The sequence below is a fragment of the Dermacentor silvarum genome, chromosome 3, assembly GCF_013339745.2.
Source record: "Dermacentor silvarum isolate Dsil-2018 chromosome 3, BIME_Dsil_1.4, whole genome shotgun sequence".
In the NCBI taxonomy this organism is placed as follows: Eukaryota; Metazoa; Arthropoda; class Arachnida; order Ixodida; family Ixodidae; genus Dermacentor; species Dermacentor silvarum.
Genome location: NC_051156.1, coordinates 111659440 through 111731528, shown reverse-complemented (window position 1 = coordinate 111731528; position 72089 = coordinate 111659440). Strand labels below are relative to the sequence as shown.

At 47.0% G+C, this 72089-nt stretch overlaps 2 protein-coding genes across 2 annotated transcripts; one reads left to right on the top strand and one right to left on the bottom strand.

The window, feature by feature from the left end:
• Nucleotides 1-19351: 19351 nt before the first annotated feature.
• On the top strand, nt 19352-27956 carry LOC125944325 (uncharacterized). The gene is made up of 3 exons (XM_049664697.1): nt 19352-19402; nt 22688-23236; nt 27795-27956. Exons 1-3 carry the CDS (start codon nt 19352-19354, stop codon nt 27954-27956), a joined length of 762 nt encoding a protein of 253 aa, XP_049520654.1.
• A 298-nt stretch (nt 27957-28254) lies between these two features.
• Nucleotides 28255-59279, bottom strand: LOC119444675 (sodium-coupled monocarboxylate transporter 2). The gene is made up of 6 exons (XM_049664695.1): nt 59214-59279; nt 49291-49342; nt 40733-40800; nt 31142-31299; nt 29166-29295; nt 28255-28320 (listed from the first exon to the last, which is right to left on the bottom strand). The coding sequence occupies exons 1-6, from the start codon at nt 59268-59270 to the stop codon at nt 28255-28257; spliced, it is 531 nt and encodes a 176-aa protein (XP_049520652.1). The 5' UTR covers nt 59271-59279.
• Between the last annotated feature and the right edge of the window lie 12810 nt (nt 59280-72089).

Sequence of the window (72089 nt, the reverse complement as noted above, 5' to 3'; positions counted from 1 at the left end):
CGAGGCCCTTCCGACCGACCCGGCATTTACAAAAGGCCTCCTGTGGGTGCCACCTACCAAGGACCGTCGATTTGTTGACGTTAAACCGCGGCGGAGTTTCCCAGATCCATCACTATCAAAATTACTCGACTGTCGAAGTGGCCGTCATACGTCGCTCTGCGTCGCTAACAATATGCGAAGGAACGTAGTCGAAGCGCGAAAGGCCGCAGGGTAATGCAGTACCGTAACAGTAGCACCCAGTCACAAGCACAGCGAAAAAAGCATCGTTTCCAAAAACAAAGCACCCAAGTTTGTACTCGGTCGTGCAACGCTTACGCACAGTGAGTGTCAATCCTCAAGTCTTACTGGATGCTACTGCTAGGTATTAAGTTGGTTGCTGCTAGGTGTTAATTTGGATTTACTTAACTACGCATGTAGGGAAGGTATTCTCGAGCGATCAGTTTCAGGTAACTTCCCTTTCGCGCCATTTCACGTGATTAGCGCTGGACGCGTCGGCGGCTACGTGCGACAGCGTTCCTAGTATGCCACAAACGCAGGCAAGCAGGCAGGAGCCGTGTCTGTGTCGGGCGAAGCGAGCGCGCACCTTCGCCGGAGGTTACTAGGCAACGCGAGGTGACGTCATCGCTACTGCTTCAGCGCATGAGCGGCTAGGCAACGCGGGCGGCTTCGGCAGCAGGTCTGCGCGTTGCCTCGTTGGTGCTGCCACAATTTGTTTCTCTTTTTCTCGCTCTCAATTTCTGTTTCCCTCACCTGAGCAATGCGAGCGCCGCGTGCATTCTCTCCTTCCCTCTCCTTAACGTCCCGTGTCAAGCCAGCATGTGCACGGCACAGAGAGGTGGTTGCTCGGCAACGCAGTGACATCATAGCTCGGCGAGGTTTTGCGACAGAAGGCGCCACTTTTTACAGTTAGCTAGAACAGCTTCGCTGTTAAAAAGGAAGTTTTGACTTTGGTCGACTTGTCTATGAATTGAACCGAGACGTAAAAGTACAGGTTGCCAACGTAACGTTAAAAACGTGTACTTTAGAATATTTGTTTTAATACCATAAATTTAGCCATTATTGGAATGTGACGTGAGGGTAGAGTTCAATATAGTTCAATACTTTGGCAGCAGTGGCGGCGGAGTCGACATATTAGCTTACTTTGATCGACCAACACACATGTTTTGCTTACCTAGAAGCACAACGACGTCGACTGCCACTTGGGAGCTTCACGGATGCGTCGGCGCGGGATTGTTCCCGTTTTGCCGCATCATATATTGTCTTCGGTTGGGTGGCATACGCACTTACGGCTGACATAGCTTTCGAAGCGACACCATCGCCCCGTGACCTTCGACTGGCACTGCCCCTGGCTATAAAGGACCTGCATCTTCTACCTGACCGGCACTTTGGCAGCAGTGGTGGCGCAGCCGAAATATTGGCTTATTTTGACCGTCCTATGCACAGGTTTGTGCGGAATCTTGTATATTTCATTTTCTTACTTACTCCGTCCCTGCAGCCGAACGTGAAGCGTAAATGTCTGGTATACTAAAGTGTTGCCTGAACCAACCAAGTTCCTAAACGACATTCGGCAAGAAATGCGGGACATGCGAAGCGCTATTCAAAAAGAACTCCGAAAGGAATTCAAAGATATGAAGCATTCTATTGATTTCTTCAGCACCCAGTTTGATGCAATGAAATGGTGTGCTGCAATTGAAAAACAACACGCTTCTTTAAAAAAGGAAAACACTGCTTTCCCAGCCGAATCTCAGGAACTTGGACAGCAAGTGTGTGGTCTTGAACAGAGTGTGACAACCCAGGAACGGTACTCAAGAAACAGAAAAGTTGAAATTACAGGTGTGCCATTCACTGAAAGTGAAAATCTTTTTGCAGTTGTAGCGAAGCTCGGAAGCCGGGTCAATAAGCTTATCCGTGACGCAGACGTCAATATTTGCCACCGTGTGCCATGGACAGACGTTGGCAGTCCAAATATTGTTCTTCAGTTTCGTTCGCGTTCAAAGCGTGATGGGCTCATTTAAAAGGCGCTAACAAAGCGCATATCCGCCAATGATCTGGGTCAATCCGGTCATGCTTCCATTTTCGTAAATGAGCACCTGAGCCCAACACCGAAGAAGCTTCTTGGGCAACTTGTTGCGCGAAAGACAAACAGAGGAAGTATGCGTGGACTCAGGATGGTAAAATTTTCGCGCGGGAAATTGACACGTCACGGGCACTACGCATATCTGCAGTTCAAGACCTTGGTAAAATGGAGTAAGCGCTTTCAAGTGTGCATCGGACGTCTTCCTTACTGCAGCAGTTAAACATGGCTGAAATACTTGTTCACACCAACCGACGTTGCTAAATTATTTTCTAAGAGAAAGAAGTGCACGTCCTTTTTACATTTAAACGCGCAATCTGCACGCCCTAATGACGATGATCTCAACGCATTGCTGTCTTTCTTTGGTTTTTCATTTGGCATTGTCATGCTCTGCGAAACATGGTTTCGGAACGAAGAAATATTGCATATATCAGACTATGTCTCATTATCTGAATCAGTCCAATAAAAAAGGGCGGTGGTGTTCTGTTGCTTACTAGGACCAACTTGCTTTGCGAATTGTTGAAAGGCTTTACTCAAATCACTTCTGACTGAAATTTTGACTATTCTTCATGGTCGCAGCATTTTTTCTGTGCTATATCGCCCACCGGGAGGGATTGTGGTCAATGTTCTTAAATAAATCGACAATCTGCTATCCTGGGTGAATGACAACAACCACAGTTTAGTTTTGGTTGGGATATAATATTAACATGTTGCACGATAGCCCACTTCGCAGAGACGTATTGGGGATACTTGAATCAAATGCTTGCATTAATACAATTACTGCTCCTACTCGTATTCAAGGTAACATATTTTGACACACAAAACATTGAATCAGGAGTCGTCATTGCTGTCGTCAGTGACCACTTGCTTATCTTTCTACTTGTTAATTCACCTGTGTTGCCCTCCCGTCTTTCTAAAGATCAACACTTCATATTTCAGGACAATAACCCCTTCGCAATTTCGAAATTTCGCAACGAAATATTGGGTATAAATTGGCAAGACGTGTATAACGAGAAAGACTGTGACAAAGAGTACGAGTGGTTTTTATCCCTTTTTCAAAGCGCTTACAGAACGTTATTTAAACGCAAAACAAAAAAGCCGAAAAAGCAAGGAAACCTTGGATTACTGACAGTATGTTGTAGTTGATCAAACAAAAAGATGCTCCTTTCAAGCAATTCCTAGGCACAAGGGACACAATAGATTAAGCAGAGTTTAAAAAATTCCGGAATAAAGTTAATGGTACTCTAAGGGTAGCAAAAGTGCAATATTTCCAGGAATGATTTAATGAAGAAACGTAAATGTGAACCGATATCAGCTCGAAAAAACTAAACAGTTTATTTCGTGTAAGCAATCAGCCAGAGAATGCAGCAGATTTAAAAATAAATAATGAGCCGACATCTGGCACGGCATTGGCTCACGCTTTTAACAATCACTTTCTATCGCTGGTGAATAGTTCCTACGATCCTCGTTGCACAGAATACGTAAATCCAAAAGTCGTCGAAAGTGCATTCCTAAGCCCCACTAACACTCATGAAATCTACAGCACGTTTCTCGGCCTTCGAGATAGCAAAATTGCGATATCGATGATTTGAAGATTCGCCCAGCAAAGCATGTTATAGACCTAATCTGTCCTTTCTTAGAGCACGTGTACGATCTTTCGTTGGCGAATGGTATATTTCCTCGGCGCATGCAAATAGCGAAGGTAACAGCACTTTTCCAATCTGGCTACAGAAACGAGCTCTATATTTAAAGGCCACTATCGATCCTGCCTATTTTTTCTAGATGTCTCCAGAAATTGATTAATACAATAGCAACCTCTTTTTTGCAGAAAAGCACAATGTAATAACAGAATACCAGTATGGGTTTAGAAAAGGCCGTTCAACATGAATAGCTTTACCGAAAGAAAAAGAGATAATTTTTCGAGGGGCTTTGAAGGCCATTTAGTTACTCTCGGCGTCTTTATTGATTTTTCAAAGGCTTTTGACACTAATAATCACAATACTCTACTAACAAGGGAAAACAGCGCAAAAAAACATGACAAGAAGACAAGAAGGGGGACACACGCCAGCGCTACTACACTACTAGAACCACTATTGTTTAACCTGTAAATAGATGACCTAACTAATGTGAATACCGCCGCACAGTTTGTTATCTGTGCCGACGACACTAGTTTATATATAACTTCTAAAGGCGTGAAAGAATTGCTAAGTGTTGCTAATGATACCCTAGCCCAAATAAACAAGTGGAGCTTAATGAACTCATTAACTACTTAGGACTTACACTGCCAAAACAAAAGGCGTGCTTTTTCAGCCAAAAAACAAAAAGCAGATCATCGACGGACATCTAAGAATAGGTACTTTTTTCATAGACAAAGTGCGATCGGTTGAAAGCTTAGGTGCCATTTTTCAAGAAAATATGCTGTGGAACGACCATGTTAACATTATTGCTAACAAATTGCACGAGTTTGGAATACGAACAAGTTTACGCTTCCTTTTACCATTAGGAGTGAAGCTCCTACTTTATAATTCTCTTTTTTTATCTCATGTTAAATATTGTCACCTCGTATGGGGCAATAGGGCTAGCAATAACATCAACAGTCTATATTTATTGCAAAAAATCCATCCTTGCAATTTCAAACTCTTCATTCGATGCGCATACTGATCCTCCATTTTGTCAATTAGATATACCGCCGATAAAATCGGTCTACAATACAATTTTGCTAAAAGGCTTTTTAACAGAAAGAAAAGGTAGCATTAATTTTCTCTAGCACTTGTCAAGGCTAACATTAAACACAAGAAGTTTCAGTACACGTTACAGAGAAACTTGGCATATTCCGCACTCAAGAACTAACTACGGGTATCAAATGCAGCGCCATGCACTGCCATCTCTACTTAACTCCCTTCACTAATTCGCATACATATTATCATTTCGAATATGTGCCCAAACTTGCCACTCATACTGTTATTCACGTGTATGCTTAGTGCTTTCCTTTGTGTTATTTTTTCTGATGAACACGCATTCTAAGGTGTAATTGCAGAATGACTTATTTAGTTTTGTATTTCTGTGAATGTTAACCGTAAGTTAAAAGTAATTTATGTTGTCTGCATTTTGTTGTTTTACTGCACCTGTTTTTGCATTCATGTCAATTTTTCGGCGCTGTGCAGAAGTAACTTTGTATAAATAGTCCCACTTATCCACACATTGTTTATATTCATATTGTTTTTCCAATACATGTGTTCGTGTCTTGTATTTATACACGCATTGCTACGTGTTGCCAAAGAAACCATTAAGGTACTAGTCCAGCCGATTTGATGGCTTTTTGTCTGTGCCCCTGTCATCTGTACGTTGTATATATATAAATACGAAATAAAGTTGAAGTTCAAATGAAAATCATGAAAAAAGAAAACAAAAACTCGGGTTGCAGTTGCGTAAACATGGTACATTTATAACGATGAGGGCTCACTGCTGTATGTTTACGTATTGATTCATGAAAATTTGCATTTGAATTGAAACTACATGAATGCAGCAAATACCGGTTTTATCAGCTTGGTCTGTGCTGCTTCATATATTGAGCCAATGAATGCAGTAAACTGATGCCCTAAATGTATTACAGTGGTGAAATAATTTGCAAAAAGATAAAAGCTTGACGAAAAGACAATGCGATAATCAGACGTAAGATTATTTTGAGTTTGATGTCACTTGGCTTCAAGGTATACAGCTGCGAGCATCCCTCTCCGAGAATAGACTGTAACTGCAGCCGTTATTTGATTACTGAAAGGTTAGAGACAGACGGACAGACAAGGAACTTTATCAAAGGAACTCTAAAGCAAAACAGTAAATCAACTTAGACTGATAAAGTATTCTACGAAAACTATACTGTTCGTAAAAACACTGCAATAGGTCAATTTTTAGAAGACAGAATGAAGCTCGAAGGTAATTTTTGGAATTTCGTGCGGAAACCCCAACGTCAGCACTTCAGTGTGACGTCTAGCCTCCTAACGTAACTTTTCGTCTTTTGGCCACGTTGGCTCAGTAAAGTTCGCAAGGCATGCCATATTCAGTCTTGCGCTCCTTGAGAACACAATGAAATCAATCTTTACCGCTAAAGAATTAACTGCGACCTAGAAGACGCTGTTAAAATCTTTGACGTCACGGTGAGCTTGTGCCAGAACTTCAAGGCGGCGTCGCCACTCGCCTTCTGTGTTTTTCGTTTCTTTCTGGCTTACCAAGCAGCTTTTCTCGGTAAGAGTGGTGCTTTCGGTATTGCGGAAGGGTAATCTACTGACACAGAAGCAATCATTTTTCCCTTTAGTGTCTATTTACGGTCCTGAGGAGCCAGCTATTGGAGCCCCAGAGAGGACCCTGGCTATTTGGCTAATTCGATGTTGGAGCCTAGAGGCCTTGCCTCTCTGCTCTCTCATGGGCCTTGGACTAATCCTCCTGTTTAGTGCTCGTGATGGCCTTCTCCCAATCCTCGATGTTGTTGAAGTCATGTACAACAGGGCACTGCCAGGGCACGTGGGCTAAAGTACACAATTCTTCCCCGCAATCCGGACAATGAGGATATATCTTTGTGTGGAGTCTACTCAGGAGGAGGCCTCTCGATGGGTACGAACCTGTCCGAAGCCTACTGAGCGTACGGGACTGTGCTCTTACTCAATTTTAAATGGGGAGGTGGAAGACGTCACCGCTCCCCTCTGTAATGTGCCGTAACTTCATGTAACGTAAGTAGAGGGTCACTATGCCCAATGGCCTCCGAACCCGCAGAGGTCCCACCCCAGTCGCGGCGCGTGAGTTCTCGCGCATGGCGGTGAGCAATTTCAATGGGCTTCAGGCGACCCGTCAACACATCGTCTCCCATGTTGGTAGGGAACCAAGTAATGCGGTGGACAGAATCTCTGTCTGATATCGTTTTTAAAAGTGATGTGGCTTCGTTTGCTACGAGGTTCGAGGTGAAGGAACTGACCGCCACGTGGGAGTCCGTGTAAATAATCGATCGTTTGTGACCAATCATAGCGACAGCGATGGCAACCTGCTCAGCCACATCGACCCTGTTAGTGCTTACCAAAGCCGCGACGAGAGGTTCTATCCTGTCGTTAACCGCAGTGACTGTGAACTTATCCGCGCGTCTATACTGGCCGGCATCTACACAGGATTCAATGCCTGAAGTTTTCTTTAAAAACGCCTTAGCTCGCGCTACTCGCCTTCCCTTAGTGTGCTGCGGATGTACGTGTCTAGGAAATGGATCAACGACGTAGGTACCTCTAACCTTAACGTCAAGTTGTATCATCTCCTCCCGGCTGAAGCTAGGTCGAAGAACCGTTCCTTCGAGAAGACATTGGCCTGCCCCAGAGGCCGAAAGCCACACAACCTGTGCAGACCTTCGTGCCTCAATCAGCTCGAGGGTAGTTTAGTGCACCCCTAGCTGCATGAGCTTCTCCGTGCTTACTTTAAACGGTATGCAGAACACTTTCGTGATGCTTTTCCGCATCAGGGTGTCAAGTTTATCCCTCTCCTTTTTTGTCCAATGTAAGGCTGAAACAACATAATTGACGTGGCTCATGAGGAATGCGTGATTTGCCCTAAGCAGGTTGTCCTCACCAATCACTCGTTTCTTGTTAGAGACCCTTATGACCAGTCTAATAATGCGTTCAGTTTTGGACGTGAGGTGCGCAATGGTCTTGTCATTACATCCCCTGGAGTCAAGCAGCAGCCTGTAGATTCTGATCGAGTCGACCCTGGGGACCTTATGACCATTCCTCCTAAAACATTTCTAGGAATCTGATCTAGAGTTGGTAATCCTCGAACCCCTGTCTCGGTGGCGTGTATAGTAAAAGTTCGGACGTATTCGAGGAGAGCTTAAGTCCCGTTCCGTCAAGGAAGGACTAAATAACGTCTAGGGCATCCTGGAGTGCCTGCTCGATGGCCGCCTCCAAACCTCCCGGGAACCAAATTGTGATATCGGGAGCGCAGAGCGCGTGTTCCCCATTGGGTACAGCTGATAATCACTTGGAAAGCCTGCGCATCGCAATGAAGAATAGGAGGGGGGAAATTGCCGCACCTTTCGGGGTACATCTACGTCTGAAAAATGTTCTCCGAAAGAAGCTCAAATGGTTCTGATTTCGATTGTCCTACTCTGACAGCCACCTTTCCGCCACTGAGGAAGGATTCCACAATAGTAAAGAATGTACCTCCCAGCTTTAGCGCAGAGATTTCCGCGAGAATGAAGTCGTGAGCCACTGTATCGAACGCCTTAGACAAATCAAAGGCCAATAATCCTCTCACGTCCCTGATTCTATTGTTAATGACATGAGCCTTGAGCAGAAGCAATACATCCTAAGCGGAGAGTGAAGACCTAAATCCAACCATGTTGTACGGGAATAATTTCTCATGCTGTATGTGCCTGTATATTCTGTTATGTATAGCATGGTCTGCCACTTTGCTTAAACATGAGTTGAGTGAAATTGGGCGGAGGTTGTCCAAGATAGGTGATTTTCCGTGTTTGGGGATGAGAATTACCGTCGGCTGCTTCCACTATTCCGGGACAATGACCCCTGCCCAAGCTCGACTTATTTCCCTGAAGATAAGGCTGATAGCCTTATCATCCAGATTACTCAAGAGCCTCTTCGTTATGCCGTCCGGACCGGGTGGTGATCTGCCATTCAAGCTGTATAGAACTTTCCTTAACCTAGCCTCCGAGAAAGGGGCATCGAGATCAGGAGCAAATCGCGCCTTCGTACGGTGGGGAGCTACTGTGTTCGCTTGGACCCACCGGAAGGTATTTAAAGGCCAGTTCTTGGAGAAAGGACACGTCGGTAAAACCCTCCTCCTTCTGCTTGTGAACTAGTCTATCAATAGCTAATCGCTGGTTGCCTTTGGTTTGACCGTCATCTAGAAAGTGTATTAGGAGAGTCGACTTTCACCCGGTGCTCATGATCCAGTCCACTGCCGAACAAGCTTCATTCCATTACTGTCTGTTAAGCTCTGCACAGTGCTCTTCTATGCTGCAGTCAAGTTAGGCGAATTCGTCCTGAGCCTGCTGTTTAGCCTCTGCACTTCCCATCTTTCCAACAAGGGCCGTTTGGTCTCTAGGCGGTGCGGTAGGCGTGCTTCCATACCATTAACCTCTAACTCCATGGGGATTTCTTTGGTAGCATTCTCTACATTCTTTGAATTTGCCCAAACAGTTCACTCAAAGTACCGTCAAGTATCGTCAGCGTCTCGTATCTTCCTGAATAGATACCAGTCCACGTATTTGTAAATCCTATACGGGGCGGTCCTCATTTTGACCGAGAGAGCTACTATGTAGGGGTGGCTTCCTAAATTTTTCTGCAGATTAGCCCAAAATGTTTGCGCATTTCTGACGTAGCTGAGGTCTGGCATCTTGTATCTCGAGACCGAATTACCTATCCTCGTGGAAAATAGCCAGCACTAGTGTGAGTGCAAAATCGCTAGTCGCCTTGACAAGGTTAGCCCCATTTACCTTTTGCCTACTATACCCCCAGTCCATGTGTTGGGCATTTTAATCTCCAACCACTAGCAGGGGTCTGTTACCAGCGATAGCCGCTGGCCTGCTTATGAGGACGTGAAATCACTGTTTCCGAGATGAAGAGGGACTATAATTATTGAGGATGAATAAGTGCTGTCTGATTTTCACACTGCCGATAATCTCGACCAACTGCACCTCTATACTTGTTCTACTGTCTGCATTACTAATTCTAATATGTTCCGCAAGCGAGATGCCATTTCTAATCATTGCGGCGATCCCCCTGCCATGCTCACCTTTCACTGCAACCACGCAGTATCCAGAGTAACCTTCCACTTCGCAGATGGCTTCCTGCGGGAGCAGGAGTAGCGGCCTTATCATTTGTGCTTTGACAGACTGCTGCAGCGCAGCCTTACGCCTATGAAAGCTGGCGCAATTCCAGCGACTTTACTTAGTTAGCACCCCTTTATCGCGGCGAGATGGCTCGCTGATGACTCCTGGTCCTGCTGTGCTTTCTGGACCTTACTGATTGTGAGTTTCGGCTTGTTGAGGTCTATAACTTTGGATTGCAGCACCCCCATCCGACGAGTTAGAGAGGTAATAGTCCCGGCCAAGTGTTCCGTAGCCTCGGACTGAAATATTAAGGCCTCCCTGATTTTGCTGAGGGGGTCTTTTATCGCCGCACGATCATCAGACGTGAGCTTAGGTGCGGGCCCTGGTGACTCCATCTGTTCCGCCTCATTTTCAATCACGGGAGTGGGGGAGAGCCATGCGTTTAGCCTGCCCACCCACCTGCCTAGGGACGATCGACGTGCCACCGGGACTGCTCTGCAAGTGCCGAAAGAGCTCAAACTCTTGCAGATCTCTCTTGCACCAATGCTCTTGCAGATGGCCCTGTGTAACCTTTTTTGCAGTCATGGTGCGATTTGGCCTTGTAGGCAAGTGTAGGCGCCTCCTGGGGCCGTATTCTGTAACTCTTCGGTTTTCGAAGGATTCGGTTTGCGTGCAGCGATTGGTCGCCGCCTAGGTGACGCCATCGCCTCAGGGCGCGAACACATTTTTAGGGGCAAAGCTCCTTAGGTCGTGGGTCGTTCCCTCCTCTGTAGTAGTAGTAGTAGTAGTAGTAGTAGTAGTAGTAGTAGTAGTAGTAGTAGTAGTAGTAGCAGTAGTAGTAGTATGTAGCCACCTCTAGTTTATGAATTGCTCAATAGATGGCGTTGTGTGTCCGTAGCCACCTGTAGTTTTATGAAGTGTTTACTAGATGGCGTTCCGGTTCCGGTTCCACTTCCGGTTCCGGTTCCACTTTGCGCGCGTTCAGTGCGAACGCGGGCAAAACGCCGACGGCGTCGACAACAGTTCTGCGCGTTGCTGGTGCTGCTGCATGTCCAAGTTTATACAGCTGATAAAACTACCTTGAGTCGACCCCATGGCTGCTTCGCATACTACTCGGGCTTCCCCTACGGGAAGATGGTGTAATTTTTTCTCTCGTTCCCGACGCGCGCTCTCTTTATCTCTCGTCCGTAGCTGTGGTTTATCCGAATGATCCCCCGGTGCTTCGCCCACTCATCATCATTCACTTCGTGGATATTCTGTGATTTTTTTGATGACGTCATGCACATGTCAATCACGTGGAAACCGAATTTGTCGTCTGCTACGAAGCGAAGCCACGCGCGCTGCTTCCGTGTGATCTGAATCGCGGTGTGCCGTGTGCAGATCCTGTGCGTGCCGTGTGCACGGGCGAGCTAGATCGCGGCACTCGGAGCGAAATGACGGCGTGTGCGGTGCCTCTGGCGCCTGTTATCGTGCTTTTAGCGAGCGTCCGTGATAGCAGCGACGACCTCGACGTCGACAAGACAGCTTCTAGATGACAGCCGAGCAATTCAGGCGAAAATTCGGACTATCAAAAGAGACAGCGCTCCGACTGTGCGAGGAACTTGAGTGTGTGTTGGGGCCGCAACGCGAAGTTCGCGTACGACGTCCCACCTAGCGGCATAAATGGACCAACCGAAGTAAACAAAATTCGTTAAGTCACTCACCGCCAGTACAACTCATACACGTTTCATAATGAAAAATATAACATCAATACCATGAACAAATTATTTTTATTTACCAAGAAGCGCTCGTAAATTGCGATATTTTTACTCGGTTTGTGACGTTCACTGCCACAAAAAAAACCTTCGCGCCCGATTGGCCTTGTCCTTCCACTTGTTTTCATTACGTCAACGGACCGCCCCAATGTGACGCCACCGCCAAACCGAATTCTTCGAAAACCGAAGCGTTACAGAATACGGCCCCTGGACTCGAACTCTTCAGCGCGAGCGCCCCCGGGAGAGGGAGCGTACTCTTAAAGCCCCTATATTTATAAAAGTAGCGCCATTCTTAGATCTTGCCGCCACCGCGCTCACCCCGGCGCTTCCTCCTCGCCCTCTCTTAGCCGCCTCCTGTCGCCCCAGCCTCCTCCGCTCCCCCATTGGCTAATCCGTGTCACGTGGAAGTTCGCGTCGCGCTTTTGTATATTTTTTTCTTTCCAGCGCGCTCCGACTGCCATTCTCGGGCCTGTGCGACGAAAGTGCTGTACGCACAAACGGATCAAACGTGTTATGGACAAAAACTTCGTTGTGATGGCATGCTGCTGCGCCTTAAGTTGCCGCAACCGACAAGGCGAGGGCAAAAGGCTTTTTTTGTTTACCATCCGGCGTGCGCAAACGCTTGCTGCACACTTGATATTTGCGCCGTCTCGCATCGTCGCGTTGCTACTTCCAAAACGGCATTATTAAGACCAGTTACTGACTGACGAAGCAAAATCGCGCCTCAAAAACGTCTCCACAGGGCGCGATCGAAGTTTTCCTCGGATTTCCTCTGGTAGCGAGTTAGCTGTCGTCTGCCACGGCAGGCCCGACGCAGGCGGCGCCACTGTCGATATCGCGCCTCGATCGCGCTGGTCGCGCCGAGCGCGATAGTGGAACGGAGGAGGAGGGAAGTGGATGGCGCTACTTTTATAAATATAGGGGCTTTACGTACTCTGCTGCCAGAGCGCCCCCTGGAGCGGGAGCGCACTCTGCTGCCGGAGCGGCCTCTAGCGTGGGAACTCCCTCTTGATGCGGACCGTTGGCGCGAGGGATACATGCCCTCCCGCCGCCGCATCTCGGCACCTGGAAGCGCTGCCTACAACTGAGGTTGCCGTCTGTTGCACGCCTCACACAAACGGAGCCTTTGGGGTCACATTGGTGATCCTCCGGTGGTGAAGAATTGCCCCATTCCCGACATTTCTTCTGACCTTCGCCGTTTGGGCAAACATCGGATCTATGTGCGAGCTCGCCGCATTCATAACAACCATCCACCTGCCTGCAATAAATGGCGCAGGGGAATCTGACACCCTCACAATAAAGATGTTTGGTACATTTTGCCCTTCGAAGAGCACTGCGATCGTGGGTGTTCTCTTGATTTTTCTGATTCCCAGCGCCGCGGGGTTTCTACGATTGACAACCATTTCAGTCAAATTTGCATCACTGAGGTTTCAGTTAATCCCTCGTACCACTCCTTTGCACGTGTCTTCTGACGCAGTCACGTAGGCTACCACGACGATGGAGTTGCCTCCCAAGAGAATCTTTTGGACCCTGACGTAGGCACGCGCATTCGCCTCGAATGGCATGACAGGTATACTGCAGTTGTTGGCGCACAATGTGTCGTCATACAGTTGCTCCGGAGACAAATAGGCCGCCGTGGCCAGCGCCCGCTTCAACAGGATTAAATCAGCCTTCCCATCCAGCTCTTCTCGGGGTCTGACAATAGTCTTGATATGTTGTTCCCTCAGTAATCCAGGGATTATTGACGCGTCCACGATCCGCTTTAGCACGTTTTGTGGGGCAGCCGTGCGGCGGACGCCGTTCCCGTCAATTTCCTCCACAGTGGGCGCCGTCATGTTTCGTCCCTTCCCACGGAAACGCACAGTTACACATAAACTAATAGTCACATTATGAAATCGTACATGACGCCGACTCGGTGTAGTAATTCACTTACTGAATCACCCCGGCATCGTATATGCAAATGCTCTCGTAGCAATTCTGATGGTGTGCGGGTCAGCTTCGTCATCTTCTTCTATGAGTAAAGAAACAACGCTCGTGCAACAATTATGATGGTGCGCGGGTCAAGCAAGCGACGCTCACGTAATAATTTTGATGGCGCGTGGGTCACCGTCGTCATCGTTTTAATAAAGTTAGAGTAAATTGAGGCACTTGAACCCACGACCTTCGGTGGGAGTCGAACCATCGAGCTTATGTGGGAGTACAATTAATGCACCACGTTTGGCGTTAAGGCGCATTTAATAGGGTACAGTTAATTATTATAGAGTTATTAAAGCACTCGTACCTATATGACCGTTGGTGCGAGTCGCATCCTCGACTTTTGGTGGACTCGAACACGTGACATTTGGCGTTAATTATGTGAGGTTAGTTTAGGCACAGGTAATTAGGGTATATATAGCGTCAACTAAAGCACTGAAACCCGCGTCCTTTGGTCGGAAAAGACAAGCAATAAGAAATAACGGATTCGAATTAGAATGTCAATTTAATAAATGTCTCTCGATCGCGCAGGCTTTCGCATTCACCCACTTCGGCGTATGCGATAGTGACTGTCAATTTTTGTAGGAAAGGCGGGGAGGTCGACATGAGATGGCGCAATCTTGTCTGCTACTCTGCACGGGGGGGAAAAAGGAGACGAAGTATCTGCTCTAGTCTAGAACATAAGACAAAGAATGCAGCATACAAAACTCACAGTACCATAATAACGAGGGCTCACTGATAAACCCTCTGCGGCGCATGCGCCTTACTCACGTGCCACCCGCACGCTGAACTGAAGGAGTCTAATTCTTCATCATATATGGGACTGGTTTATTAGGACTTCGTCACATTCGATCTGCCACAAGTGGCCAATTTGAAATTCCCATAGATATTGCCCTGTCCCGTGAAAGTGGCTGGTGGTCATTCGTTCAGTTAAAAATCGGCATGGTTTCCGTGATCCCGATAATTTAGGCGAATAATTTGTAACATAGCAGCCATGAATAAGAGGCGAAAAAAATTCCCCGGTGATTACGATACTCCATAATGCAAAGTTTGAACGCAGCTCTGTACGTGTTTTAATTACACAATACTGACGCTAGAGTGTACTACATTGGGGTAGTGGCTCCAACGAGGGCTCCGCGCTGAGGCATTTTTTATAGAAAATCCAGGTGGCGCTACCATCGCCTTCTCCCGAACGCCACGGCAGCCACGGCCGCGTGCGCACAGAACACCCATACAACACTCATACAAACGGTGCGTCGAGCACACGACAGCTCGGCGCCGCCGTCACCACCGCCGGTCCGTCGGTCCGCAAAGGCACCGGATTGGCCGAAGCTTCGGAAGAAGGCGATGGCAGCGCCACCGCAAATTTCCGCGTTTTTTGCTTCACCCTCTCCGCTTGACGTGGCCTCCGTTGGACCCACTCCCCCAGTCTAGTACACTCTACTTGCGCGGAAAATCTGTCTCGTGCAAGCGGAGCGTAGGGTGGCGCGACTGCCACGCTAATCGGGAGATCACGAGAGGCAGCGCGTGGGTGACGCTTTGCGCGATTCACACCAGCCACCGCACAAAGACCTTCATTCATGGAGCGCTTTATTACCATATATGGAGTCGGTAGCGGCGTCTGAGAACAGACGACGCGCGCTTGTCTGGCGCAGTGTCATAGCCATCGTTGCGCAGAGCCCGTCTTGTGCGGCACTACGCTTTTCTTCTCACCTTTTCCAACGTTCCTCCTCCGTTGATAGGCTCATGCTTCCGCTACACCCTCCTACTCCGCTTTCCTCTTCGCTCTCTCTTTCCCGCTGTGCTCCGCGTTCGCTCTTTCATTCTTCGCTATGCCTGTTCGCTCGGTTAGGCTGAGGACGCCGACACCAACGCTCACCGCAGAAACAGGCACAAAGGGCGGCGCTCTAAAACAAATAAACTCTCTGTTTTGAGCGATGGCAAAACTAAGGCTAGTAGTTTTACGGCTTGTATCATCATCTTCTTCAACGTATATTTACGTGCAATGCAGGAAGAAGGCCTCTCCCTGTGTTCTTCAATTACCCCTGTTTTGTGCTATAGCTGATTCCAACTTGCGCCTGCAAATTCCCTAACGTCATCACCCCACTGCATCCCCCCATCACGGCCTGTATAGGCTGCAGTAAAGATTAACTTGCTGACTAGAATAGCGTGGTGTCATGCGATCAAGGGCACACATGAAGAGAATTCACTAGATGACCGCGAGCACTTGCGTTCACAACACTGACGTGAGGGGGTGCGCCAGCAGAGGGGAGCGCGAGTGCGTGTGGTGAAGCTGGCGTTGCGTGTTGCCACAACATCTACCATTTAAGTGTCCTCATCTCCAAGATGACGGGGCCTGCAGCCCTGGGCTCACGAGCCACGTTTGTGGCTTCACCTCAGGCACTGTACGGTGGCGCTGACATCGACGGTGGCAACGCGACACGAATATCTGCGTAATTGTCGCCATAATACTTTACGACCGCTTGAGGTGGTGTTGCTACGAGTATGTGCTGTGTGCACGAGGAAGCAGAACGAGCGAAAGATGCAAATGCACTTCGGCGAACAGGAACGGCGACAGGTCACTTCACTTGATACTGGCAGAAACTTGCCTTTGCCTTGATCCACGGAGACGAAATAGCAAGGAGTACGAGCCCGGCGAATGGTCCCGAAGCGGATGAGTAAAAGGCGATGAACAGCTGCGTCCAGATAAATACCAGTGAAGAAACCGCGAGAAAGACGCGCGCGAAAGAGCTACGGGTAGGGCCCAACTCTACGTACCCGTATAGCCGATCCCAGCACTGGCACGGCTATCGCAAAAAGCGTCATTATCACACCACTGGCAAACGCTGGAAAAAAGAAAGAACATATTTTTTAAAAAACTTATATTTCAGTAGGCTAGATACTTAAAAGCGTGGAGACTTTATATTCCACCGAGATCAAGGCACCTTTAGTCACAACTCTAGAGTAGCATATTCTCGGGATTAGAAATTTTCTGGGCTCTTCCAGTGCAGCTATAATTGCAGCAAGAAACGGCAATAATCTTTGTTGAACTTCTCTATCAAACCACATTGTTACTCTGCTGTAAATTTTCTCGAAATTTAGACTCTCACTTTTTAGATATTAGACTTTTTAGGCGTTAGAATGTTTGTCTGTTCATGCCGCTTTCGGCTCTCATAAAATGTGTTTGCGTTTTCGCAGAATAATTCCCATTCCTTGAACGTGTACTGCAGCACTAGAACGTGGGTGGTTGGGGTTTAAGGAGAACTGCGTCTTCGGGCTGTGTCTAGCGTGCAAGATCGAAATACGAAGCTTTCTTCAACCGCCAGAGATCTGTGCTGTCCAAGTATGCCTAACCATTGTGCCAGTTACTTCACGCAGCGCGGTGTCTTTATCAATGTTATGAAACTTGATCTGATCAGAACAAACAACAGCGTTGGGGCGACGCGGACTGCTGGTTATGGTGAATTGATGACGCATGCAAAATACTGGATCTGGCAGTGCCAGCTGCACTGAAGACGTTTCGTTCATTGCTAGCTGTTATGACTCTTTAACCCCTTATCGATACGCATCAAGCCATTATGAACCGAACTCCCGCGGCGGATGTCTCTGGCGCGGCCGCGAGTGCCGTATCTTGAAAGCGATCTGGGATGGCGACAGAGAGCGCCGACTGCTGACAGCTTCGTGTGCTCTGTGTCCTCGCGAAGGAGTTCGCTAGGAAGAAAGGCGCGTGGGCCCCAATCTGGAAAGCGATCTGCGATGTATGCTTAGTGCGGCGAGTGCAGACAGCTTTGCGTGTTCCCTGTTCTCGCCGCGTATCTCGCGTTGAAGTTTGAGGCAGCACGAAGGCGAATTCGCTCGCTGCTGCGGGCGCTATCTTAAAAACGATCGTCTTACGTGACGACCGACGCACGCTTTTATCGTTGGGTAAGCATAGAAATGCTTACGCATTTAAACCTTTTGCGCATAAATGAACCTATACTCGGCGACTTAATTCCCTTGCGTTGCTCATCGACAAGCCGTTAACACGACAGACGCGCCAGATGCATGCGTCGTGTGCCAGACACGCCATCGAAGCGAGCGAGGCCGGCCGGCTGCGCGTTTGAGCGTTCGCCTGTTCGGCGACCCATCTGCCTTTATCTTTTTTCGGGGTTGTCGCCTGATTTCTTGGAGTACCAGCGCATACTCGCGTTCCTGCTCCGCTTCGACACGGCCCCACTGCGCTATTAGACTGCGGCAAGGTAACCAATTTTGCTTGGCAATCAGCGCTGCATTTCAAGCAATGTAGGCTTACCGCTGGCCACCAAGCGTTGTGATGCAGTTAGCGAAAAACAACTCGGTGGTTGGGGCCAGTTTGGCGTGTATTGAATCGCACTGTGAGATGTTTTGCGAGCCTTTCCATGAGCGCCAACATTATTGTAACTTATTTGTTTACTTTACGGCAACACTCGCAGCACCCGGCGTTGTGAGGCAGTTAGCGAAACGAAGCTCGGCCGTGGTGACGCAGTTAGTATCGCATGTACTGAACCTTACTGCGACAAGTTTGTGGCACTTTCTCTGATCCCTAACGTTATTGTAACTAATTTCGTTAATATTTGGGGTACTTTTGAGGCACGGTGGCAGCACCCGGCGTTGTTACGCAGTTAGCTAAAGGGGTCTTGGCCGTGGTGATGCGGTTAGTTTCGCAAGTACTGATTCTTACGCGGCCAGGTTTGTGACGCTCTTTATGCACCCCTCCCCCCAAACTACATATGCCTTCATTCGGTACTCACGCTTGTCGAAACAGGTCGAGCGATTGCCAAGAGTGGTAACGGAAGTGACTTACTTGCAACGGCAGAACGCGTGAATGATAACGCCGAGCAGCTAAATAGTTAGGAGAGAGCTTAAGCTTCGCCTTTACTTGTGGAACGCCGCAGCATTCGAAGATCACTTACTGCTTTTCACGCTTCCCAGCAACTGCAGCTTATGTAACCGTAATGTTTACCTGGAAACGCTGGCGGCGAACGCCATGCACGAAGAGGAGATTTCTGATATAAACGCGGCCTCTTGTGAATGCCGATGTTCTATTATTGCTTCGCACTTTTAATATTTCAGTCTGAGAAGATTAAACGTTTCATGACATTTGTTTGTGGGCTGTCATTCTCAAATTTCTGAAGAATAACCTTGTAAAGAATGTAAGGTAAAGTGTGAGCAGCTTTACTGGTAAAAGTATTTTAGGGGCTCACAGGAAAATATTTTTTCGCTCACAGGACACTGGACGCCGACAACGGACTTTCCACCACACCGGGTCCTTAAACCTTTCGCGTTAGAAACCCGAAAGTGTAACTCAAAAATTCCGTCTTATGAGCCACTGAAAATCAGCTTTGCGCCCAAGAATTTGTCGTGAGCGCAATTACAAAGCAATTTGCGAGTGTCTAGCATGGTCTGGCTGGAAGCCTCTGTTGTGGCCCCCTGCATCTACGTGGCATACCATTGCATCGGCTGAGGCCAAGTTTTGTCGAAAACGTACAGTAACCCCTTTATTTGTGCAGTAATCAGGCCCGGGTATGAGGGAATGCTTGGAAATCTGCTGTTTTCTTCATATTTTATGTATAGTATTGTCTGGTATGAGTCGGGTATTTGCTACGCCATGTGTGTAAAAGCGAATTGATTTTAGTAACACCGCACCGTTTTGTACCGGGATCCACCATAAACTTCTCGTAACGAATGTGACGTTGGTGCGAACGGAGAAATATGACGGATTTTGACAAGGATGGCACCGCCATCTACAAGCGGCAAAGCAGAGTACTGTCTCATGACAGTAACTTGCGCCGACAGTGACCGCTTCGGTAGTCTCACCGCAGCGGAGGCTCCAACGCAGTGTAGCCGGGTGTGGGCGGTGTAGGCTTTCTTCTGAGGTGACGACGCAGTTTCCGCACATGGTTTGTATTTCGCGTTCAATTACCCTGGGACACCGCATCGCCTACGGGATGCAACCTCAACATGCATCAGATGTGCTTACACGCCGCCTGCTGCTTCTCTTGCCATGGCGGCAACCAAGAAAACTGTTGCTCTAAGCGGCGCCGAAAGGCAACGATGTGGACGGACGAATGTCGCTTTGCACCGGCGAGAGACACGCCAGCGTGAAGCAGAAGACCGTCACGCGTTTTAGGCGAAGGCTGCTAACTCTGCCACTCGCATTCCTGAAGTTGAGTGCATCGCAACTCTACTGGCTGCCCAAGACACTGCCCAAGATCAAAATGCAGACGCTGCCCAAGACCAAAATGCTCGCACCTTCGCCGAAGCGACTCGACAGCAGGACCCCGCTCGCCAACAGGACGGCGCGCGCCAAGCAAACCTAGAACACTGTCGCCGTCTCGCAAATCGTGCACCTTTCGCGGCAGGGGGCCGTGAGTTCACGAAGCAAACATGCGACAGCTTCTGTGAAGACACGTTTCACTTTCATGTTCTATCGATTGCTATGAAAGTGAGAGCAACCGTATATTTTTCTCAAGCCACCCATTCACTACTTTCACACGTTTTGTCTCCATGCAGTTTTCCCGTAAGGTCCAAATACCAAAATAATTCATGCTTTTAATTTACTCTTTCTAGCTGATGCCGTCCGGTGGAGCTTCGTACGAGAACTACTGCTGCTTACCTGGTGCCACGACATGGTGTGAGCGCACCGAAAGCCAGGAACAAGCCATCATATTGACATAAATAAACATTTTCTCATTGCCCAAGGCGTCTTGCGTCTACTTTATGAAATTGTACTTTCAAAAGAGGACAGATTCGAAGGAGGCTTGGAGGAATCGCTCGTGATCGTATTTTTTTTTACTAAAGAAAAACGATTCCTAATCATTACCGCGCGCCGTTGAGCTGTACAAGCAAAATATTTGGAGGACGCTTAAGCTTCGCATTTAAGAGTGGAACTCGATAGCATTCAAAGATCCCCGACAGCTTCTCACGCTTCGGGCAACATCTGCTTATGTAACCGTTATGTGTAGCGGGAAACGCTGGCCGCTAACATGCACGAAGGCGAGCTTTCCGGTACAAACGCGGCCTCCTGCGCGGGACGATCCCGGAGGTGGTGCACAGCCGCGCAAGAAAAAAAAAACATTATTTCCTGGTTTAAGTTACTACATTGCACTTAATATTTCAGTCTGAGAATATTTAACGTAAACCGCATCCGCTGTTGGTGTTTTGTTTCATGACATTTACTTGTGGGCTGTCATTCTTAAAATTCCGAAGAAGTAGTTAGTCAAGAAATACAAGGGGATTATGAACAAATTTAGTAATAAAATGGTGTGGCAATATAACCCGCATATCCTGCATTAGAGCACTGCACGGTCCGATTTTTTCAGCCCGGGCCCGGTCCGGGCCCGTTTTTACGTTGGGGCCCGAGCCCGATCAAAACTTTTATGGCGAGATCCGGGCCCGGCGCGGGCCCGGAAATAATCTACGTTACCCGCCCGGCCCGGCCGCCACCCCTTTACCTTAGGCCCGAGCCCGGTCAGAGCCCTACTCGAAACCGGCCCGAACCCGGCCCGAACCCGGCCCGAGACCGAAAAATAATGTTTTTCAGAGTTGAGACGCCCGAGAATAACTCGCTGCACGTTACATGCACACCACCAGAAAGCCCGAGCCCGGCCCGGGCCCGCCTCAAAAAACCCGAGCCCGGCCCAGGCCCGGGTAAAAAAGCACACGCCGTGCCCGAGCCCGGCCCGAGCTCGTGAAAAAATTGTTCTACCCGGCCTGGCCCGGCCCACGGGCCGGGCCGGGCCCGGGCTTTCGGGTAAGCCCGAGCCCGTGCAGTGCTTTATAGTGCATGTCATACAGCAAGGCATGGCATATAGATATGCCTAAATGTATACGGAAATTATCGCTTACAGAAAACTTCGCCGGCGTCCACGCCGAAACCAACACCAAATTTTATGCTACACGGGGCCCTTGACTCTGTCGCGTTAAACACAAATACCGTGCCGATCAGCGCAGATGGTAAAACGCGTACCAGCTAACTTTCAAATCGCGCGCTCCTGAAACCGAAACCGGAAGTCTGGTATAGGTTTTAAAGCTAGCGGTTTAGTTCGATAGAATCAGTTGGGCCACTGGGTTCAATGGGAACGTCCGCTCTTGTTAAATGCCATTCTCTAAGCTGTGAGTCACAAATATACCTATTTAGCGGGCAAACTTATGCCAAGCAAAGCAAGTAATGTTCAAGCACAAGGATAGTGGTGAGCGATGCCGGCGATTGTCGAAAATTTGATCGCCGGGTTGGAGGCGTCGACTCGTCGAAGGATCTAGTGCCCTCGCTGGTGTCCGCGTAGCTTCCAGGAATTACTACGCAATTCGTGTACATTTGAAAAGCTTCGGTGAAAACAGCAACGTATAGAATGAACGAGGAAATTCGAGAAGCTTCTGATACATGCAGGCGCGTTCCGCACCGAGCGGTAACGTTTAACATTTGTTAGGCGGTTTAAAGAGGTCACCCGAGAAAGATCAAGATATTTACGTGTCAATATGCACTGTTTTGAAATTCGATCTGGGAGCCACCGACTAAACAATAATCGCAAATATCACAGTGCACGCATCCGAAATCCGCTTTGACCGGGCTATTCGTAAATTTTCCTAAAATATTGCTTCAATACAACTTGATCAAATACAGCAATTTCTTAAGAATCTTGAAAGTGGTATTGCTTACCTAAAATACGCATCAGAACGACGGCTCTTCGCTTACTCAAGTCGAAGTAGGGTGCGACAATGTCCATGTAGATTGTAGCTGCGTGTGAATTCACGACCGATGACACAGTGCTGGAAGCATAAAGACGTCGAATATTGAAGAATGCAATGATAATCTTGTATATAATATTTTATCAGTAGATCAGGTAGCACTGTCGGTGACATAGGACCCATGCCTCAAGATTGCAGAGTTAATGTGTCGTGGTCTCTAATGACCAAATTTATATTATTTTGCTATATATACCTGTAATCACTGAGTAAGCAAGCGCAAAGACGTAAAGCAGTCAGGAATGCACGCCCACTTTGAAGAATAATTTTCCTACTCAGAACATATCTGTTCCTGGCTTTTAGAGTCAAACAGTCACTCTCAAAGCCGGGAGCCCACAGAACATATCTGTTCCCGGCTTTGAGAGTCAAACAGTCACTCTCAAAGCCGGGAGCCCCCAGAACATATCTGTTCCCGGCTTTGAGAGTCAAACAGTCACTCTCAAATCCGGGAGCCCCCAGAACATATCTGTTCCCGGCTTTGAGAGTAAAACAGTCACTCTCAAAGCCGGGAGCCCCCAGAACATATCTGTTCCCGGCTTTGAGAGTCAAACAGTCACTCTCAAAGCCGGGAGCCCACAGAACAAATCTGTTCCTGGCTTTGAGAGTCAAACAGTCACTCTCAAAGCCGGGAGCCCCCAGAACATATCTGTTCCCGGCTTTGAGAGTCAAACAGTCACTCTCAAAGCCGGGAGCCCCCAGAACATATCTGTTCCCGGCTTTGAGAGTCAAACAGCGACTCTCAAAGTCGGGAGCCCACAGAACAAATCTGTTCCTGGCTTTGAGAGTCAAACAGTCACTCTCAAAGCCGGGAGCCCCCAGAACATATCTGTTCCCGGCTTTGAGAGTCAAACAGTGACTCTCAAAGCCGGGAGCCCATTGCATAGGTTCCCGGCTTTGAGAGTCACTGTTTGGTGTTCTATAGTCACGAAATTTCTTAGTTTGCTACGTATACCTCTGATTACTGAGTAATTAATTCCTTCTAATACCTGCTGCAGTTCTTTCCCTTCCGATAGACAAAGTGGGCGAAATATTAGTCAGTTGGGGCTTCTTAGCACTACCTAATGTAGCAAAAGCAAATGTGTTTAAAATCGCACCTCGTTGACGCGCTAAGTATTCCCGCCAGAAACAGACCCCGTAGCGTTTTCACGTCGGATAGGCTCTCTGTTAAGTAATACGGAAGGATCTGAAACATAGTAAGTCATACAACAGATAACGCATTAAAAGCAAGAAAATAAATTTGCCTTCTGTGTGTCTAGTGGCATTTGCTAAAGTTCGCAACAATTTTTATTGAAAGAAGTTTGCAGATGCTCTTTGGCTGTAAAAATGCTATTTTCCTTTCAATAATAATTGATAAAAACAACGGTGAAAACCACAAGGTAACATTAGTTGGAAGCATGGAAGATAACATTATGAACAAAATACGTAGGACCGCAATAGCTCCTATTTCACAGCGCCGTAGGCTAAAATGTCTAACTATGTTTTGCCTGGCACGTTCTGGGCACCCGATATTGTCGTTTCGTCTTCCTGGATGTTGAGATCCACTGCAAACCACTCGCATCAACCACTTGTGCGGTATAGATTCTCCATACCTGTAGTTATAGGTACCTTACCTGTTCATTTTCACTGCGTCGCGTCGGCGATATGTAAGGGCGTTTTTCTTAGACAATACAATTTTTTTTATAAAAAGCTTATGACAGTGAGACACCTGTCGACTTCAATCACGAGCTCTATGACGGCGCGGAAATACTTTACCGCTACTTAGGATACTCTGAAAAGAGTAACAAAATATTATAAGAGCTCTGTTAATTACAACTTCAGGGTAGCTGTTTATATGAAAAACTTGTAGGTCGTCGTAATTTATGGCATACTCATTTTTTTAGAAATCCCAAAAAGCGCACGAAGTTTGAGATATTCATAATCGAAATCGAAGGACAGATCCAGGCAATATCGAGACTTAGCACGTCCCGCTGCGCGTCAGACGGCATCGCCCCGTAATGAAGTGTGGGGCTAAGTTTGAATGATAGCATTCCGCGGCAAATTCTGACCCGACACCAGCGGTACACGCTTGCCGGGCTAAGTGTGCCGTATAGTAGCTGCCGGGACTGACCGAGACGTTCATTCGCGCATGTTCTCACGGGGTAATTCGGCCTGACATGATAGCGGCACCACCTTTTCTGCGCTCCCGCATCGCTCGGTTTTGATAACGCGGTATTGATGCATGTCAAAAAATAACCTTCCACATAGTTCGCTTTATTGCGATAGCAATTATATGGACTCTCCAAGCGCATTCCTTCCGTCGCCGTCGTCATCGCCTTGAGGTTCCGTATTGACCCTTTTCGCGGAGCAGTTTGTTGTAGAGAAACGAGATGGCGCTTACGGCGGCGCGCCATACGTCTCCTGAGCGACCGCGCACGAATACTAAAGCATTACCGCTTCTACCTAACTTTTGTGCGATCAGTTGTCGGAAATGCAACTGAGTTTTCGCTAACGCACTGTGCTCCATTCATGCTGGTTTGAATCCTGAGGATTAAATACGTGTGCCGTAGTTGGCTGCAAAAATAGTGACTGGCATATTAAGGAATGTAATGAATATGTGGGGCCAAGTTCGCGGACCGCTGCTACAATTGTCCGTACATGTTCCCGGCACTTCGAGGTGTACGGCTTTCCTCGAGGATACACAGATTTGTTCATCCGCCAACGTGGTATTGCTAACCTTCAAAGGAAGAGCTTCAGCCCTGGTACGTCGGCAAGAGTGAGTACCGCTCGCCAAACAATTATAACGGGAGTAGCGCCGCTTTCTGTCATTGCAGGTTTCGCGCACAGTATCTACACACATCTACCCCAACCAGCAAGAACGCTTATACCTACACTTTCGCCAACGTGCCAAGAATAATTGAATGGGCGACCACTTGAATATATGCGCACTGTATACGCACAATAAGTGACGGTACTACACCGATAGCGCACGAATGGTCGAAGCTGATGGTCCACAAGAGAAAATACATTTTCCCACAAGGTATTACAATGTACAGAACAGCTACGTTTCAAGCCTTGTGTGCAGCAAGAACAAATCTAACGAAACTGAACACACCCACGAGCGATTTGGCAGAAAATTATCAGATAGTGACCCCACCGAGGAACCTTACTGAGTCAGAAACTTGACAAGCCGCTGCTTCAAAATATTTGCCAAATAAAGAACGAAGAGCAAAACACGCTAATCCTGATTCAATTCATGAGCGGAAAGTTTGGATAGCTTGAAATACATATTTATCCCCGCTTTTAGAGCAAGCACCATACGCTGCTCGCGCCGTTTGGACGTAGCTTAATCAGCTCCGAAAGCGCTTTCACATGTTCTCTGAAGCTGTGTCCAAAGCTTCGTGTCGTCCACTCAGTCACTGTCTACGATATCTCCCGAAACAGTTGTTTTCTAACCCGCGCCGGCGTCATACACTTCCATTGTAAACAAGGAGGCAACGGAGCAGTTGAGGCAAGCAATGGACGCGTCACCACGTGATCAAACATGGCAGCGCCCACGGGATAGCCGCGAAAAGGGTCAATATGGTCCAACGACGATAAACTGGTCGGCACGCGCCGTATGCTGTATGAGCGAGTGAAAGCGCGCGAGGGACGTGCGCTTTCACCGAGAGCGAACGCACGAGGGAGAGCCGGTGGGGCGAAAGGCCGTGGGGGGATGGGAAGAAGGGAGAGAGGGAGGCAGGAAGAGAGGGGAGGCAACGTTTAGCTACGGAACTAAATGCATATCTTGCGACCGGGTTCAAGGGGAACTGGTGACTCGATCTCCCTCGCGAAACGAGGAAAGGGGGAAGGTAGCATGGGAGCGAGGTTGCGCGGCTTCTATTCTGCCAGGAACTGCATACTTGTACTTTGCCCAGCTGACGGCTATTGCGCGCATCGTATCTTGAAAGCGATCTCCACACGGCTCTGACCTTTGTATGCACTGTGCTTTCGCCGCTCAGTTTCAGTTGAAGCGATAGACCACACGAACTTTTTTTGAACCTTCGGTCACTGCTCCGGCCGTGCTTGTTCACGACAGCGTTTTGACAGTGCTTGTCTGCGTTAATCGAGTGTGATCTATTCATGTTTACTTGAGCGCGCTGACACTTTGCTTGTTAATTGTAAGGGCCCTGTATGTTGCAAAGGTAGCGCAAACCATTATTAAAATAGGAAAGGAGAATTTCCTCCATGCCCTCTACCCGTCTCCTGACTTCTTCGCGGTTTATCGCTCTCCCATTGGACGAGGCTTGACATGTGACGAATAAACCGCGCGGCTTTCGTTGCGGTGCCATTAGTGAGCGTTAGAAACACCGGGACAAATGTGCGCTGTGCGTGAGCGTAAGTTTTTTACATTTTTGAAGACGCGCTCGGCTGCAGCACGAGGCCGACTTGCTGTGCTGTGGGATGTTCGAATAGCATTGCCAGGGGGGGAGGAGGGGGGGGGGGGGAGGGCAAGCTGTTTACGGTCCCTTGTGGTAAACGACACCTCAAACGGCGATCGATATGAATCCACCACATTGGAAGAAAGAAGTTTGACTGCCACCGAGGGAGGTCATTACTGACGGAGGTTCTGATCGCTGTTCTCAACCAGTTAGTGATGAACGCGGGAAAGTGGGTGCGTTCGCAAGTTCACCATCAGCAACGACTGAGTAAAAGAAGAGAAAAAGTCCCGGTTTATGCTCTGCGGCGAACAAAAGGGCGCATTTCGGCAATATGAATACCAGCATGACTTCTCATAAAATGAGCATATTGGAAGAGTCTCCCATTAAAAAGCAAAACACAGAAAGTGCGCGCGCACAGGCAACCAAGGCATATAACTGAGAGGGAATGAAAAGCACGCGGATGCATTTTTGAAATAAAAAAACACGTTGCGGGTATTTAACACATAAATGTATCCGCTATGTTGTGTGTGCATAGTTTGATTTAGCTCTTTGTTTGCGTAAATGTGTCAGGTAAAGAGAACACCATTCGATTCCGAGAAACAATTAGCAGTAGTAAAGACTGCTTAGGATTGCGTTTAACTACTTCTACCTTTCGTTTTCCTCGTCTGAGCGACGCAGATTCTACTAATAATTGAAGGTACTACATATGTTACGTAGATATTTTACGTACGAACAGCCTTGTGAAAATGCGCCCAGAACAGTGGCGTTTTCAAGCAAGCGATTCAACCCGCCGCCTGCGATACAAATGAAGCGGGCGGTAGCGGCCGCGCGATTCGCTCACTAAAGGCTCGTTCACACCGGAGGCGGAGCGGCAAAGCGACCAAGCGGCCAAGCGGCAAAGCGGGGAAAACCTCCTCTCCAGGCGGCGAAAGCGGGCGGAAAACGAGGCGGCTAGTCCGATCGCCCCCGGACTGATTTTTTGCCGCCCGCCCAAGCTCGCCGCTTTGCCGCAGCCAATCAGAACGCCAGACGACGGTGGCGCTGGTGTATCTCGGCGCGAGATCTGGGCACGGGCGGTCGACCGGTGCCACGAGATGGCGACACGTCCCCCGCGAAAGAGCTCGATGCTCCGCCTCCTCGGCGGCGCGGGCAGCCAGGCAAGCCGTCTGGTCTGAACAGGCCCGCGCGGTCGCCGCCTCGCCGCTTTGAAAAGCCCGCTTGGCCGCTTTGCCGCTGCGCCTCCGGTGTGAACGAGCCTTAATGGCAGCCGTGAGGGAGGGGCGAGGAGGAAACGGCGCGGAGAGAAGTTTGCGCTACCTTTGAAAAATACAGGGACCTTAGTTAATTGAATTAGTAAACGAATGCGTCTAAGTTTATGCAGCCAATAAAATTACTATCCTTACTCCGTATACTCTACTAGTAAATTTGCTATCGCAATTCATGCTTTGCCTTTCAGGCGAAACGGCGACCTTTTTAACAGCGGAGCTGTTTAATCTCTTGGTCAGGCTGCGTAGTGCGATCAAAAATTGTGGGCCGACCCTGCAGGTAGTGCAGAAAGGGTCCAAGCGCAATGGCACATACCCCTGTGAACTAGCGAAGCTGTTAAAGCTCGAGGATGTTCTGTCGAGAATATGCCGCAAAGCTTCCTCCTGGTGATTACGTCACCATGCGCTGCCTAGCAACGCTTCGCCCCAGCTGCGCCGACCGCGCCGAGCCTCGCCACAGCTGCGTGGGCCGTGACATCAACGCGCGTGCCGCATCACTTCGCCTTAGCTTTGCCGAGCCATGACGTCACCGCGACGTGCGGAGTGGTTGCCGCGGCTGCGCAGAGGCGCAGATAAGCCGTGACGTCACTGCAGCGACCCACGAGATATATACCTCCACGTCGCCGCTGCGGCGAAACCAAAGCCCCGCCGTCTCCACGCCGAGCACTTCGCCGCGAAGATGGGGCGGCCGAATAAGGGTGTCACTCCCGAAGAAGAGGAAGCGCAGCGCGAAAGCCGCCTCGCCGCTACTCGAGAGCGAGTGAGATGACTTCGGTCGGATCCCGAGTATAGCACCGCCGAAGCGGCGGCGAAACGTCGATGATTCTCAGAGGATCCGCGGTTACGAGCCAGCGAAACCAAGCAAAAGCATTTGAGCGTACAGAAGGGTCGAGAAGCGCCCAGATACTTTAATGACCGAGTGGTGATTGCTCCGTGATCTTGCGCAAAACGTAACCGAGTCTCGAAGCATAACCTTGCAAAAACTTGGCCGAACCGACATAAAGCTAGGCGGGGTCGCCAAGTTCGCTGTTTGCTCAGTCTTCGCACCACTAATGTGAAGCTGCCCCAGCTTTTTTTTCCCAATGTAGCACGTTACTCAAAACAGAAGATTTCACTAACCTGATCGTAGTTAGAGATGGAGCCAGAGAGTAGAGGGTCACAGTCTCTGAACCAGTAGATTACGGCTATGGCGGTGAATCCAACGAGTACAAAGAACATGAACACCATCAGTCCTCCTCCGATGGCTATCCTGCAACAAAGGGTACCCACTGCGTAAGTGCTGGCATAGGACCTACGTTTCTGCGCTAGTACCAAACACAAAAGAATAAAGGCAGACACCTTTTAGCTCCACGGGCGGTCCTGGCAGCCATAAACCTTTGGACAGCCATTTGGTCATATCCCACGCGTACAAGGGAGAAGGGTAGGCACGCCAACAGTGCAGTCCACATATTCTCATCGGTGGTGACGTCGAAATCATTCCTGTGCAGAACGTGCAGGAGCATTACAAATGCATTGATAAAGGAGGTATTCCTCTTATTCTTCACCAAGTTTTTTAGAGGCTGCGGTGCCCCGAAAACAATATAAATTCGGAATATATTACGCACGGCACATAGTTTCGTCCAAACCCGGTTATCAGAAACTGTAAAGTGAGCTCGTGCCTTTGTTCTAAATGTCCATTCGATAAATGGCTATGCTGTAGTTCACTCATTCTAACATACAAAATAATTCAGGAATACTGGAACAGGAACAGGAGCGCGTGGCCACGTTACCTACTCAAAACTATCGCACTGTTAAGTAGGTTGGGTATGACAGGAATACTTTCGCGTGACTTCAAAAAGACTTCTAAATAGTTTGTGGTAATGACACTTATGCACGTATTGTAAGCAATTTTTCCAAAACAGAAACTTCATTCTTTCTAGCATTGTCGTTCCCGGAAGTCCAATTCCCGCGCATGTACGAGTATTTACATGTTATTTCGTCACGCATATTTGACCGCAGGATAGATATATCGCGTGGCTCGAAGGCCGACAAATTTCTGCATTAGCAATGGCAACTGGCCCACCCTGTTTTCATCAAGAATTGCATGCTTTTTTTTAATCGTTTCAACTTAATTTTTTTTTGCACTCAGAATCAAACAATCTAGCAATTCTGATGCACTGATCGGCGTGGCACCTGAATTCTAAAGGCAGGTGAGCGAGCGCATTATTCCTGCTAGGATCTTCGGTTCGTGTACTTGAAGGAGGACCCGCAGTGGCTATGGCATTGCGCTGCCAAGCACGAGGTTTCGAGATCAAATCCCGGCCAGGGCGACCGCATTTGGATTGGGGTGAAATGCAATAAACGCCTGTGCATTACGTGCGCGTTATGGAACTCCACGTGGCCAAAATGATTCCGGCGTCCCCCACTACGGCGTGCCTCATAATCAAATCGTGGTTTTGGCATGCAAAATCCCCGAATAAAAAATTTAAGGGAAGCTGCATATCTACTTATTATGATAATGATATAAGCATACCTTCTGTCTCTGCTGCATATGCATCTCTGAATATCTTTATACTCTAGGCTACGTTATCCTTTTGTAGAAAGTTCACTTTATTGCGGGTTATCCATTTTTCTCCCCAACAATCTTCCACCCTCTTTTAAATAATCTCCACAGCCGCTACTATTTATATTTTCCCTACTGGCCTTCAATCATAAAGCCTCGATCAAATGTCATGTTTCCACATTTCTCCCTAGATGCCTAATTTCTCTTGTAACAAAATATGCTCATTAGTTTCGATATCATTTTCACAAAACTATTCCTTCTGGTTTTCTTTTCTGCTGCTTTATATTGGGACATAGCGGGCTTTCTCTCCATTGTTCCTATAGAGTACACTATTCTCCATCTCAAGATTGTGAAAGCAACGTAGCTTTTTTACGAAGAAAAAATGGGGGACACGTTGGGTTACCTGTTGTGACGAAATCTGCAAATGGTTGGCTAACAACAAGAGGCGCAATGCTTGCTAGAGCATAGAAGAAAGAATGCCAACTTTCATTATAAGCGAATATGTGAAAAGCCAGGAAACGTGTAAATATATTTAGACATAACAGTTTCTTACCGTAACATGTACGTAGTGACGTTGAAGTCACTAAGTGGTCTCAGCGGCTGGCTTACACGGTGAGAATCGTAGAAGACCTTAGCGATGATTACGATTGGCGAGGCTATCATGACAGCAGCCTGTATGCAGTCCGCCCACACAACGCTTCGAAGTCCACCCTATTAAAAGCAACAAGGTACATTTCAGCAGTTCACAGAACACTTGAACTAAGTAGAGAAGTACTCGAGCACGTGAATTTACAACTGGTGAGGCTGCAAGCTGTCTTCGACCCTTTGCCAATAATTATTCTGGAATTAAACTTTCATCATGACATCAAGATACTTTTCAGTTTAATTGATTCAATTGCTTATCTACTTACTTATGTTATGGCTTGATATCAAATAATATGAAACCAAGACCAAACAAGCTTATAAGTGCTTCATGTATGTTTGCTTGAGTAGAAGGTTTGTACTTGCTGAAGGAAAACGCAAGCACCGTTGCAGAAATTAAATAGAAAGTTGGGGAGCCCACGGTGTGAGATAAAATAGGTCCACAACACGTTCAGTGCTCCTCAAAGTATGGAACGCAGGTAGATGACCTGCCTCATGAAACAAGCATTGCTGATGAACTGCCTCTGTGGTGGAACGGTGGCACCCGATACAGTGGTTGCGTTACCGTGGAACTGGCCATGTGCGCCGTAATTGCAAAGTCCCGCGCTGCTCGATGACCAGACAGTTTAGAAACACACACACGTGGACGCTCGAAAGTACGCCAGAGTTGCGTTTACCACCCTCCATTAAAGGGATACGGGCACAAAAGTTGGTGGGTGGTTTTTTGCATCGAAACAAAAGTCGAACTGTTGAAAATGACGAATACAACAAGCTGCTTTGAAAAAAAAAAAGACCCAGAAACATCTTCTTTGGCGATTTTTTGTTGCACCTTGCCTCCAAGCGGCCGCGGAAGAAGCGGAAATTTGACGTCATAACACCCACCCGCGGCCAAGGTCGGCCACAGCCGTCGCAGTGCTTCCGGGGGCGTCGGTCCCTTGCAGCGTTTGTTTAATCCTTTTCGGCGATCTTCGCACGTGGTCCGTCTGAAACATTATCCCCGTCGGCGCTCCACGCAGGTGGTGCGTCTTACATGAGGCTTCCCGCGGTCGTCGCTCTGTACTTACGCGTTTTTCGCGGCGGAAGGAAATGCTCAGACATTGCTGTTATAACGGAATCGTGGGTCGTGAAACGCCGTCGCACACGTTTCCCAGAGACGAGTGTGTGCGTAAATTTAGGATACCTGCCTATTAGAGAGCTTTAGCTTGTCTGCTAATCGGGAAAGCGCAGGCGTTGGGGCGTTCGGGTGGAACCGCAAACGTGAGCGGCCTTATGGTGCTGCCACCTGGTAGCGCTGACCTGAAACAGACAAAAACAGCTAATATTGCAGTAACCAAGTGTATTCTACTTTGCTGCTGGTGTAAATCTTCGGCAGCAACACGAATACGCCATTGCCGAAAATTCACACCCGGAAAGGACCAATAATTCTTGCATAAGTGTCTGGTGCAGAGCGAAATCTTCGCGCTACGGTTCGCGAAAACCTGACTGGCACCTCCACGGCCGCCTGCTCTTCTTCGTTACTGGACGCGGAAGGCTCGTAACCGTAAGCGGTAATATTTCTTGCCAAGTTGGAATGATCCTCGTCTTCAAACGTGTACTCATCGCTGGTAGACGCACCAGAACTGGAATCCATGCTCGCGATGGCGGCATTGGCGCACTTCGAATGACCGCGGATCGGGCGGCGAGGCGCGCGATCACAAAAACGCAAGAAATAAAGCCATCAGCTCAAAAATGAGCTAATTGACTACTTCTTTTCGGTGTAATCACACACTGAAGATTCATTTTCAGTATTTTCGTAAAATTTTCAGATTTTGTGTCCGTATCCCTTTAAACACAGGCAATTATTCTTTGCAGCGATAGCCAAAGTGCCCTTCGAGATTTCGAATGCAACACGGTTGCCACCCCACCTCCTAGCAAGGCTTCTACACGTTAGAGCAAGAAAGTGGCCGATTCTAATTACAATTAAAAAAAGTGTTATGATATATTTTTACCAAAACAGCCCCACGGAATATATTTCAGCAATTGCTAAAGAGTCATCGACTACTTTAAATTTACTTTCCACCCACTTTTATTAGCAGTGCACAAATAGAGCAAATAGAGCAAGCTGCACTGGCTCTTGTAAAGCGTCTTCTGCAGCCCTGCATATATTCGTATATGCCTTGTCTGTCATCGCTAAGAATTAGCATTCACGCTTTTCTTCGATGCTATTCAACCGTTTTTTTGTGCGAAGACATCAGCAGCGGCACAGAAAACTCGCGTGATGTTATCAGTAGAGAGATGGGCTGTTTTGGAACCTACGAACACTTTGCTCACAAGATAGGATCTGCGAATACAACAGCAGGATAATTTCAAATGGGGTGTGTCGATTCTCCAATGTGCAATGCACGCGAAGAGACAGGATACTCTGAAAACTCTCTGTTGTCTTTCCCAAAATACCGAGATGAAAGGGGCGCTCTGTTTGTTAACCTGAAAATAAAGGACCTTCCGCATGCATGCTTGCTACCCTTTGTGTTCCAGAAGGGTCCGGTATAACCCTCTAAGAAACCTCGTCTTCTTCTTGCATTCCTAAGAAATACTGGAATGATGGGCTTGTGGTAACACACCAGTAACATTTCAAGTGACGCTCAGGCGAAACATTTCCGCCTTCGATCGCCAGATTTAATCGTGCTCTTGCTGCGGCCCCCCTCAGTAACCACCACCCGATCGGAGAAGTGATAGGCTGCACTAAGCGATAAAGGATTGATCAGCAGCTCTGACCGCCTATGAATAGCTCCTTAAAACGATTGCACGAGAGAGAGTGAGATAGATTATTATAGGAAGAAAGCTCAGAGATTGGACTTCCCCGAGAGGTGAGCAAATCAGCTGGTCTGCCAAGCTCCGGTGATTATTATTAAGGCGTAGGTGCATCGAAGCCGGAGAACTATCACCCCATCTCTGTTCTTCTTTTCCTAGCGCAACTCTTGCACAGATATGTGCTTGAAACAATTGAGTGGTAAATCTTGAAATATAACATCTTATCATCTTCCCAGTATGGCTTCGTGTCTCGTAGAAGCACGCATGGGCTTTTTGAATAACTGTCGGACTTTCTATATCAAACATTTGAACTTAACCAGGTAGCCTGTGGTCTTTTCTTAGATATATCTAACGTTTTCGGTTCGGTAAGCCACAATATCCTATGTGCTAAACTACAAAATTGCGGATATCGTGGAGATTTCGAAACATTTATACAAAACTACTTATAAATAGGTCTGACATTTTATTGGTGACCAAAAGAGTTATTTGCGGTATCTTAACGCAGGGGTTCCGCTGGGTTTAGTTCTGTCTCCGCTTCTTTTTAATCTGTACGTTTGTGACTTGGAACAGGTAACTATTTCATGTATGCAGATGATACGTTGCTTGCTTCTAAGCACATGCAGTGCAAAGCAGCTGCCCCTTTACTTCAAAGCGACATAAAAAATTGCGATGAAGTGGTTTCGGAAAACGTATTAAAGTAAGGGCGCGGAAAACGCCATTGGTATGTTTTAGAAATCCATTAAATGCTCTTGTAAAAGTCAACCTCTCTTCCTTCACGGTTCTGATTGCTTAGACCGTGTTTGTGCCCCTGTAGAGCATGCGAAAAGTGTCAAGCACCTTGGAGTCTATTTTGAGACAGACTTAGTTTGGAATATTCAAATGGCTCGAATTTGTGCACGATTACGTAATTTTACGAGTTTTTTTACCGTATAAAGAGTTATGCAGATATCAAGATTTAAAAAAAGTATATAGTGCACGCTTTAGGTTACTCGCATAAAAGGTACGGAATTTGCTTTTTTTATAATTGCAGCGGATTTTGGAAATATACAATATACAGCCTATTAAAAGGCATAGTAAAAAGTGTTGCGTAAAAACAAACCACAGATAACTTATTTCGAGATTTATAAATGCCTGCTTTTCAGTCTTAATTTCATTCGACAGTTGTGATGCGTTATTTCTAGAGCAATGACTTCCACGAACCTGTCCATAAAAGTGTTGCTTTGCGTCAATATGTATTTCCTCGTACAAGCACTCGTCATGGAAAAGCACAAAGAAGGAATTAAATTCCCCAGTTGTTTAATTAGCTTCACAGTGATGTACTGCATCAATCAAGTTTGTCCGGATTAAAAAAGAGCCTGAAGGCAATGATAAAATAGTAGTTTTCACATGTATAAAACCTATTTTGGTGCAGTGTGATCTTTGCCGAAATTTATGTAAGACTGTCACCCTCACTGTTGTCACGACCTTTTTTTTTCTTTTTGTTCTGGTTAGGCTGTAACCTTGTTTAGCTCTTGTTTCATGTTTCCTGAATTTTCATGATTGTTGTGTGCGACGTGTTTTCAATTGAACATTAAGTGTTGTTTACTTGGCATGTTTACCTGAGGAAGCTGGGATACGTTTTTTATTTTTTTTTCTAGTTTTACATTTTGTTTGTCTGTATATATAATGGTTAGAGACGGGATTGCCCTGACTGCCAGGTTTCTGTCATACAAGCGTTCGGGAGGCTCTGGCAGACCTAGCAAATTTATGTTCACATTCATTATTTGTACTAAAGATTATATTCTTTTATTATTATTATAAATAAGTATCATCATCATTATTGCTAAACGCGTGAATAGCGGAATTTGCGCGCACCTCGTTACCAAAGCGGTCACGAGAAAGAACAGAGAGGGAAATTGCTGGGGCACCTGATATTCTGCAGTCGGGTGACAGGAGCATTATCAAGCACGCTTTAGAACTTAATGACAAAGAACTCGCCTTCCTCGAAAGTTATGTGTAGTGTCTGAATTTATTGACGCTGCACCTCGCTCCTTATGTAATGACACCGCTTCGTGTTCACATCTGGTCGTTGCTTTTTGTTCACACATGGTGCCCCTGTTTACTGACGCAGCGCCTCATTCTTAAGCGTTGTTATTGTTTTCTTATAGTTCAAGTTTATGTACTTTTAGGTGAAGTATCTGTGGTTGTCTTTTCTTTCATGTTTTTTTTTTTTTGTTACTTACCCCTCCCGAGACTCGGTCACCGGTGCAGCGTCTGCTTTTGAGGTCATCATGTCCTACCTGATGTATTTTTTTAGAGGCAGGCGTCATACTGTGCTAATATGTCTGTTATCACCTCTGGTATCCTCGGCTGCATTGTTCTGTACATTGTACATGGCTACGATATGGTTCTTTTTTTCGGGGGGGGGGGGGTTCTGGTGATTATTTGATATGTTACTATTTTATCTTGACTTGATATCCTACGCTGGTCTCATATGTAAATATCCCTTTCCTTCAACAAAACTCCGTTGGAAGAAAGCGCCCGTCCTGCTGCCTCGTCTCGGCCTTCTTTCTTCGTGCTTTTGTTTTCCTTCTCAGTTATTAGGCAACACGCCCAAGAAAATGTTTTACTGAGCGTACGTTTTTGAGAAACAAAAATATTGGTGTTCTATTCAAATGAAGAAGCTGTATAGCTTGTGTGTCATACGGAATTTTCAGTGCAGTTACAGTGGTACGTGGTAGATCCCTTTACAGTGGTAACCAGGCCCAGAATGTGCTAAGAAGGGTAAAGTTAACCAGGGGCAATTTTTTTAAACCTCACAAAGGAATGCCTTCTATAAAGACTGCGAACAAAAAACGTTTTTTTTTTTGCCATGGGGAGCCCATTGTTTATTATGTAAACAACTTTAGCCAATAGATCAGGTTTCCTCTTGCATTTTTCAAAAGAATTATATTATTTGGATGCTTTACCAAAAAAAATTTATTGGCCATCCCGACCCTGCCAAAGTGGATAACCAGGGAAGCTGTTCAAACCTATCACTATAGCTGCTGAGGGGGGTACGCAATGCTTTATTCATCATCATCATCATCATCAGCCTATATTTTTATCCACTGCAGGACGAAGGCCTCTCCCTCCGATCTACAATTACCCCTGTCTTGCGCTAGCTGATTCCAACTTGCGCCTGCAAACTTCCTAACTTCATCACCCCGCCTAGATTTCTTGCGTCCTCGACTGCGCTTCCGTTCTCTTGGTATCCATTTTGTAACTCTTAATGGTCCACTGGTTATCCATCCCACGCATTACATGGCCTGTCCAGCTCCATTTTTTCCTCTTAATGTCAACTTGAATATCAGCTATCACCGTTTTTTCTCTGATCCACACCGCTCTCTTCCTGTATCTTAACGTTATATGCCAAAAATTTTCTTCCATCGCTCTTTTTGCGGTCCTTAAATTAATCTCGAGCTTCTTTGTTAGCTTCCCACTTTCTTCCTCATATGTTAGCACCGGTTTACTGCAATGATTGTACAATTTTCTTTTCTACGACAGTGGTAAGCTCCCAGTCACGATTTGGCAATGCCTGCCGTATCCACTCCAACCCAATTTTATTCTTCTGCAAATTTACTTCTGATGATCAGGGTCCCCTTTGAGTAATTGAGGCACAAATAAACGTACTGCTTTACAGACTCTAGAGGCTTACAGGCGATTCTGAATTCTTGTTCCTTTGCCAGGCTATTGAACCTTATCTTTGTCTTCTACATATTAATCTTGAACCCTACACTTATACTTTTTTTTGTTAAGGCCCTCAATCATTTGTTGTGAGTCGTCCCCATTGTTGCTGAAAAGGACAATGTCACCAGCAAACCGAAGGTTGCTGAGATATTCGCCTTCACCGTTGATCATTACTCCTAAGCCTTCTTGCTTTCTTGCTTCATTGCTTTAGACTATAGTTAGTAATGTTAATTTAGAATAATGGTAGTGATGGGAATAATGGATTTTAACACCACGCCGCCGCTGATCCTATTGTCGTTTCTTTTTGCCTTTGCCGCTCCTTGTATTGACGTTGCTCCCCGGGAGTCCTAACTATGCGTTTCCTCCCCACAGCGGTTCGACAGCAAGAATGAAATCAGATGCTACGCTGGTTCTTTTATATACGAAAACCTAGTGACGTCACTCCGCACGTCGCAACCTGCCGTAGCCACGGCATCTTTACCGGTACAGGGATGCGGGGTGTGCTACGTGCTTCGCGTTATCAGGAGCGCCTTATCATCATATATGTGTTTCGAGTGCTTGTCTTGTAGGTGTGCTTGTCTTGTGCGTGTCCTGTTCTGTGTGTTCTATGCGTGATTCCAAAGAATGTATGCACTATTCGCTTCACTTTGCTGAGTGCTTGAAGCCTGCTTCACCTCCAACGCGGGTCGGCCCGGTATTGTACAACCTCCGAGATCGGCCACATTTTCGCTAACAGACGCGGATACAAAAAATGTCGGCCAACTAGAGCCTAACAGCTTTGCTGTAAAACAAGTAAAAAAGCATTCCTGCTAGATTCCCAGTGGCATGGGGTAATTCTTCTTTCTGGGGTTTTACGTGCCAAAACCAGTTCTAATTATGAGGCACACCGTAGTGGAAGGCTCCGGAATTATTTTGACCACCTGGGGTTCTTTAACGTGCACTACAACGCAAGCACAGGGCAGGCATCAGGTATTTAGCAATAGAAAATGGAAGCGGGTTTCCTCTTGCTCTAACAAAGCCCGTTAGCCTTCACAGCATCTGACGCTCCAGAATCGCTGGGTATTACAGTGACTCTGACGCACAACCTGTGCTAATGTACTTCCGAGAAAGTATAAACGCAAATCTGTAGGTGCCATAAAGCGCACGATTTCCCTCGGCAATGGTTTTTGAGGTTAGAACCCTTGACAGCAATAAGAAAATATTGATATGGTTACAATCGCGCTTCTTGGTATATGATATGTACGTGTTTTCACGTGATCATTTTCCGTACCTGTTTTGATAATGAATGAACTTAAAAGAAGGCAACAAAGAGAAAAAAAAACATTGGCCGCGCAGCGCTAAAGCATGTGGGTGCTTTGGTTAGGAAGCCCATGTGAGGAGGGTTCAATCCCGTCCAGCACCGGATAAATATTAAAGAAATTTTCTAGCCTTTCGCTTTCTGTTAAGACTAACCGCGAATATCGTGCGACCGGTTACTTGGGCTGATCCCGACTACAGCAGAGTCTAGGACAGCTGCAAGAAACGCACGGTGATGGGATGACAGTGCAAGATGGTACCACCCGTTGTAGCGTACGAGTAATACAGAGTTTGCATAGAGGACCGAACCACAATTTTCTCTTCACTGCGGAGAGATCGGCTCAGCCCCGGTAGTACGGTGGTAAGTGGAGCATTCTCTCATTCTTCCTTGTGAAAGCCGGCGTTTTGAGACTCCGCGCCTCTGGTTGCACCACGCAGAGGTGGCCACTGACGCTGTTATGAACCGATCCTTTAAGAAGTGGTACTCGAATTACAGGTGCAGGGTGTAAGGGCAACGCTACCCATACCACATAGTGCGTCATATTGCCACAAATAACCACCTGTCAAAGCATGCTGAACGTAATCTTGGATAGGAACCGGGGTTTGTTGTTCAGAATGCTTTTTTTCTTAATTGAAGAGCGGCTTAAGAAAGCCAGACGGACGCAAAGTGGCCTAAGTATGCTATTAATCTTATCGGCATAAAAATTGTAGCTACAAAGTTTTGCATAGTAACAGTAAACGGAACGAAAAAGACATGGGGACGGAAAGTAAGCAGTAAAGCTTCCCGCGCTTATGTACAGTCTGTTTCACACTTAGGGGAAATCTCGGAGCGCATTGCATCGCGATGCGGTGAACGCTGGAGTCGGGAGCCGGAAGCAGTTCGCGCAGGCGCAGACGGTCGAGGTGCGTTATCTTGAACCGCGTCGACTGCTTCGGCAGCGCGCGCTGGCCGCATCGTCGGGAAGCGTGCTACATGTCAAGGGCAGTTCATCGTTACTGCGGGTACTGAGCCAGTAATGTTAACTAAACGTTGTGCACACATTTTTGTGTCTCCTTCTTGTCGCTGCGCATTACGGTAGCACACGCAGTGAAGAAATATGCGTGCACGCACTCAGTACCTCGGCCTTTCGAAAGAACAAAGGAAGCGCGCTGTAAAAAGAAGTGTGTAGAACCCCATTTTTGCCAATGAAGGCTCGAGGTTGGCGTCGCACAACTATTAGTTAACATTATCGGCTCAGTGCCCGCAGTAGCAGTACCTACCCTTGACAGTAGCAGGCTTCCCGATGATGCGGCCAGCGTGCGCCGCCATAGCAGTCTACGCGGTTCAAGATAACGTGCCTCGACCGTCTGGGCCTGTGCGAGTTGCTTCCGGCCGCCGACTCTAACGCTCCCCGCATCACGATGCAATGCGCTCCGAGATTTCCCCTAAGTGTGAAACAGACTGTACATATTCGCATTCCTGTAAATAAACATCGTCAGCTGCAACTCCGAGCTCGTCCCGTCTGGTTGCTTTGCATCGCCTTATTTTTTCCGTGCTCTTTAGAGTCAGTATGAATCACTAACTAGCCAAGATAGCCACCTCGCGTTGTTGCATATGTTTTTAAAGAAATCGTACTTCTTTATGCAGGTGCGTGCATATTAAAAACGAATGAACATAAAAAAATATATGAAGCCATTGTTTGTCTAGTAAGTATCCATATAGTCTTACCAAGGCGGTGTACGTTGTTCCTGCTAAGCCGATGGCAATATCAGTGTAGATCAGAGGGACAGAAAGCACTGGAAAGACAACAAAGCAATCGCGCATAAAGCGGGTATTGGAATACTTATATGCAGCACATGTGAGTAATTATTTTATATTTTATACATTGCAAAGCTCTAACACAAGTAGTTATCGATGGAAATGTTCTGTGTGCATCCATAGCCAAAACGTACAAATGAAAAAGTATTATAGGCTTACCGATGCAAAAAGAACAAATAAAATACAGCTGTCAACAGTCCGAGTAAGGGGAAGGGCATCACTATGCAGAAGTGGTGCTTTAGGATAACCGAAAGTGCAATCTCCCAAACGAAATATTACCTGGCAACTTTCAGTAACTAGGTGTTCATTAGCATATTGTATTTAAATAATTGAACTGGGTCCATACCCTATACGAATGCATGCACATGCCAGCTCTCACAAATATTGTCCCCGCAAGGAACGGAATGGAAGTCACTACGCGAATGGCACCGAATATATATTGTGGCAGCTCGTCTCTCACAGTCCTAACCATTTTTTGTGTTAAGTATTTGTATCTCTAAACTTACCTATCCGAACATTGTTTTTTTGCGTCCTAACTGTTTATGTCTATCAAGTGAATTACTTGTAAAAACTGACGAGAACAAAGAAACAACGGTCACACACCAGCGTTGTATGCTGTATCAAGTTTTCTTTGTCCCATGCCTAGCAGGCTTTCAAAGCAACACGGACATTGCTACTATTGATGAACTCGACTGGTCTCAGTGACTGTAGCGACTTGTTGCGCAGTATTGTGAGAATACATTAGCAAACGAATAACCTGGTTCCAATTCCAATGGTCAGACGCGAACTACACTGATCGCATATCGCCAAGAGTGCGGTTGAAGCGCTCTTTCATGCTGTTCGTTTGCGGATGATATGCTGTAGTGGTGTGGTGGATGATCATAATTTTTCATGTAAGGCCTTCAAAGCATCGGAAACGAAGGCGCGGTTCTATCACTCAGGAGTTTGCGAGCGGCGTTGTGGCGGAGAACGAAATGCCGTTGGATGAACAATGCAACATCACGGGTAATGGCAGACGGTAGAGCGGCTGTTTCTACATAGCGTGTCAATGGATCCACAGCTACAATACTCCAGCGGTTATTAGCTGTGGTGAATAGAAGCGGTCTGTATGTATCAATGCCTACACAATCGAAGGGTTGACTAGGGCAAGAAGGGGTATGCGACGGGTAAATTTGACCGGTAAACTTGAGGTGATTTCCGGCGTTGTTGGCCTGTATAAACTTTAGCAAGTTTATACAGGCCACGCCATTAAAATTGCAGGGGAGGTTGAGGTGAATTCTTCCAATTGAATAGATGATGGCCCAACACCCTTTCTCAGTAACGTAGAAATCAGACTCGGCTTTTGTGAGACTGCGGCTTGCCTATGCGATGACATATTCCTCAAATCTTGGTTTCCGTTACGCGAGTACAGCACGCAGTTCGACTTCACTTGCATCGGTGTAGACCTCTGTGGGAGCCACAGGATCGAAGTGGCGGAGCATGCGTGCGAGAATCGAAGGCAGGGTAATGCCATGAAAGCCTCGTCGCCGTCTGTGGATCAAGCCAAAGTGTTTGTCGCGTGAAGAAGGTCCGTCATTGGTGCAATTGTAGAGGCGAAATGTCGAATAAACAGGGAAAATATACGAGTACAAGCCGACGATGGTCGGAAGTTAATTTAAATTCTTTGGTTTTAAAAAGCAGCGACAGTGCGAAGCTTGGCTTCATCAAGAAGAATGACATCTCGCGACATAACAAGGCCAAGAGTGGTTAGTTGTCAGGCACCAAAAACGCCATTTATTTAAGTGGATTTGGAGTCCTGCTTCAGTGAGGCATCGCAGAACGTGCTAGAGACGGCTGAGATGTGTGCGGATATCAATGGAAAAGGCAACTACGTAGTCGAGCTATGTGTGACACGTGTTCCATTTGAGAGTCCGCAAAATAATAAATATAAAGGAGATGGCAGGTTGCATAGGCCGATGGCAGCACGGTAAATTCGTACAGTCCGTCGGGACTGACAAAGGCCGGCTTAGGCCGATCAGATGGTGCCATAGGGATTTGGCAGTGCACGGCGCTTAAACCGAATACAGAAAAGATATCCGTTCGCGCGCAAACAGCCGATACCATAGTCGATGCACGGCAATGAGTAAATATCTTGACGTGTGACCTAGGCATGTTGTCTGCAATGCCGAGGCTTGATAAGGAGTAGTCGGGCGCACAATGCCATCTGGTCTGAAGATGTTGCCTGCGCATCTCGTCGTAGCTCTGTCAGAGGTTGACGACTTCGACGAAATTGCGAGAGCTCTTTGAAAACGGCATTTGGAGTGCGTCGTCTTCAGTACCCTTCATGGTGTGCTTGATATTCTTTCTTTCGGGAATCGAGGCGTCACTGTGCTTGAAAAGGAATACGCCCTAATATGGCTCGTGAAATTCTCGCTGTCCTGCTCGGATCGAGCGCGCAGGCGTTGCTCTGAGCGGAGCGTTCCAACAGCTGGGCACCCGCAAACATTATGAAAGCTGGTCGTTAATACGGGCCATGTAGTAAGGTCCGCTGCATCGTTAAGTAAACATAGCTTACCAATGTCCGACAGATAGAAAACTGCGTACCTCAATTTCGCGTCACTCACAAACATATATATATATATATATATATATATATATATATATATATATATATATTGTAATGGAGTCAAGGAGACATAAGACAGCACCAGTTGTTGTTGCCTATCACGTATGTGGCTCCTACCCACGGTGGAGGAATGGCCAAGAAATGGGTGGATTATTCCAAATTAATATGGAGGATCCAGAGCCAGCTGTTGTATTATCTGCCTCGTCGTATTTTCTCCTAGCGCCCGCTTTCCGAGCGCCCGAGGCCCAGCTCACTTCGTCTATACACTCGGCCACGCTGCAAGTTTCCGGCGCGCTTGTCCACGCAACTTGTCCACACGCTTGTCCACGCACTCACGCAACTTGTCCAGGTATTTAAGTCGTCATTTCTGAGCCCTCCAGCGCGCAACCAGCTTCTGTGGAGATCGGCACTGACTGTTGCGTTCTGGTCGCCGGTCCCGCTGACGATTATCTCGTCGCTCTTGAAAAAAATACGGCAGAAAATTCTTGACAACAAGCCACAGTTTGTAGCACTGAACACGGTTGGTCGCATTGATCGCGTTTGGTCGCAATGTATCGGTGTGGTTTACGACGTGACTTCTTCAGTGAGGAGTTGAGCTTCCGTGCTCGCGTGGAACGCAACTTGCGCTTTCTCAGAGTTGCCACTGACGAAACAAGGCTTCTCAAGGTGTTCGAACCGGGAGATCCTTTAAAAACGCTGAGTGCTACACTGCCTTCCTTGGTCAGTGTTCATGCTATTTGCAGGAGATAAGTGGCCTTCGATCTGCATTGCGGAATGCATACTATAGGAAGGTCTGGGACGCATGGGGAGGTCATCAATGATGATGGTGTCGGACCCGCTCCGGTCTTCAGTAATGGTGATCACCGCCGTGTTGGTCAACGAGACGTCGCTGGGCGACGCATGAACGTCTCCGCATTCGGCCAACGACTGTTGTGAAGTCCGTAGGTGTGGATCCGACTAGTCCATATGTGTTCCGCTCCTAGGATCCTGTGGAGATATCGTTGAGATCCTGAAGTGTTAGCTCTTCATCAGCGGTGCTCGATGCCACGTTGCGTGATGTTGAGCTGTCCAAGTTCGAGGCCGGGATACCAGGTGGATCTAGCGGAAGCGGGATACTAGCGGAAGCGCTGGTGCACCCGGCGTTACCCACTAATTCGGATGGAGCCGACGGCGTCACCCGGTGACACAGCGCCTCCATGTGCACATCCGATGGCGAGCTTGGACGCCGCGTCACCGACAGCTGTGGATGCAAGTGGTCTTGGCCTCTGGTAACGAATGTGTGATGTCAGTTACCGACACACAGTTAGAGCCCTGTAGCGGCAACTGCAGGCTTCGCAGGGGGTCTGCGGCGGACCTCTCTGTCAGAGGGCTACAGGGCACACCTGCCGCAGCATCGAAGCTGTAGCCCTCCGCAGCGCCATGCGCAGGATCACGCTGGTCGCACGCACCGCCGATACAAGGAAGCCGGCTAAAAGCAGCTATCAGAGCTGCACTCCATTCAAGCCAGGACCCCTGCTTGATGCCTTCGTACTTGTGCCATGTCTTGGCGACACCGCAAATTCGTTGTGCTGCAGCCAGCCATCTTTTTTGGTCTGGCCAAGCATGACGATCACCGCAGGCATTGATAGTGTGAACCAAAATGATGGTGTCATCTCGAAAGCCGCGAAATGGCGCATTTTTATGCAAGCCGGCTGCTGGAAGCCGCAGCGCGTCATCTCTTCCAGGCTGCCTGTCCAGCTGCCCGAGGAACCAGGGCTGTTGTCCATAGACAGTGCGGTCGTTGTGGTAGTCGCGGCAGCCGGTTCTACCACCGAGTAAGCATCGACGGCATCCCTGGGGGGCTGAGGGAAGAAGTGTCGGGCGTGATATTCTCGCCAATGGAAGCGTGGACGGCGTTCCCACGCAGGACGGCTCCGAGACGGAGGGGCAGAAGTTCTGTCCGAGTGTGAGGTGCAACAGCGCAACCACTGACGGATGCGAAAGCGTTCGTCATAACCTCGAGCTGTTGTGTCAACTTGGTAATGGCTTGGATGACATCACAAGTAGAGTCCTGCCCTAGAGCCTTCGAGGGGGCTTGGACGCCGTACCCGGATGGTGCAATGGGTCCTTGCGATGGTGGTAGGGTGGCGGGCTCCATACCTGAGGAAGCGTGCACGGCGTTCCTGGGCAGGAGGGACCCGGTACGCCGAAGAACCGCACGAGCTACACTTGTGGCTGCAACGCATGTTCATTCTCGACTGCACCATTGTAATGGAATCAAGGATACATCGACAGCACCCGTTCCAGGGCCAGCTGTTCTATTATCTGCCTCGTCCTCTTTTCTCATAGCGTCCGTTTTCCGAGCACCCGAGACGAAGCTCACTTCGTATTTCCAATATATATATATATATATATATATATATATATATATATACACCCAAGAAGACCACATGCGCGTGACGCCTGCGGCAGAAAGGATGTTCCACATCTGCCGCCTAGGTTTGTGAGTGGTGGCGCTGGCTCACACTCCCAGGGTTAGTTCTAGTTGTTTAACATAAATACCCCAGAAAGCGGATGGGAAAACGGCGCTGCAGTAGCTGAATGGGAAGAGGATCGCACGCATAATGCGAAGACGTGGGATCGTTCCCCAATTGCGTACAATTCTTTTTGTCATGCATTTTCATTTGCATTAATTTAGCGTTTATTTAATTCAATTAGTAAGTACCTGTAAATTCCTCTATGTGGTTCTTGGTGTCATTGTTGGCTGGCTTCTTATGATATGATTAATAAAAATCGGGTCCCTCGCTTCCCTTTGTTCTCGTATATATATATATATATATATATATATATATATTTATATATGGGAAAATCAGAAGCACAACTTCGCGGTTATCTTAGGTTTATTATTTTCCCAACAGTTTCGGTCGGTGGACCGACCTTTATCAAGGGATATATATGTATATATATATATATATATATTGTACCGAAGCACATCGGCACCAGCTTTGTGCCAGCCTCTGTGAAAGAAGTTGTTGACAATCGTGTGGTTCGCGCTAGGTCCGTTTTCGAACGAACCAGCTTGTTTTAACCGTCAAGCTTCGTCAAGTCTACCTGCCGAATACTCTTGTCACATTTGGTGGAGGTGCTGGGTCGTCCCTTTCAGCGTCCTGGAACTCCGCAGCCGTACGCTACCATCTGCCTTCGCTATGACCGAGGACGCCGGCCCCTCGCGAGCTGCTTCCGCTCCCACACCTGTCGTGTGCTCTGGGGTGCTTCGTCAGCGTGATCCTCCAGTCATCAGTGGCACTGACGGTCACGACGTGGAAGACTGGCTGGCCGAGTATGAAGGTATTAGCGCTCACAGCAAGTGGGATGACCGCGACAAGCGGACTTACGCCATATTTTACCTTGTCGGCGTCAACCTGTGGTTCAAGAACCACGAAACTGATTTTACCACCTGTTCAGCGTTCAAAGAGACCCTTGTTTCGTCTTTCGGGCGGCCAGCGGTGCGCAAGCTTCGCGCTGAACACAGTCTCCGTGGACGATCTCAACAAACTGGTGAGACCTTCACGAGCTACATTGAGAATATCATCGGCCTCTGTGGGCGGGTGAACGCGTCCATGACGGAACCTGAGAGAATCAAACCCATAATGAAAGGCATAGACGATGACGCCTTTCACATGCTCGTGGCCAAAAACCCACAGAGCGTTACTGAGGTTATTCAACATTGCCAAAGTTTTGACGAGCTGCGTAAACAGCGCATCACCACACGTTGCCCTGGAATGCAACCGGCTGACCTTTCTTTCAGCTTTGGCTCGCAGCAGCGCCTGTATTGACTACACCTCCTTGCTGCCTCAAATTCAGCAATACGTACGCGAGGAAGCTGTGCGTCAGCTCTCTCTTGTGGCATCGGTCACCGAGCCTCTCCCCACACCGGACCAGTCGCTTCGTCGGGTTATCCAGACGCAAGTTGCTGAGGCCTTGCCATCCCCTGCTTCGCCGCCGCAAGTTACGGCACCGCTACAAGTTATGCCTACGGCCCCGCTTGCGATGTACGTGTCCGATGATCACTCCAATTGGGACCAGGTGCTCCCCTTCGTCCCGTACGCCTATAACTCTGCGCCACAAACTACCACCGGCTTCTCTCCTTTCTTTCTTCTTTATGGACGTGAACCATTATGTTCCATGGACACCATTGTCCCCTACCGACCCGATATTTCTGAAGCCACGCCTGTTTCCGAAGCGGCTGCTTACTCTGAAGAGTGTCGTCAACTGGCTCGCTCGTTTACCGCGCAAGACCAATGTCGCCAAAAATCTTGCCATGACGAATCCGCATCTAGTGCTGACTATTCCCCAGGAATGCTAGTTTGGCTCTGGGTCCCGTCCACTACTCCCGGCCTTTCGACCAAACTTCTATCGAATTACTATGGTCCCTACCGAGTAGTAGAGCAAACGTCTCCCGTGAACTACATCATCGAGCCGCTCGAGCAATCTTCCGACCACCGCTGCCGAGGGCGTGAAACAGTTCACGTCGCACGGCGGAAACTGTGCTACGACCCTCCTGTGCTGTCATTCCCCTAAGTCGCCAGGTTGGCTCCCTTCTGCGTGGGGAGTGATTGTACCGAAGCACATCGGCACAAGCTCTGTACCAGCCTTTGCGGAAGAAGACGTTGACGATCGTGTGGTTCGCGCTAGGTCGGCTTTCGAACGAAACAGCTTGTTTTAACCGTCAAGCTTCGTCAAGACTACCTTCCGAATACTCTTGTCACATTTGGTGGAGGTGCTGGGTCGTCCCTTTCAGCGTCCTGGAACTCTGCAGCCGTTCTATCCGAACTATATATATCTATCCGGTATATATAGGATATATATATATATATATATATATATATATATATATATATATATAGATGGCCAGGCTGTGGCGTAGAATTTGTTTTAATCACGTGTGACTTGTGCAATGCTGATTCGACACGGTTTCAAGTAACTTACAGCCACAATGTGTCGTGCGCCCCCCTACCATGTAGGAATTTAAGCAGAACGCCTTACCGTTTCATGTACTCCCTGACGAAGGCCGGACCCGGGTCGAAACGTCGGAAATAAAGTATCGTTGTTTTCGTACGTGCGTCCTCAACCTACAACTTCCTATATATATATATATATATATAAATTTTAATATTTTGTAGCTCTAATCACTCTCGTTTTTCTATTCGGCTTTACTTTGCTTTGTCCTCGTCTCTTTTAACTCTGTCGTGGTGAAGTATGAGCGTTCACCAACTAGCTCATGTTTTCCTCCTATTATAGAATATACTGATGTCGGAAATAGATGTACTTTAGTCTTTCTGACAAATCATAATTGCGCAGCTTGCTCCCTTTTTTGAAGTTTCCGAAAGTGCATGAGTTGCATGAATCAGAATAATTTCAAATTAGAGCTATTTGTTACACACAGTTCACCTCACCTTCGAGATCATGAAGGAAAGACGAAGTAGTGAGAACGTTTATAGTTGTTCTCAATAATGAAACAATAATGAAATACTTATGTAAGCATATTTTCCTTGTTATTTGCTTGATGATATGAAAATACAACTGAGATGTCAGTCAGACAACCTGCTGCAGTTTACATCATGTTTGATTTCCGCTGAGGGCTCTATTAACATTTTTGCGAAAGGGCTGAAGATCACGGTCTTCCGCCCCTGGTGCAGGTGCGGCCCGCGACTACGACAAAGTAGTCCCTTAGAACAAAATAAAGTTTCTTATCTGTCTGTCTGTGGGGGAAGGTGCGACAACTAGTAAATCCGTCGGAATTTAGTTTTTTTAGTACAGTATATTAGATTTTTATACTTTTGTTTTTCAGTTGCAAATGAAGAGTGTAATGGTACATACGTACTTGTCGAGATTGCAATGGCAGCACTGTAGATTCCGATGGCACCAAGAGTTTGCTGAAGTAGGTTACATGTAAAAACAGGAGCAACATATGAAACGAATACATTAAAGGAAAGTTAGACTTAAATTTATAGCAACACTAACCCTAATAATTGCACCCTGAGCCGTGGAAAAGAACGTCATAGATCTAAAATGTATTGGAAAGAAAAACTACCTTGACAAAATATTTACGCCGAAAGTCATCATAAGGTTACGTATAAAGCTTACAGAAAAGGGAGGCCTCACGGAATGAAATATAATGGCGAAATTTATTTTAATTTAGACTCATGTTTATATAGGTTTTTGTATGTAACTGCAGTTACTGAGTGACTCTCGCTGTGATGATCGTGACGTTTGCTATATACATAATAGTGGCGGCCAGTTGCGATCTCATGCGGCAATGTTGATGCACTCTGTGGGGATGCGCGACTCTGACACGTCCCCTGATGTTGTTTTCCCCGCATGGCTCCCGTAATCCAGCTTCGCCGCGTGGCTTTACGGCGGCGGAGTTGCGGCGCATTGCGAGAGATGGTGCGAGTGTCGCGATGCTAACGCCACCGAACGGCGCGGTGACTTGGGAGAAAAAGGTCAAAGGCGCTTCCTCTTTGGCTTGGGATCGGCGACCAACACGCACGAACGCTTCGCGCGTGCGCCGGCCCGCTTCGCGGGACCGTCTCGCGAGGCTAAGAGCAGGACACCGGTATGGACGAATACGGATCGTTCGAACGCGCTACCGTTCGCGTGACCGTACACGTGAACGACTAGGCGATGGTGTCACAGCATGGGGCGAACATATATTCGCTCGCTATCGGGTCGCGGTGAGTCCGAATTCCTTGATTTGTGGCGCGCCCATGTGTATGTTCTATTGGTAGTAATTCGGACAGTGTGTATTAGTGTATGAAAGGTGCAATAAATGCCCTTTTGATTGTTTACACTACTGTGTTGTCGTTCATTTGTCCGAAGAGCACATGTGAGACCCCACATCTGGCGCCCAACGTGGGGCTCTTGGGACATCGGACGATAATTTTGAGTTTTGCTCGGTTCGAGACAACCTTTGTTTGAACCGAAGCGTATTCCTAGCATGGATTTTGATCGCTAGCGTCGGCGGCGTGCTTTCTTGAGCAAGGCGACGGTTGCTATAGCGTGTTTGAACTTTTCAACGTGCTAAGCCTTTTCGCGAGTGTTTTGAAGTACACTCGTCGGTACGAGAGCCACGTGGTCTGCATCCTGGGAGAGCGAGGCCTAGCGCCCGCGGAGCATTGGCAATCCTGAAGCGAGCGAGTACGGAAGCTTCGTGGGTGGTTCGAATTTCTTATGTAAATAGCTTCTTCTATATCTTTGACTTCGGAAGTCGCGGCTCAGGGAGCCGGTTGGCCGCGGGCCACGGGTGCCTCTACGGGCTGACCGGTATTGCGGCCTGGCACCGGGCGCTCCGACACCGTCTTGGACAGTGGGCGCCGTCAACTCGGATGCCGTGTGAACCGAGCGGGGTAGGACCACCTCACAGAGCTAACGTCTCCTCGGAGCTGCCTCTTCTTGTGCCCATTTTTGGGTGTTTTTTTTGATGCCGGATGTTGTCAAAGTAGCGACGCATTGGGCCTAAGGCTTTACAAAGCCGCCTGTCGCACGTTGAGGGACATAACCTGGTGGACCATGGTGTTGAGGTGTCACACATTGCTTCCCTCATTAGTTCGCCTCGCACGAATTGAAATTGCTCGTTCGACTCGAGAAAGTAAGCTTTGTTCACGTGAACTTAGCATCTGAAATGGCTACCGAAATTTTGCTAGCCGAATTGAACATCGTACCACGTGGGCGATGCGTATGCCGAATTCCTCTCCCTTGCACTACTTTATTGTTTGTCGAGTGAGTTGAGCGTATGCAGCGTGAGCGCAGTCGCCCCTGGTTAGCTGTCACCTGCACATCGTCTGCGCCGCTGCCCCGGCCTACGAACGAGCCACCCCTGGCAATGGAGATGCCTGTGGCCAGTTCGGCGCAGCAACTTCGGCGGCCGCCTATGTCGGCCGCCGTTCGCAACGCTCGGCGGCTGGGAAAAGAGCCGGCAGTCGCCAACGGCTACTACGGCTCTCTGTCAGCAGGGCGCGTCGGCGAGAGCGAGCGACGCTTGCTCGGGCCGACTTCTGCGTCGCCGTTTCCGGAGTCCTGGGCTGGAGTCGTGCCGTCGAATCTGCAAAGCTGGTGCTGTGACCAACGGAAGCCAGCGGTGAACCCCAGAGACAATGTCGGCTCGCATGTTATGGAAAGCGGGTGGACATTTCCTCAGTGCGGCCACTGCTGCATGTACTACCTCTTGTTCGCGACGCGCGCGTTGATAGACCTTGTGACATGTTTCGCCGGAGTATGTGTAGTGATTTAAGGTTGGGGGTAGAGCACTGCACGGGCCGATTTTTGCGGCCCGGGCCCGGCCTGGGCCCGTTTTTACATTGGGCGGCCCGCACGAGCCCGATCAAAACTTTGATGGCGAGACCCGGGCCCGTCCCGGGCCCGGAAATAATCTACGTTACCCGCCCGGCCCGGCCCGCCACCCCTTTACCTTAAGCCCGAGCCCGGCCCGAGCCCGACTCGAACCCGGCCCGAATCCGGCCCGAGACCAAAAAATACATGTTTTCCACAGTTGAGAAGCCCGGGAATAACTCGCAGAAAGCCCGAGCCCGGCCCGGGCCCGCGTCAAAAAACCCGAGCCTGGCCCGGGCCCGGGTCAAAAAGCAGACGCCGTGCCCCGAGCCCGGCCCGAGCCCGTGAAACAACTCCTCTACACGGCCCGGCCCGGCCCACGGGCCGGGCCGGGCCCGGGCTTTTGGGTAAGCCCGAGCCCGTGCACTGCTCTAGTTGGGGGGATGTGGGGATGCGCGCCTCTCACGCGTCCCCTGATGTTGTTTTCCCCGCATGGCTCCCGTAATCTGGCTTCGCCGCGTAGCTTTAGGGTGGCGGAGTTGCGGCGCAGTGCGAGAGATGGCGCGAGTGTCGCGATGCTAACGCCACCGAACGGCGGGGTGACTTGGGAGAAAAAGGTCAAAGGCGCTTCTTCTTTGGCTTGGGATCGGCGACCAACGCGCACGAACGCTTCGCGCGTGCGCCGGCCCGCTTCGCGAGACCGTCTCGCGAGGCTAACCGCCGTATTCAGAAATGCAACTTAGCTTGAAGCCAATGCTTGACTTGATTTAAAGGACGCCTGGCGTGAACATGCCATGGACACTCACTGCGTTTGCTTCGGCACGTTCACAATAGGCGTCACTTAAGTCAAGCATGGACTTGAAGCGAAATTGCATTTCTGAATACGGGGGTAAGAGCAGGACACCGGTATGGACGAACACGGATCGTTCGAACGCGCCAGTGTTCGCGTGATCGTACACGTGAACGACTAGGCGATGCTGTCACAGCATGGGGCGAATATATTCGCTCGCTATCGGGTCGCGGTGAGTCGGACTTCCTTGATTTGTGGCGCGCCCATGTGAATTTTCTATTGGTAGTAATTTAACTAGTGTGTATTAGTGTATGAAAGGTGCAATAAATGCCCTTTTGATTGTTTACACTGCTGTGCTGTCATTTGTTTGTCCCAAGAAAACATGTGAGACCCCACAACTCTTGAGTAAGAAGAAGCACTTTAAGGAACACAGGAGGCACATTATGCGCAATTGCGTACAAAAAATTCGGCGCCTTCGCACTAAGTGTTGCTAAGACTGGACAAACAGCGAAGCTGGTGGCCCTTCCATAGCTTTAACGTTGCTTAACTTGGTGTGGCTTGGCTGGTTCATAGCTGTCTTTGCTTAACTTGGTTTGGATTGGATGGTTCTTAGCCAAACTTAAGACTTCTAAAGGCCACCTTATAGTCCGACGAAGTGTTGACGAGCGAGCGGACTCGCACGGCGACGCCTTGCCAGCGATAGCGCTGTACTCTATAGTCCATCGCTTTCTTTTATTGCGATAGCAGTTATATGGACACTCCAAAGCAGATTTCTGCCGTGGGCGTCGCCGTTGCCGTGAGCTTCTGTATGACGTCAACGGCGATGAAATCGTCACCGCGCTCCGGAAGCTGTATGTGCGAGTGAAAGGGCGCGAGGGAGGCGCGCTTTCACGGGGAGCAAACGCGCGTTCTGCGCCGTGCTCCCTGAAGGGCTGCAGAATTAAGCGTCTCTTTTTTCCTTTCCTATATATAGAGAGCAAACGCAACCTTTTCCGTCGCGCGAAAGGCTGTGGGGGGACGGGAGGTAGGGAGGGGAGGCGACGTTTAGCTGCGGCACCAAATACGTATTTATATATATAATGCCGCGCGCGTTCGGTGCGAACGTGGGCAAAACGCCGACGGCGTCGACAACCGTTCTGCGCATTGCTGGTGATGCTGCATGTCCAAGTTTATACAGCTGCTAAAACTATATCCTTATTCCGTATAGCTCTCTACTAATTTACTATCGCAATTGGTGCTTCGCCTTTCGGGTGAAACTGCGACAAATTTTTTTCCCGGGACTAAAAAGAATATCCAAGAGATGTGGGGGTAAGGTCGCTCCACCCGAAGTTATAACTGGCATGAACAACCAATCATAAAATCACTCTATTCGCGTTCGTCGGCGAGCCCCGGCTGCAGCCATCGTCGAGATGCTACATGCTGCATTTCGCGCCGCCCTCGTCACCCAGAATGCAGCGCATCCGCGGAGGTTTTATCCTGTGCAGTGACGTCATATCCGCAGCTTTGGCGCGGCAGTTGCGGTGCGGGCATATGGCGAGGGAGTGCAGCGCGGGCATTTGGCGAGGGTGGTGTGGCCACTGGCAGGCTCCGCAATGCTGGGCTGTGGCGAGAAAAACTGGGAGAGGGTGGTAACCTGGTGCAAGGTGTTGCTAGGCGACGCACGTGACGTCATCGCTCGACGAAGTTTACCAGCGTACAACTGACGGCAAACGCCTAGGTTAAACAGCTTCACTTTTATTACATGCCTGCCGGACGCTTTCGTGACGGATCCAACAGATATTGTGTCACTGGTGAACTGAATTTCATGAAAACTTGCACGGTATAACAATTAGCCTCTGTTTGTTCTATTTAGTAACACCACAGCGTACCAATACCTAATCATTTCTGAGTATGTAGGCTAAGGGGTATTTAGTAACTACTTGCGCGGCAGAAGTGGGGTTGTGTCAGCGTATTTAATTTTCTTAGACATTTAACAGAATATTAGACAATGCGGCAACCAAATTGCTCTGATGAGCCAAAACCTTGCTGAATTGCTGCTCAAGGAACGGCCTGGCCATGAGCAATTGAGATAGATCGAATACAATATTATTGCTCGAACCCCTGCCAAGATATCTTTTCGGTTGAAGCGATGGGATATGCGATAAAAGACACATGACACTTCAAGCTCTGTCAATGTTTTGCTGTTGACAGGTAGCGTAATGGACGAGGAGGTGTATCGTGTATGACGGGTGTGGCCATCGCCTATCATTTTTTTCTGGTGGCCCCTTTACGCTTTCGGACTACCTGCGGTGACCATTTTTCGTTGGCTCCAAGTTAGAGGGCACAATGTCGCTGCGCATAAGCGAGTAGTCACTTGGTCCTTCTTTTTCAAATCTCGCGCGCTTTCTTTGAAGTCAGGAAAAAATTAGAACCACAGCAGCTATTAACATGGGAGTAAATGATTTGGATATTTCACAATAGGCTCTGCAACTACTAATTTGAAGAATTCGCATTTAAATGAATGCTTTAAATGTTCATTAGTTACTTATTGGTATTTATCCAAGATCATAGTAAAAATACTTTCATTCGCTAAAGAACAAAGCCTCTTAAGTCACATGTGGATGTCTTAAAGTATGGTCCGACTCAACTGAAACACTCTGTATATGCATATAATCTTTAACATATGTTCTTTGGGTGTAGTGCCCACACAGGTCAGTAACGTTTTGACCTTGCTAAGGCCGTCGTGCGAGTAAACCGAGATACTGTGATGAACAAAGTGCCTGACCAAAACTTTAGCAAGTACAAATGATTAGGAAGCGCACTCCTTCTTACCGAAATCTATGTATTGCATACCATGCATATACATATACATCGTTGTGCATACCATATACATGGTATGCACTAAGTCACTAAATGTGCCCGTGCTTTTGGTCATATACCAAGTACCGTGTTTTTTTTTGTTTTTTTTTTCGTTACAGAGACGATGCATAAATTAGGTGCTGTGTGCTTGCAATCGCACTCTTGATGATGTCAGGACCCCGGCCGACATGTCGAAATTAAATGTTTTGGCGTATCTACGTGCGCCTGCATATCTTGTTACGCATTTATGTATATATATATATATATATATATATATATATACATAAGGAAGGAAAGAGTGGAGAAGGAAAGGCCGAGAGGTTCACCAGTGCATATATATATATATATATATATATATAGAGAGAGAGAGAGAGAGAGAGAGAGAGGGCGTCGCCACTATCATGGAACTAGATATTAAAAAAGAGCAATTGCGTTACTCCAAGGAAAACAAGAAATTAATCTCAGTACTGAGATTTACTTGGGTAATTGTGATTAATTACAAATTGTTACAAATACATTAAGTTAGATTAAAGTTCCATTAAATTATCTAACTCCAGAAGTACTGCCCTAATTATCAAAGTGTCAATGAAAAAATTGTAGAGCGACATAAAAAACTCCCGATACAGCTTTCTGTTTGCTTAATACGTGCTACGTAAAAGTCTTTTGCAGAGCGTGAAAGAAGCCCGCAAATACACGCAAAATTGCCACGAGCCTCGCTGCTTGAGTAACTTGAGTGTATTCGCAGGCTTCTTTCACGCTCCGAAAAACACTTTTATGTAGCACGTATTAAGCAAACAGAAAGCTGTATCGGGAGTTTTAGATGCGAAGCATCTTATGGTTGGGCATATGTCACTCCCTCCCTCCATCCATCCATCCATCCACCGTGCGGCGTCCACATCCCTACTGCGCATGCGCATCCTCCTCCTCTCCTTGTCTCATCTCTCCTCTCGGCATTCATGCGCATCCTCCTCCCTCTCCACTCCTTGCTTCATCTCCTCTCGTTCTCGGCATTCCTCCTCTTCTCTCCGACGCTCCTCTCCTCTCCGGATTGCGCAACGAATGGCAACACCTGCGACTCCGCGCGCGATAATGCGAAGCAGCTTAGGTTAGAGGCGCGACGGTAGGCTCTGCATAATCCGCTGGGGGGCGCCACTGTAGCTCGCCGTATAATGACGCGCGCTCCGTTCCTCTCATTCTCCTCCCGCAACGCCGCGATAAGTACCACGGACAGCGCCAGCGTCAACGCCAGTATCAGCGCCGTGGACAGCGCCGCGGAGAAGAGGGCTCGAGCCGCTGCCACGAAACGGCAGCGGCGACAGGCCGATCTGAAAACTAATGGGGACTTGAGTCGAACCTAATGCTGCTTCGCATACTACTCAGGGTTCCCCTACGGGAAGATGGTGTAATTTTTTTCATGTCGCTCTACAGTTTTCTCATTCACATCTTGATAAGTAGGGCGGTACTTCTGGAGTTAAATAATTAATTACAATTACCCTAATAAATCTCTGGAACGAAAAAATTATTGGCGGCTTCTCCACTGCACTGGAAACAATATACACTACGTTTCTTGGAGTAAAGCAATTGCTATGTGTTGAAATCTTGGTCCATGATAGTTTGGTCTGCATATATATATATATATATATATATATATATATATACATACATCATAAGAAGGCAACAATGACACCAAGGACAACATAGGGGAAATTGTACTGTAGTTCACTGCTTGAATTATATATATATATATATATATATATATATATATATATATATATTGCAATAACTACATTTATTTAGGTCGCGGGGACCAAGGCCCAGTATTCACAAACAGTGATAAAATAGTACAGATTCATTAACTGCAAATTAACAACAAGCTGCCTTCACTTTTGTTGTAAACGTTATCTGCAGTGGCCTGTGGATGTTCACAATTATTGCTGCGGCTTGTACATTGCATTCTGAGTAGGTGCCCAGGAACCATCTTCACAATGCAGTTTGTGCTGTTTTTGTGAAATGCTGGGGTAACTTGTTGTGGAGGAGGCTGAATTTGGTCCTGACAACCTCCCTAACGTGTTTCTGAAACGATATACTGAGTTCATTGCAAAGTTTCTTGTTAGTATTTATCGTATTTCATTACTTTATAGAAAATTACCGGATGACTCCAAGCTAGCCAGAGTTGCGCCCATGCACAAGAAAGGTGATAGGGCTTTATGGCAAAATTACCGTCCAATATCGCTTATATCATCATGCTGAAAACTAATTGAACATTTTATTGCCAATCAAATAAATGAATTTTTGCCCGAACACTCAGTTATTTCTAATTACCAACACGGGTTAAATTACACAATTAGTTATAGTAATACATTCACTCGCTTCATGCCTTGACAAGAACGGTCAGATTGATGCAACATTTATCGGTTTCAGCAAAGATTTTGATAGAGTTCCACATGACAAACTAATACTAAACCTCTGACACATTAAAGTTCCGCAAATTTTGATCATATAGATAACGAACCATTTAAACAATCGTTACCAATTTGCAGCAGTTATTTAGCGGCAGTCAGGCTGTCTTCCGGTTGGGTCCGGCGTCCCCCAAAGAAGTGTTACTAGGACCAGTATTGTTTTTACCGTATATAAACGATATAATCACTGTAATTGATCCTAAAGTGCAAATCAGGTTGTTTGCGCATGATTGTGTGCTTTTTTAATAAATCCCTTCAACTAACGATCAGAACCATCTTAACGCCGCTATTGCTAACATTTTTGAATGGTGTTAAACATGCAAGATGAAGCTAAATACTGATAAACCGTCTTTCTTCGCTTCTGTCGCGAAAAAGCTCGGCTCTCTTTTACGTACATGCTAGGTTCGGCACCACTGCGAGTACAGTATAAATACATGTACGCAGGTGTTACACTTACCAATACTTTAACTTGGAATTTACATGTAGATAATATTTGCTCTTCTGCGTTCCGTAAAATATATTTTTTACGACATAAGCTTAAAGATTCACCCCCGAGTGTAAAATTACTTGCCTACAATTGAGTAATTGGACCGAAACTTGAATATGCATGCGTGCATTGGGACCCGTTTACTTCACATTAACCGTCTCGAAAAGGTACAGGGGAAGGCTTTAACATTTATTTACAAAAGCGTTTCCCCGTATGACTCACCCTCGAAAATAATGCAATTTAATGACATTTAATGTCTCGAACAAAGACGGAAAGCTTTACGCTTACAATTTCTTTTCTTGCTGTGGAATCGTGACCTAGCAATGAATCAGTCACCGTATCCATCGTCTTCAACATCCAGACATACTCACACGATCACCCTACTTCGCTGACACCGTGTTTTGCACGAACAGATTTATTCCACTTTTTTATGTTTTCCTCCTACTGTAACCGTTTGGAATGATCATTATTGCCTTTCGCCACAATTTGATCTTTTGAAACTTTATTAACTTTGTATTTCCTTTGTTTACATTTTTTTACCTACCCTTCATTAACCTGTGCAACGTTTGCAGTATTGAAAAATAAAAATAAATAAAAAATAAACACAACACTACCGAAGCTGGCGAGCAAAATATAATGAGTTGGGCTAATTAACATGTTGGGGAATTAAGCGCAGCCAAAATAGTTTGTAATCACCTACGTCAGAAAGCTCGAGTTTAGCTAGTCTGTGAAAGGAATCATGTTATTGAGTCATTATATTGAACATCGCTCTGGTGTTTTCTAGTTCTGTGCATAACCTAACACATTCGTAATTGTGAGTGTCATCATGCAGCACATGCGAATGATTCGTCGTGCATAAAATGTCTTCCAACAGCCGAAAAAATTAAATTCAATTTCCTTACACTGAGTACAAAGTAGATGACACAAGCAGTGATGCCGACCTTGTTGTCGAAGCGCATTCGTAGATACTGAAAATAAAAGACATGGTAAACATCAATATATATCAGGTACAAATAAATCCTCACTTTTGTATTTTGCACTGACAGCATAGTACTTATTTAGTGTTAGACAGCACTGTGACACTTGGCGCAACTGCTCCTGGACTAAGTTGTCGTGAACCATCAGTTAAGAAATAAACTGAGAATAAACATCTAAATTATTGATTAATCTTTGTCCGCAGAATAAAGAACAAAGGGAGTGCGAAATGACACCACTTGACAACGGAAGTAATAAGTTCTATATTTGTGCATGTTTGCGATATGTGTAATCTGTTCACCGCCACTAGTACATTTGGCTGCCATATTTGTGCCTTTTCCTTGAAATTTCAGCTTGTTTTATAGTCTAGCAGAGGGTGTACCGAGACCTTACCTGAAATATGGTTGAAACCCGCAGGCTGTAGAGTAGCGGCACCAAAGTTACCGCCACGAAAGTGGCGCTAATAGGGACCCAAGCCACGGTCCAGAAAAGGTGGAAGCCATACGCATAGTAGTGGCCCACGACAGCCACCACGTTCATGCCGTTGACTGCTGAAGCCAGAATGGACACGGCCAGCGCTACCGACGGAAGGCGGCGACCTCCTAAGAACGCCTCCAGTTCCGCAGCCACTAGGCCGCTCTCGCCGGACGCCACCTGTCGTCGACACATATGACAGTCGTTTCTACCAAAAATATACAATCGCAGAGAAATATAGATACAGTGTACAATACATGCAGAAGGGCAACAATATCTGCGCTATAATAGTGACGCATTTGTTTGAGTTATTCTCTTTGTGCATATTAATATTCGATTAGTCGCTACAGCCACAGGATCTGAATGTGCAAGCATGTATTGTGCATGCACTGTGCGTGGGGAACTAGGAGCGTATAAAAATTGTTATGGGGACCAATATCTGCGTGCCATCTGTAAACGAGAGCAACGGGCTATTAAGATCTGTGCTTTAAAACATGGCGATGAACGCCATCGTCCGCTCCAGAGAAATCGCAAGGCAGCGAACGTTCTGGTCGACGATACTACGCTTGACCGTTCTGCTTGACGCTTGCGGCGAGCTCGCGTTTTCTGCCTCAGATGTGCGCTGGCCACACGACATTTATTTGTCATATCGCGGCTTATGGAGCTACGCGTACATGTGTTGCAGCAGATCATTGCCCAGTCACGTCCTAAACCTCACATCCTTAACCGCGCCAGTAGTCCGGGTGCTTATATTGAAATCCATAGGGAGCAGCGGGACCGCACACAAACACAGCAGCATACAAGCATGCATTCGCACTTCCGCGGGCCTACGTTATTCCAAACTGTCAAAACGGCAACCTAAACACTTATTGTGGCATTTAGTCAGCTTAATGCCTAATGGAAAATCTCGCCTAATTAGATGCACGCCAGGATGAAGCAGTAAATTAATAGAACTTGACGTCTTATCTCCGTTTAAAATTTTTCCGTGCGTTTGAAACAGGCGCTGTGAAAACAAAGAGGCTGAATTTTCTTATATGGTTTACCGGCAAGTTGTCTGTGAAATTGCGATTTGATATAATGTTACCTCGCTCGTTTTCCTCTGCACTTAGCTAACGTTCAGGTGTACTGCAGAGCTACAACACTCTATATGAAGTTCAAGGTCACACATCCTCAAAGGCTTACTACGTAACCTATTTCTAAACCACATTCACCTTAATATCAGCAACTTCTATGGCGATAGCAATTGTATGGACACTCCAATCAAATTTTGGCTTTTGTCGCCCTAAGGCTCCGCTGATATTTAGGCATATGTACACTATAGGTCATGTCATGGTATTTAACTTTATTTATATGCGGGTTATATAGCCACACTGTTCTATCACTGAAGTTGCTCATACCAGGTCTTGCATCATGAAGAATTTTATTGCTCAGAATTACCCGCCGCAGTGGTTCAGTCAGCCGCACTTCGATGGAGGCGAAATGCAAGAACGCCCGTGTGCATGCGTTTTAGTGCACGTTAATTAACCCCAGGTAGTCAAAATCAGTCCGGAACCCTCCACTAAGGCGTGCCTCATAATCAGAGCTGGTTTTGGTGCGTAAAACCCCAGACAGAAAAAAAAGAAGGTTGCTCAGAATTCTGAGAATGGCAGCCCAAAAACTGATGTCATGAAACAACGCTGACAGCACATGCCTTTTGTCTTAACGCTTCTCGGGCTATTAAATACGAAAAGTGCGAAACAATATCAAGGTCCAAACGTGAACGTAATGTAAATTTACTGGCATGGCAGGCTGCACTATCTCCTGGATCAACCCACGAAAGAGGTTTGAAACATACCGGATACGTAAAGTTGGTGGTAAAATCGCTAAGAAAGACGTCTATAATTAATAAACATAAATGAAACTGTCCGACGGCAGGATGAAATAGAGGACCTCTGACACGACAGCTTGGTCATTTAACCATTAGGTCACGGCTGCATGCCCCACTAAACTGAGTGTAACATCCTTAAAGGGACACTAAAGAGAAACCGGAAGTTGAGCTTAAATGGTAGATTATCCTTTCACGATCACAGCCATACCATTCTTACTGCAAACAGATGTTTAATAAGCGAGAAAATAGCGAAAAACTGAAGGATAGGTGCTGACGCCCCTTCGAAATTCTTAAAACTTTCCTTTAAAAACTTTTTAAACGGTTTCAAGCGAGAAAGTACAAGTTTAGCACAAAATTAAATAAATAAGAAAAAAATGGCATGGCGATACATGCGGCCGTGATAGTTTCGTAGTTTCGTTTTTGGTCAATACATCGTCGCGCGCGCCTGTTCCGCTCTACGCTCTTTGGTTGCGTATTGCGTGGCTCGAAAAACGCTGACTTCGCGGGAAACAGCCAGAAAATGCCTCGTGTGTGTAGTGTTGAGGGCTGTATAAATGACCCAAGGCGCTTGATCAGGGGCAGCGGCAGTGTTGACTCGATTGTGTCCTTTCATGTGGTGTCGCGCGGAGAGCCCCGGCTCCCCGGCGTTGGCAATAGCTCAGTGCTCTGCCGATGATAAAACGGCAAGAGAGCCAGAGAAACCGATGGTGTGCTCTCTGCATTTCTCGCCCTCGGATTATGTGTATAATCTTGCCCTCGGAAAGTATCTTGGCGTGCCCCAGAGGCCAGTCCTTTCTCGAGCAGCTGTTCCCTCAATGCGGCCTTCATCAAACCCCCTACCGGTGCCCCTGCAGAAGCAAACTGGCGGTTCGGTGAGTGCTGAATGTCATTAAATAAAGCCACGAAATAACCATACCGAGTACGTGCGCAACTTTCTACGCTTGTTCTGTCGGGAACATCGTCGCCTGGCGGACCGGACGCTTCGCCTTCCGTCGACGAAAACGAAGCTCTGCTTTCCGCCGGCGCGGCCGGCAGCTCACTGCCATCGCACGCGGAAACACCTACTGCTCGAGCCAGGAGGTTCATTTCGCGCCCCGTTTCACTGAATAACGCTGAAATGCAGTCCTGCTTCCCTGGCGAGCTCTTCGTTGCAAGGTTCAGCGGCAGCAACGGTATCCATCGCGGCGAACGCAAACGCAGCGACCATGCATGCAGCCATGATGCATCCAGCGCCTCGCCTCGGTCGTTTACGCAAGCGGTGAAGTATCATGGCTCATTCTGATTCGCTGAGAGCAATGCAATCTGTGACGACACTGCTTCAGCGCCAAATCTGGAGTGAGAGAAATTGAGGAAGAGATATTTGGTCTTTGTTTACGAATTTCTCCGCTAATAACTCATATTTTTGCACCCCACAAAAACTGCATGCATTCCTGAAGGTCCCTCTTTTATTCCAGCTGAACTTCCTGTTTCTCTTTTGTGTCCCTTTAAGTATTTCCCGCGTGCAAGCCAACGCGATGAGATGCTTGGCCCGTTTTATGAACGCACAGCACGTGGTTTCACTGTCATCAACAATTACACATAAAAATACTGATTCCTTTAGTTTTAGTGTATTTTCCGAAGAACATTACTCATATTAACTGTAATATTTCTCTTAGCGTCAAAGTTTTAATGCCAAGTGGTTAAAGATGTCTAGGCGTGTTCATGTTTCAGTCGCCGAGACTGCTGCATGATAGAAGCTGTATTCTAACACCTGAGGTAAGGCAACTTTGCTTCCTGGAACAAATTGTAAAACAGCCTATGCAGACAATTGTTGTGAAGTTGGGGGACCGAGCGGCTACGAAGGTTCCATGGCTGGTGCCGTGCCAGGTGCTGGGAGAAAGAGAGGTAGAAAGCGACGCCCGAGCCATGAGAAAACAAGTTTTATATATACATTTACTTGACCATGGTTCACCAGAACGGCTCCATGATTCTCCGAGCACACTACAGGTCAAAGCCTTGGCATGTCCGAGCACTCCCTTCCACACTCAATATCTGCACTTTAAGGAGCTCAAATCCCCGTTTCGCTTGTACGGGCATACAATGTCCTTCCGCTCGGCCAATTCGAGCTGTCGCACGTTCATAGTGTCGTACCTCCCCCCCCCCCCCCCCGCACCGGACTCCGCCTCCGGTTTCCAACCTTCGACTCGCCTTCAATGCCCTGATGATGTAATTGCATGTGAAACCGGGGTCGGTGATCTTGCCACGAAGTCACGAAGTCACCAGCATAGGCTCTTTGCAGCAATTAGTAGTCTCTCCGTAACGGTTCACTTGTAGCGATTTTCGTCTCGACTATCGCCACCGCTTCCAAAGAATGCGGCGGTTGCGGTCACCTAGAATGGAGGTTCTGTCTGCCCGTCAACAGTCGGTTCCGGGCCCCGTCGTAGTCCGCGTGGCCACTGGTGTTTCGCGGGAAACACGCAAAGACGGACGTTGCCGTTTATAAACGCAGAAGGCCGATGACTCATTGCAGTTTGGGTTCCCACAACTCATCTCGTTTGTCAGCGCTAGGTCGTCTAACAGATCAAGTTACGACACATAATCGCTTTTCGATAAGTTTGAGGAGACGCTGGTTTAGTAGCCTGCTCTTTGGCGTCGAAAGGACGACGAAGTAAGGCTGGAATTCCATAGCTGCGCGCTCTCGCGTCAAGCACCTTTTGTCCAAAAGGACCACCAGGCACAACAGCACCCCCGTCGCCAGATGGTGCATCGGCGGGTCGAGTTTGGTCGTTTGGTGGTTTGAAGCTTGCTGGCGCAACCCACCACCCCGTTTCAAAGGGGACGCTCATAGCATCCATCCATCATTGTTCGACGCAGCTCGGTCGGTTTGATGCCTGCGTTGCTGAAAGTCATGGGGCCGCAGCTTCCATGATGGGGTGCTGATTGTACTGTAGAAACGCAAGTTGACAAGCTCCAAGGAGCTACCTTAGTCCCCCACACACAGTGCCGCGAGCGCCACATGCAAACCACTCTTATCGCCTGACTACAAATTCAAAAATCTGACAACCATTATCACAAAGAAAACCTTGAAACGCAAGGCGCACATTGATTCGGATAAGTACAAAGAAAAGTCGCTTTATGTATCCTCATAAATAGACAAAAATGGGGCTTCTGTATGAAGCTAAGTAATTATGAATTATAGCTTCCAAAAACAAGGACGGCAAAGGGAGAAATGTCCTTCAGTAATTCATAGTCTGTAACAAATACCTCAAGAGAGCGAGAAATTCATTAGATGATGCCGAAAATGCCATATAAACAAAAGAGAAAACCATCTACAACCTTATCAGGTGCCTATACTGTCTCAGAAGAGCTGACTTCCTATATTCTAGCAATCTTCTAAATTGTGCTGCTGTAATGCTATGCTACATCTGGGCAGGTGGCTGTATTTCTGTGATATACCCTTATATAATACATTGTAGAGTAAAGGAATCTGTTAAATGTGCAATCGCTAAAAGTAATCAGCGCAACCATTTTATAAAGCACGTTCTTCACGTGCGCGCGGGAGCGACTGCCCGACGCTTTACAACATTTCCTGAACTACACGTCAGAGTAAACAACATACACTAATGCTTTTTATCTTCCACTTGCGTCTCTGCGAAAAACAAAACAGAAAAAACACACGGATGTTTTCCATTCTCGAGCGTTCAGTTGTCATGTTTCCATGAAAGTAAACATCAAATTAATTCAGAAATCTGCCTCCAGCACGAGCAGAAGAGAACAATGCCCTCTCTCTCACGAAAAGTTCCTAAAACTCAAAGTGTTCACAAAAGGTATCCGCAAAGAAAGCAATGTTAATAAACTCAAGCTAGAAGAAGTGCCTCCAAAAAACACACTACTGTCATACAAAACATGACTCAATGTGAAACCGCGCAAAGGTGTAGATCTTCAACATGCGCGTGACCTTTCATGCTGTATGCAAGCAACACTGATACTGTTTGTATTACAATTCCATATCTGTCGTCGCGTGAAGATTGCACCGGAAATGGTGGAACTAATGTGAGCCGAAAGACTACCAACCTAACAAAAAAATAAGCTGCGGTATTCCTCACGCCTGTCAAACTTTCAACACGCAAATAATCTCCAGCAACAAGCATACAAAAGAAGAAAAAAAGAACGTCAGCCCTTCCACTCCATGAAGTTGGTTAACCAGCGAAGCTGAAACGTGTGGCCCCGGTGTTAATCCCGAGGGTTCAATAAAGTAGTTCTCAATTATGAGCCTACACACACGTTCGCCTGCGACGAAGAGAAGAACGACGCAGTCCACCGTTATCCTGAGTTTGCTAGGCGGCGTGGTTCTTGCGATTCTTCTAAATTAAATTGCTTCAAAATGTAATCCGTCAATTATGCATGACAATGAATGGATGATACCCCTGTAAACGCGGCCTATGCGGACCACATTGCGGTTTTCCTCAACCATCGGGAAAGTGTTCAAGAGTTCACAAATGATGAAAAGAAATTTTGTCAGCAAACAGGAGGTCAAATCAACTAAGAAAAGCGTGTCAGATTTTGACATGGGTGCTCGGATATTACACCGCCAATTTTGCTAATCTGCAGTATACAACAGTTCCTTCTAAGTACCTAGGTGTGCCTCTTGAACATTATGGCACGAGCGCGGAATATTGGGACGAAGTTACGCCAAGCATACGTGGGAAAGCGACAGGCTAGCAGGGGCGAAACCTATCGATGTTTGCTAAGGCATATGTCTCTAGCATATTCTTAGTTGCCAAAGTATGGTACGTCGTGAAATTTTCGCGTATGTCCTGTGTAAACGTTCAGAAAATGCATAGCGTGTTCGCGGTGTACATTTGTCAAAAGAGGGTCTGTCGGACCAGTTTGTTTCGGTCTGTTCGACAGGGGGGCCTTCGACTCACAGACTTGTTTGTTCGTCAACTTGTTTCCCCTTTCATGTTCTTGAGGGATCAGGAGAGCCCTTTGTTACATTCAATGATGCAAATATGACTAAGAAATGTGCTTCCAGATTTTATTGTATCAAGTGTGAGCGAATTGGACGGAAGAGTCAAGGGCTATACAAAGGAGATGGTAGCCTCATATTAATTTTTAACCGCTCGATTCTCGTTTGAGTACCTAAGCGTTGTAACAAAAAAGATTCTCTGCAAATATTTCATTGATGTCATGTTGCCAGTTCCCTTGTATAGGTCTATAAACTATGGAGGGCCGGGAAATGGTGTTTTAAATAGAGTTAAGCAGTTGCCTGTGAAACCAAGTACAAAGTAATTCTTATTTAAGTTGCACACTAATACTATCCCAGTTAAAACTTGGCTGTTATTTGTGCCATGGCCAGCATATTTTGCATACTGCAAACCGGCATATTTGTGCCATTGTCGGCAAACTGTCTATTGACAAAAAGCCAGAAACACTTGAGCATGCATCCATAGACTGTTGGGACGCGATATTTTTTGGGGGATGTGGTGCAATAAAGCCTAAAAAAAGAACTACCCATAACACCTATGGGCGTAAGATACCTACCCGTGTAAAATGAAAGCGGCATATCCTACGATTTAATCATGATTATGGGCATCCATACACTCTAAAAATAAAAAAGGGTAGTCAAAAGTGAGTCACAGCAGCTTGACTCTCTTTTTCTTAGCTAAGACCCCTTCATGCGTGAGTAGAGTCACCAAATAATGGCCAACCCTTCTGTATGAATCAATTGACTCCCAATGGATTGCGAAGACTCGTCGTGAAAGATCGCGACTCCTTTGTGACTCGAGATGAGTCTTGGCGAGAGAAAGCTTATAATGCAGGAGAAGACATACCAGATAATGTATTCTGGCTTTATGCGTGCTTCTGGCTTAGGCAGTCCCTCAGTTTTTATGTCCTGGTTCTAATGCAGAGTCTCACTCTTTTGTCCTCGTCATGTTCTACAATGACTGCGAACTCTAAACATTGCTTTCCTTGACCATGTTTCTTGGTATTTCACACGCTTAAGTGATAGCTGGTTTCCTGTGCTAAGGAGGACCTCGATTTGCCACACTGAATTCCGACAATATGTAAATTACAGAAAGAGGATTGGCTACTAAACAAATAAGAGCAACGAGATAACAAGTTAAGTTGAATAGACGCACTCAGCAGTGCCGATTGTAAATGTGGTTCCGGGACGTAAAATTTGATTTCGAGGGTTTACTTGCCCAAACGAAAATATTGTTATGAGGCACAAGGTAATGGGAAACTGCAGAACAATTTTCAGCAGCTCGGGTTATTTAACGTGCACGGAATGCACGGTACACGAGCGTTTTTCCATTCTGCCCGAATTGAAATTGGAGCACTGCTTTTGAGCCCACATAGAAATATAAAAACAAAAGTGTCGCAGTTTCGCCCGAAAGGTGAAGCTTTCACAACCATAGCAATGTATTACACAACTACACGAAGCAAAGTTCATAGTTTCATCGGCTGTATAAATTGTAGTAAACATTCGCTTACCGCTTAAATTAGCAAACATGGGGTCATGCATGCACGTCCAAACATGAACAGATCTCACTCAGTGACCGCGAACACTCGCTGTCACAACGTTGGCGTGATGAGCGCAGAGGAGACCCAACGCTTCTGCTACCTGTTTCTTCAACGCGTCTCCGAAACTTGAAATTAGGCTACCTCGGATCACCCTTCTTTTGCAGCCAACGGAGATTACCTCCAAGACAGCGCGAGGGTGGCGTATAAGACCGGATTGGAGCTACGGCTGGAGGAGGAGAGCATGCTAAACCAGCGCTACCTAATCCCGGCTCGAGCGCGTTTTATCACGTGACCTCCTATATATATATATATGGGGCGCCCATCAAGCCGCTATCCTTCTCGACTCACCCTCGAACACTTCCTTTCACGCGCACAGACAACGGCATCAGATATGATTTTATCCCACTTGGACGTTATGCGTAGGCTCACGACAACGCCGACAGATAAATTTCCCCGGTTGTATCCATATGATTGCTGTCGCCACAAACGTGAAAATTTTATGAAGAACCAAACCCGGTGGTTCTTCACGCCATTAGCCAGCGGTGAAAGATATTCGAAGAAAAAGTGTGGCTAAATCTCCACCAAATGACTAGGCCGGGAGATGGTGACAGCGGCACACGGACGCAAGAACTTGTTGAGGGAATGCAAGAGTTTAGGCAGCGTCACGTGCACTATATTATTCTGTAACATGGGTGGCCTTATAGTTCTACCGCAACTCAGTGCAAACTGCACTCGATGGAGATATAGTACAGCCGCACTGTTATAGTTAACCAAATTAACCGCTAATACGCCACCTCTTTATCGCACTTCGAGCACGCTCCACAGCCGAACAATACACATTGCAAACGTAACCAGATTCGGAAGAGCAAATTTTGCTTTTGTAAAGTGAACATAGCAGGTATCTCAAGACCCATGTTTAAATTTTTGTCTCTCATTCATGACCATTATTTACGTGACCAAAAATTATCCCTGAGTCAAACAATTTTTTATTAACGCGAGGAAAGGAAACACAATCTAGGGCACATGTTATCCGGGTCCACAATGATCCGAAGCCGTGGCCGAAGCTATCAAAATCATGGTGCCATTTTAGAGTTGTGTTGCATCATGGGGGAGCATGTTGTCGTTGTTGAATGGTTCTGAGAGTGGTGCGTTGGGGGCGACTGCAACTGGACGGAAGTTACGGTGGGAACTTCTTTCTTGCTATGTGATAGCGACGACGAGAAACGCCAGCAGCAGTGTGCCGCCGTTTTCATCTTTGCCGACATCGAGTAAGTGCAGCTCGCCCCACCATGACAAGCACTCGAAGTGTTGTGGACGTCTTTCACAAGTGATGTGAGAGATCGTAACGCGCAGCGACTGCCAGACGCATACGAAAGCCTTCCAGGGGGGAGTGACCTGTGCCATTTTTCTTTGAATGTCTCAAGTGAACGTATCAACTATTGTTAGAGTTTAGAAACTGCGTGTACGTGGCCCTTCCGGTTTGGCTACATTTTGCGCGACGTTTCTCTGGGAAGTTCACAGACGTTTCCTAGGCAAGCGCGCGGAGGCTTGCGCGCGCGGATGCATGCGAACATACTGCTGACATCTTAAATTTTAACAAGGCTGTACTGCCAGGAGGAACACCGTTCTTAGAGATCCTAGTGTTGAGTGGCCTGTCGCATTGAAAAATACGCATAATAACAACTACTGCGTAACTTGATGTGTATAGAAAATAATAGCGCCATTGTGACATCAGCTGCCGAAGACAGGTAACATTGAGAACAGCTTGTGTATCTTGCTAGCGCTTCAGGTATATTACCGAGAATAATAAGGTCACTACCATGCTGTATGGAGTGTCGGGCGATGTGGCACCACAGAAATTTTCGTAGCGGTAAAGCGGTTGCATGCAAGAACTTAAGAGGCACAACGATTTAAGCACTGAAACAAAATAAGTTTAATGTGTATTAGGCTGCAAGTCAGAAACCATTAGCTATCAGTCTAAACCGATTTATAATGTATTATTTTTCGCGTAATCTTTATTTTCACTCCTGTTACTATTCAAAAGCGTGAATTTGCTGCAACCTTTGCATAGTAAAACCTCCTAGGCTTACAAAACCTGGGTGTGTTCTGGGGTGAACTTAAAATATTATTACTGAATTTTGTATTTTGTGCACTATGTTTTATGCAAAAAAGGGTCCTTTCATTTGTAATGTTACGTTAATGCTTATATTTTGCAAGATGAGATGATTTCATTGCGAATTTGTTCCTTCCAGTGAGTTGCATATGAACTAATGTTAATCTCGTCTTGGCTATTGTAATGTGCGTATACAATTTTAGGTAAATACAGCTGTAGTGTACTGAATCGCGATAGGATATTATGTTGCAAGAGTAGAAGCCTATTTATTATTTTACTCTTTCTATGCAGAAATACCTTTTTTCTTGTATAAAGAAACTCAGACAGCATTGAATGAAGTATAATTAAGCGTGGTGTATTCTACTAATTTAATTTAAAAATTTGTCTGTCGTGTATCGGAGAGTTTAGCATCTTGTACGAAACAATGTTGTGTCATCTCCTTCTCTACTGCTGTTATCCTGCATATATTATTAAATTTTGACATGTATTTTATTTTAGGTATTGAAGAAGTGGCAACAGCCGTAGGAAGTAACCATCTTATCCAGCACTTTATGGGTGAGACAAATCGTAGCAGGAACTTTGGCATATCTTCTTAGCAGTATGATTTGTTAAACTTTTGTGTATTATATTATAGTATTATTTTTCAAAGGGTATTACGTTTACATAGAGACAGAATAATCGCCCAAAGATGTGACATGGCTGGAGTAGACAAGACACACACGCCTCCTTTGTCCGTGTCTCAATCTTGCGTAGTTACTCTGTCATTATATACCAACAAGCCGAAATGTCTATTCAGCTAGGTTTACTAATTCTCTGTTACTACAATTTCATTGACATAACGCTGAAAGGGCAGATCTACGCCGGAAGACATGACTTGAAGTAATGAAAAGCCATAGAACAAGGCGCATTGCTGACGCCAATGTTTCGACAAGGGGAAAGAGACAAATCCTCTTGACGAAACGTTGGCTCCAGCGACATTCCTCGTTCTACCAGTATTTACCATTAAAAGGAAGCACTATTGCTCTTGCTAAAGTATTATGCTATATAAAATAAAAATTAGCAGGGTGAAATGTCAGGAAAGTGGAAGTTGTCAAGTATTTTAATGCTAAAGCAAGAAATGAGCACGAAACATGAGTAAGATATTGAGAACCACCTTATCTATCCATACGCGGTTGGCCAGCTTCATTCTCAGCTTGCAGTTTGTTGCATTAACCATCATGGCAACTCGGTAATTAAATAAGCTAGGTGATTAACTGATGTCAAGCCCAAATCGTGTTGGGCCCGTGTTGAATGCGGATTAAACAGCCTAAAATTAACAGAGGTTAAAGAAATATACAGTGACATTTTAAGATGGCAGGCTTGCAGTTGAATAGCAGATCAGATGATGCCTTGAGCTCAGGTTCCAACCGAGGTTCCATGCACAGCTCGGTTGCGCATTCTTTTTGTTCTTTACTTGCATTTTCATAAACATAAGTGCCGTTTTTGTTTTTGTCAGTGTTGTAGTGGCTTTGTAGGAACTGTAGGAACTGTTTACGTTTGTTTGTATAAACAGTTCTTCACATCTATTTACACTTTTTGCACATTAATTTATCTTGAGTCTGGGGACTTGTGTCTATTTTTATTATCTGCTATGTATAGATAGTGAGCTTCAGATTTGTCCTAAGGTGAATATTGCGGTGCTAAGAGATATGGACTATTCCGCTTTCTTGAATATTTTAACCAAGCCGTGCCCCACACTGGAGCCACGCCTCTTGGAAATGACGCATAACCAGGCTTTTGCATCAAAACCAATGAGTCCGGAGAACGAGGCAACCTGCTGTGCATCCAGCGTGCAACCTTTTG

Excerpts from the sequence above, each read along its gene's own strand:
- LOC125944325 (XM_049664697.1), top strand. The coding sequence starts at position 19,352 with ATGACGGATTTTGACAAGGATGGCACCGCCATCTACAAGCGGCAAAGC. Across the intron at positions 19,403-22,687 it reads TCTACAAGCGGCAAAGCAGA|AGTCAAACAGTCACTCTCAA; the intron begins GTACTGTCTCAT and ends CCTGGCTTTTAG. Across the intron at positions 23,237-27,794 it reads CCGGCTTTGAGAGTCAAACA|CCAATCAGAACGCCAGACGA; the intron begins GTGACTCTCAAA and ends GCTTTGCCGCAG.
- LOC119444675 (XM_049664695.1), bottom strand. The coding sequence starts at position 59,270 with ATGCGCTTCGACAACAAGGTCGGCATCACTGCTTGTGTCATCTACTTT. Across the intron at positions 31,300-40,732 it reads GAACAACGTACACCGCCTTG|GGTGGACTTCGAAGCGTTGT; the intron begins GTAAGACTATAT and ends TGCTTTTAATAG. Across the intron at positions 28,321-29,165 it reads CCATCTCTAACTACGATCAG|GGTCGGCCCACAATTTTTGA; the intron begins GTTAGTGAAATC and ends CACTACCTGCAG.